At 45.5% G+C, this 71,208-nt stretch overlaps 2 protein-coding genes across 4 annotated transcripts; both read left to right on the forward strand.

The window, feature by feature from the left end:
• Positions 1-6,974: 6,974 nt before the first annotated feature.
• Positions 6,975-10,226, forward strand: PET117 (PET117 cytochrome c oxidase chaperone). The gene is made up of 2 exons (XM_082669600.1): positions 6,975-7,150; positions 10,058-10,226. The coding sequence occupies exons 1-2, from the start codon at positions 7,055-7,057 to the stop codon at positions 10,205-10,207; spliced, it is 246 nt and encodes an 81-aa protein (XP_082525726.1). The 5' UTR covers positions 6,975-7,054; the 3' UTR covers positions 10,208-10,226.
• Positions 10,227-10,508: 282 nt separating this feature from the next.
• KAT14 (lysine acetyltransferase 14) lies at positions 10,509-51,074 on the forward strand (the record flags this gene model as incomplete). 3 transcript variants are annotated; one of them, XM_082669597.1, is made up of 10 exons in its annotated part: positions 10,509-10,767; positions 13,192-13,310; positions 17,763-17,884; positions 32,930-33,111; positions 34,697-35,116; positions 35,231-35,796; positions 44,938-45,074; positions 45,978-46,153; positions 47,936-48,126; positions 50,105-51,074. In XM_082669597.1, 10 exons carry the CDS (start codon positions 10,509-10,511, stop codon positions 50,276-50,278), a joined length of 2,346 nt encoding a protein of 781 aa, XP_082525723.1. In that variant the 3' UTR covers positions 50,279-51,074. The 3 variants fall into 3 exon arrangements, with proteins under 3 accessions (XP_082525723.1, XP_082525724.1, XP_082525725.1); XM_082669598.1 differs by having other exon boundaries at positions 34,700-35,116; XM_082669599.1 differs by having other exon boundaries at positions 10,627-11,366.
• Between the last annotated feature and the right edge of the window lie 20,134 nt (positions 51,075-71,208).

Genomic DNA, 71,208 nt, shown 5'->3' on the forward strand with positions numbered 1-71,208 from the left:
TATTTGTGCATCTCACTGGAATCAACTTGAGGGAGCTTAGATAATTCTAAATGGAGCTTTGTGGATAATAATTAATTACATTTTATTTACTGATATAAAAAATAAAAACAAAAATCTCTCATACTATAAATTATTGGAAAAATAATAAAAACAAAGTATTGGGTAGATATAAATTGATAACAATTCTGTGATTTTTTTAAAAATGAAAAACTAGAGCATGCTTCCCTGCATCTAACTTTTTTATATCAAGTTTTATGTTTAAAATGTCTGCACACAATTCCTGATTCAGACATTTTTTTTAATTCCTTAGCTATTTGTTTATTTATTTATTTTTAATTATTATTTATTTATTTTTGGCTGTGTTGGGTCTTCGTTTCTGTGCGAGGGCTTTCTCCAGTTTCGGCAAGCAGGGGCCACTCTTCATCATGGTGAGTGGGCCTCTCACTATCGTGGCCACCCTTGTTGCGGAGCACAGGCTCCAGACGTGCAGGCTCAGTAGTTGTGGCTCACGGGCCCAGTTGCTCCGCGGAATGTGGGATCTTCCCAGACCAGGACTCGAACCCGTGTCCCCTGAATCAGCAGGCAGATTCTCAACCACTGAGCCACCAAGGAAGCCCCCTGATTCAGACATTTTAAATGATAATCTCTTCAATTTTTTTAAGCATAGTTAATTTACAATGTTGTGTTAGTTTCAAGTATATAACAAAGTGATTCAGTTATATATATATATATAGCTATACGGTAGGTCCTTCTTTACCTATTTTATTTGGTACATAGTGTATAGTACTGCATACATGTTAATCCCAAACTCCTAATTTATCTCCCCCACCCCATCCCTTTTGGTAACGATAAGTTTGTTTTCTATGTCTGTGAGTTTATTTCTGTTTTGCAAATAAGTTCATTTGTATCATTTTTAAAAAATTCCACATATAAGTGATATCATATATTTGTCTTTATCTGACTTACTTCACTTAATATGATATTTTCAATCCTTGATAGTCATCATGGAGAAAAAACTTTCTTGGTGCAAGAAGTGGTGATAAAATGTGAAGCCATTCATAATTTTATGTAAGATTTTGTATAGCAGTAGGTCATGCATGTAGGTATGAGCACAGAATCCATGTACCACTTGATTCATCTTCACGGATACCCAGTAGCAACACCCAGATCAGGAAACAGAATGACATCAGCATCCCAGAAGCCCCATTCACACCCCATTCTCCCAGTAAATACTCTCCCGCCGTGCCCCCCCCGCCCCGCCCCCTCCTCTCAAAGTAACCACTGTGCTGACTTGTGCAAGTGGGATTTATACAGATATGCTTGCACGTGTGTTCAGGTGCACACACGTAGCAGTTCTGCAGGGCCTCCATCTGGCGCTGAAGTTTCTGGGTCACCAGGTTCGCACCTGTTCAGCTCCAGCACATTCAGCTGAAGTGGTTCCAACAGACACTCCTACCGGGAGTACAGAGCGTTCCACCTGTTCTATGTCTTTGCCAACATGTGATATTGTTAGTTAAAGCCATTATTTTTTAACAATGATTCATAAATTCACAGCAGTCAAAGTTACATTTAAAGCTGTTACATTTAACAGCTCTTTTCTTCCATTAACAACCAGTAACGCTGATGTTTTTCTCTGACTATGTGACTGGATTTTGAATCCAAAAGAACTCAGCCACACCAAGTATTTTGAAACCACGAAACTCTAACGCACAGTTTGGGCAAGCAGGGCGAGAGCGCTCCCGCTGCAGCCAGCTGGGATGTCACCGAAATGCCCTCCGAGCTGCAAATGAACAGACTTTTCCTGAGGATGCAAAGACAAGGATTCCCCTCCCCCCAGGCCGAGGGGGCTCCCCGTCTCACGACTCCCGGGGGACCACTGAAGGCTCACTGGCCGGGGCGCGGCAGGCATCACCGCCCCACACCTGGCTTGGTGCACTCACGCTGCTGATTCCTCCTCTCAACCAGCAAGCCCAGGAGGCAGCAGGCATATCATCATCCCCACAGTACAGAGGGGGAAACCGAGGCCCCAAGAGGTCAGGGACTGTCCCCACTGAAGCCAGAAGCCCTTTGCTGCTGTAGAGCTCCGCTCACAGATGCCACCTTCTGAGAACAACATCCCGCTGGAGGACTGCAGGCTCCTGCAAAGGGAGGAATGGGAGACCTGAAAACTGAACCCCAGAGGCCCACGTGAACGGGGCACAGAAGTCAGGTGAACATCCCGAGAGGCCAATGCTATGACCTCAGGACCTACAGATCACCTGTGTGTCCATTCTTAGCGGCCTCCCTTTCTTTCCACTCCTCCCTTTCTTTAAGTAGCTGAAGTATGGAATTGGAAGATTCTACATATACACATTTTCCCTATCCACCGAAGATATATGTTCTCTGTTTTAAACTTTTAAACCAGGTGAGTTTAATCTTTTATGTCTTTTGAAAACAAAACAAAAAACCAATTAGGTCGCTCTGTAACTTTCAGGCTGTGGACCCTGGGCAAGTTACCTACTGCTCTGTGCCTCAGTTGCCTCATCTGTAAAATGGGGATAATAATAGCACCTACTGTGAAGATGAAATAAGTTGATACATATAAACGGCTTTATGTTTTTTCACCTTCTTTTAACAACTTTATTGAAATAGTAATTAACATACCTTGACGTTTACCCTTTTAAAGTGTACAATTCAGTGGTTTAGTAGATTTACAGAGCTGTGAACCCATCACCATGATCTAATTCTAGAACATTTCATCTCCCCAAAAAGAACTCATTAGCAGTCACTCCCCACCTTCCAACACCCCCTGCCCTTGGCAACCAGTAATCTACTTTCTGTTTCTATGGATTTGCCTATGCTGGACATTTTATATAAATGGGATCATACAATACCTGGTCTTTTGTGACTAGCTTCTTTTACTTAGCATAATGGGTTTAAGATATCAATATTCATCTGTGTTGTATCGGGTGTCAATGCTACATTTCTCTCTTTTTTGAGTGTGTATATGTGTGTGTATGTACATAATTTATTTTTCTTCTTGGTCCTTAAAATTTTTTCTAAAATTTCTTTTTTCCCCAACTTTATTGAGGTATACTTACAAATAAAAATTGTACATGCTTAAGGTGTACACTGTGATGATTTGATATACATTGTGAAATGATGACTACAATCAAGGTAATTAGCACATCCATCACTTCACATAGTTTACCTTTTCTGTGTGTGGTGAGAATACTTAAGATCTACTCTCCTAGCAAATTTCCAGTATACAAGTATTTTTAACTATTTTTAACTATAGTCACCACTGTGTACATTAGATCCCCAGAATTTATTTATCTTATAATTGAAATGGTCAACAGGCCCATGAAAAGGTACTCAACATCAGTAACCATCAGGGAAACGCAAATCAAAACCACAATGAGATATCACAGACACCTGTTAGAATGGCTATTATCAAAAAGATAAGAGAATTCCCTGGCAGTTCAGTGGTTACGACTCCACATTTTCAATGCTGGGGCCCGGGGTTCAATCCCTGGTTGGGGAACTATGATCCCTGCAAGCTCAGTGGCTCGGCCAAGAAAAACAAAAACAAAAAACCAAAAAGATAAGAGATAACAAGCGTTAGTGAGGATGTGGAGAAAGGGAACCCTTGTGCACTGATTGGTAGGAAAGTAAGTTGGTACAGCCATTGTGGAAAATAGTATGGAGGTTCCTCAAAAAATTAAGTAGAACTACTGTATGATCCAGCAACCCCACGGTTGGGTATATATCCAAAGAAAATGAAATCAGGATCTCGAAGAGTATCTGCATCCCCACATTCATTGAAACATTATTCAAAATAGCCAAGATATGAAAACAACCTAAGTATCCACTGACAGATGAATGGATAAAGAAGGTGTGGGATATGTATACAACGAGATATTATTCAGCCATAAAAAAGAAGGAAATCCGGGAGGACGTTTTATTATGCTAAGTGAAATAAGCTGGACACAGAAAGACACTACGCTCTCACTTATATGTGGAATCTAAAAATGTCAAAGTCACAGAAGCAGAGAGTAGAATGGTGGTTGCTAGGGGCTGGGGGGTGGAGCAAGTGAGGAGATGCTGGTCCAAGGATAAACAGCTTTAAAATATGCATGGTGCCTGAACGTGCTGAGGGTTTGCACATCATGAAGTGACTCTTCTCACCCTCCCTGTGGGTGCGTGGGCCTCAATTTTAAATCTTCCACCCTATAGTAGAAGCTCTGCCTGTACTTATTTCTGTGATTACTTCAGGACCACCTCTCACGCAGAGTCTGCAGTGGTTAAGCAGGACTTTTCCGTTGAGTAGGCATTAGTGATGATTTACCACAGAGAGGAAGGGAGTGAAGAACTCAAGACAAGCTGGCACCTGGCTCCCAGAGTGCTGGAAGGTCCTGACAGAGACCTGGGTCTTGAACCTTCTCCTGTGCCAGGTGATGCTGACTCTGGAGCAGTAGATCCACACCTGCACTTAACTTTGGGGAACAGATCATTGCTGTCTTAGTCAGCTTGGGCTGCTATAACAAAAATACCATAGACTGGGCAGCTTAAACAACAGACATTTATTTCTCACAGTTTCTGAGGCTGGGAAGTCTGAGATCAGGGTGCCTGCCTGGTCAGGTTCTAGTGAGGGTCTCTTCCTGGTTTGCAGGTGCCATCTGTTTGTGTGTCTAGTCTCTTTTCCTTCTTATAAGGACACTAACCCCCTCATGGGGGCCCCACCCTCATGACTTCATCTAAACCTAATTGCCTTCTAAAGGTGCCACCTCTTAATACCATCCCGTTGGGGATTATGATTTCAACATAAGAATTTGAGGGAGACACAAACACACAGAACATAAGAACTGCTACTTGACTGATAACAATCACCTGTCTCCCTGTCTTTTTTATTGTGTTTATTTGATACCAGTCTGTCTTCCTTCCAGGTGTTCAGCTGCGTGAGGGATGGGGGCTGCCTTGAACCTACTGCTCCTGGTAATTTCAGAGTCTGTTGGGGAAAAAAATGAGCCAAACAGCAAGTCTGGACTTTCCTTTTTGAAAATGTATTCATTGGTAGAAACTCTTCAAGTTGTCTCAGAAAACTGTTTTTATTCAAACATACTGGACACACTTAAAAATATACTGAGACTAGATGGAAATTGTTTAATGAGAAAAATTTTGGTTTCAATGTTTGATGATGTGCAGTCACTCTCACAACTCTGTAATTTATGTGACAATAATCACAGAAAACATCCTGCTTAGGTTTACAAATAGTTAAACAGATAATCCATTTCTGAATTTGACACCGTTAACACATAAAGGATTTTTTTTTCTTTTTGGGTGGTGACTGGTAGCTTGTGGGATTTTAAGGTGGTTTTTTTTTTTTTTTTGCCGTACGCGGGCCTCTCACTGTTGTGGCCTCTCCCGTTGCAGAGCACAGGCTCCGGACGCGCAGGCTCGGCGGCCATGGCTCACAGGCCCAGCCGCTCCGCGGCACGTGGGATCCTCCCGGACCGGGGCACGAACCCACGTCCCCTGCACCGGCAGGCGGACTCCCAACCACCGCGCCACCAGGGAAGCCCGCTTGTGGGATTTTAGTTCCCCATCCAGGGAATGAATCCGGGCCCTGGCAGTGAAAACGCAAATCCTAACCACTGGGCCGCCAGAGAATTCCCCATAACGGATTTTATTTTATTTTTTAAATTTTATTTATTTGGCTGTATTGGGTCTTAGTTGCGGCATGCAGGATCTTTGTTGCGGCATGAGGGATCTTTCGTTGCGGAGCACGGACTTCTCTCTAGTTGTGGTGTGTGGGCTCCAGAGTGCACAGGTGGGCTTCTCTCTAGTTGTGGCACAAAGGCTCAGTAGTTGCAGCACACGGGCTTAGTTGCCCCCTGGCAAGTGGGATCTTAGTTCCCCGACCAGGGATATGAACCCATGTTCCCTGCGTTGGAAGGCGGATTCTTAACCACTGGACCACCAGGGAAGTCCCCCCATAAGGGATTTAAAAAAGTAGAATAACAATACATTTCAAGAAAACAAGCTGTTTTCTTATTACATTTCTTGAGAGCAACACTCATCTCAAGCCATTGACGCTCTCACAACAGACGATGGAACAGCAAGGCACTACAGAGATCAATGTCGAAGAAGCCCTGGGGTGAGGCTAACGGAGACTCAGCCCAAATCAACAGCGTCCACAGTTGCTTGCCTAGGAGGAAGTTTGTCCTTTGGGAATTCTAGTGGGAAAGAATGACTTGATGATAATACCTTTTCACTGGAAAGCCCAACCTCTGTGTGCACCTTGCACAGTACCTTCTGCGGCGGTTCTCGACGCTCTGCTTCGCTCGATCATTTCGGGCAACTGAGTGCGGGAACTAGGTGTAGAAGGGATGCCACAAGGATTACCTGGGCGACAAGGGGACAGCGCCTTTCGTGCCAGCAGGCGAAGACGTGCCGCTGCCCAGAGAGCTTGCTCTGTAGCCAGAAGACTTTTTGATGTCAAGAAAAACCAGACCTGACCCGCCACCCCACAGCGTCAAGGTGAAAGCAGGTGACCGTGTCTACAGCATCTAACGAGAAAAACTCCATCTCCTGACATCTCCCCACCGAAGGGGCAACGAGGGCTGCGTTTGGTGAGGCTGGCATTGAGCGAGGCAGCCCCGCGCTCCGAAGGGACGCGCGCGGTCAAGGGTCCGCAAGGTACCGGGTCCGGCATCCCGCCCCCCGGACTCTCCCGCCGCAGGAGGCGGGTGATGAACTGAGAGGGCTCAGGCCTGGAACCCCGCCTTGGGTGGTACTGGGGCCAGCTCTGGGCCAGGGCTCTTGGAAGTGTTATTACCCGCCCGCCCGCAGGGCAGGGAGGGGATGCCTTCGATTCCTAGGCCCTACCGGAAGCCGCGCCTTCCGCGGAACCTGGGTGTTGCTCGGCGCTCGGCTCTCGACTGCTCGCGCCTGGCGGCAGCTGGGGCTCTGCGCTCGAGGGGTCGAGCCTGGCCCGCCCCGGCAACGGCGCGCGCTCGGCGGCGGCCCTGGGCCTGGGGCACGGGGAGCGGAGGCCGCGGCGGCCGGCGCTGGAATGTCGGGGAGCTCGAAGGTGGTGCTGGGCCTCTCGGTGGTGCTGACGGCGGCCACCGTGGCGGGCGTGCATATGAAGCAGCGGCAGGACCAGCAGGTAGATGTCACGGGCCCGCGCCTTCGGGCCCGCGCGGCGGCGGAGGCCTGGGGCCTGGGGTCCGGCTCCGCGTGGCGCCGCTTCCTCCTCGCCTTTCCTTTCTCTCCTCCCGCCTCCCCCGAGGTGGGGAGACCGCTCCCTGGGGCATCCGGGAAGTGGGGGCGGTGGTCCCCGGTGCTCTGGGCCGGCCCCGCCCCCGCCCCGCGGGTGTCGAAGCGCTGGTGAGGCTTCCCCCGCCTCTCGCTTTCGGGAATTGGGAGATATACTTGTATGGGGGGTGAGTTTTTCCTTCTTAAGGAACAGTTTGCTATGGAAACTAGATTCTGGGGACGATAGAGATAGCGGCCTCCAATTTTTCTCTTTCCGGTGGTTTTATGTGGGGAAACATCCTTGATTTGACCGCTCAGGGGCTTGTCAGTCTTGCTGTGTCTCTCAGTCTTATTTTCTTCCTTTTCCCATCGGCTGACGTTACTGCTGGGCCCCCGTGCGCCACGCTCCGCCCCGGGCGCGTCGGGAAACAGAGATGAATACGCGCAGCTGCTCCGGGGGCGAAGGCCGAGCGCGAGCGGGGGCAGCCGGGGTGTGTGTGTGGGGGGAGGGGTGCGGTGGAGCCCGGTTGGCCCGGGGTGGACGCAGGCCGCTGGGTAAGTCACTGTAAACAGGCTTGTCTGCGTGGGACCGCGCCGGGTGCTCGGGGTGCAGAGATGCAGCAGGTGAGGCCTTTGTCCCGTGTTCACACTCTGGAAGTCACAGGAGAGGAAGCCTGTGATGATACAAGATTTTAGGGGAGGGAATGAAATGATTAATGGTGACAGGGCGCGGAAGAGATTAGAGATTGGGATTAATGTAGTCGTTCTAAGGGGTTAGCTTTTGGAACAGAAGCGGGAGATTTTCTTCTCTAAGAAGGAAAAGCTGGTGGCTGGAGAAAATTTGAGATAGGGTAGAAGATGCTATGTCAGATGTAGCTCTGAGGTCAGCGAGCAGGGATTTTCCGAGTGTGGAGTACGGCTGGGTGAAAGCTTGGTTCTGACCTCCAGCTACACGTGCGATTGTTCCTGGAAGTTTTTACCAGGTAGCAGCCTGGGCCCTGCTCCTGACCTATTGAATCAGAATCTCTTGGGGATGCGGATCCCACTTAGGTACGCTTTAAAAGCGACCCAGGGATTCTAACATGCAGCCAGGGTTGAGAACCACTGTCAGAATGGGACAAGTGTAAGGTTTAGGTATTTGGAAGTTAGAGGTTGAGATTGACCGGAATAACCTGTGTGTGTTTTATGTCCAATTATTCATTGCGGGGTTACTTTCTAGCAGCGGGAAAGAGGAGGACAAATGTTTGACACAGTGGGTGTGTTGGAAGGTTCAAGGAAGCAAGAACTAAAACGATGACTGTTGTCCCCCATTGTTTCCTGACTGACTGCCACATACCAGGCGCTGTTCTAAGCACTTTACGTACATCAGCCTTGATCATCACAGGAGCCCAACAAAACCAGCAGTGAGTACTACAGGAGGAGCCGCGTTCTAGGTGTTAGAGTTGTAATGGTGAAGAGGTCTCGGTGCTTAGTAAGGTAGTCAAGTGGAAGTTGCAGGAGGGATGTGCGAGGCAGTAGGCACAGACTTTGAAACCTGGAGGAAACTAGCGAATGCTGGATGGAGAGCAAGATCCCAAGCCGAGTGCTAAAGTCCCTGAGAAAGGAGGGGAGGACCTCAGAGCAGGTGTGGACGGTGTGGGCTTTGGGGCTTGGGTGGCGTGTGTAGGTGTGTCCTGATGGAAGAAGCACAGGAGAGCATGAGCTGGGGAGGGAGGAGTGGAATGAGAGCCTCCGATTCTGCATGGAGATCTTGCCAGGGGCACAGGGTTCAGGACAGTTGGTTTTCAGTTGTGTTATCAGTCCCAGGACTCTTAAATTACCCAGCTTCCCCTGTAATGGGGACTGGAGCCCTAGGCCTGGAGGAGGGCCAGCAAGTAGGTACTTGGTGAGTTGTTAAAATAGACATAATGGTAATTAAAAAAACCCTACCCAGGCCCTGCCCCCATTATTCTGCCTCACAAGGCCACTGTTAAGTTATTAGAGTATTTTATGACCTGTAAAGTGTAAGTTATTAGTAATGACTGGATTGATGCTTTAGAAAGTCTCATCTTAGATGCCAGGTCCATATTCTGGAATTTTCTACATGTCTTTAGTGTTTATCAAAGTAACGACCATCAATGGGCCGTTATGTTTCCTCTGCTGGTAGCGTTCTTTTTCCCCTTCTCTCCCCATTATGTAATTGTAATTTTTACCTTTTCTCTGTACATAATAGAAGAAGCCGAGTTCTTTACTTTCTTGCATCCTTACAGTTTGTTCAAATTTTAGTAATTTTCTTTCTTGGGTGTTTATTATTCAATTAGGACAATTGCTAACAGGAATGTAGTTCACAGTTACTCAAGTAACTCTCATCAACTTGTTTTTTCTTTTTTTTGGCTGAGCCGTTGCTTGCAGGATCTTATTAGTTCCTTGACCAGGGATAGTGTCCATGCCCCTTGAAGTGGAAGTGCGGAGTCCTAACCACTGGACCGCCAGGGAAGTCCCTCATCAAGTTTTTAAAGCACCATATATTAACTAAACTTTTAAAATTCAGCATAGTGGCAGTTTTTCTTTTTTAATTGTTATTTCCCATTTTTATATTAAATGATGCAAAATTTCTTAAAGTATGATAAGAGGTCTGTAATAATACTATCACGCTACCAAGTTAATTTGATGGTTTATTACATTTACATCTACACAGAAAGTTAAAATAGAAATTGAGTACTTGGAATCTAAGAGTTTTAAGTGTATTTTGGTAACACTGATTTTAGGACTTGAATGACACAAGGAAGGGAACCACCTGTTCTGAGTTTCACTAAAATCTGTTTCTTAACATTTTTAGAGGCTTCGTGACGGAGTGATCAGAGACATTGAGAGGCAAAATCGGAAAAAAGAAAATATTCGTCTTTTGGGAGAACAGAGTCTTCTGACTGAGCAACTTGAAGCAGAAAGAGAGAAGATGGTGTTGGCAAAAGGATCTCAAAAAACGTGACTTGAAATGCGTGTGAGATATTGATGGAACAGACAGCGTTAAGTGTGTGTGAGTGTTGATGGAGAACAGCTTAGTGCGATCTTCAGCCTTTTTGTGGTCACCGTCCTTTTAAACTTGATCAGAAAAAGGACGATGGATCGTATATTCTAAATAATTGCTTTAAGTGCCCCTTGTGTCTGAGTAGAGTCAGGCAGACGCTCTTCTGAGAGTGTGTTTGTGTGGTCAGCAAGGAGCCCCTTCAAGCTTAGTGTCCAGAAACTGGGATTGTTCCCAAGAGCACTGAACCTGCAAGCCGGGAGGGATGGAGAGTAACATCCATCTGAGCAGTTTGATCAGTCGGCACGACGATGAAGCCACAAGAACGTCCACCTCGGAGGGGCTGGAGGAGGGGGAGGTGGAGGGGGAGACTCTGCTGATCGTCGAGTCAGAGGACCAGGCGTCTGTGGACTTGTCTCACGACCAGAGCGGGGACTCCCTAAACAGTGATGAAGGGGACGTGTCGTGGATGGAGGAGCAGCTGTCCTACTTCTGCGACAAGTGCCAGAAGTGGATCCCAGCCAGTAAGCGCTTCTCCTTTCCTTTCCTTTGTCAATTCCTGCAGGAAGGTTTGTTTTTCTAACCTGTGAGAGAAACGTGAATGTGAAAGAGACCCAAATAAAAAGATAACTCCTATGTTTATTATTAGTGTAGTTGATTAACTGCAAATTTATATAAAACGTAAACACATTTGTACTAATATATATTACTGCCAACCTCTATCACGTTGTTAAATTAACATTCTCACTTGTAACCCAAATAAAAATTAGAAAATTGGAAATTCTGTGTTACTTAAAGAGTTAGCCACATTTTTCTATCAGGGTCACATTATTGTGGTTTTGGGGCCAAATTCTAGGCCCAGTGTAGAGCTAAACTTCAGACTCATAAACATAACTCTGGTAGTGTCTAACTTACATGGAAAACAACTGCTATAGTATGTTGATATAAGGTCGGAATTAGGAGATTAAATATGTATTATGCCTTTTTCTAGGGCCATTCGTGTTTTCTCCTTGCTGGCCTCCTTGATCTGCTGGCCGTATATACACGCAATAAGGTGCTTTGCCAGTCATCAGGCCTCTTAACCAAAGCAGGATGTTTCCATTACGTGGAGAGTAGTAAAGACGTATGTACTAGAGGAATACTCTGTGTAATAGAATTTGTAACTAGGTCAGAGAAATTTACGTATGTGTATATGTATATATATTGTTGTGAACTGGGTCATTTTCTGGTATGTGGAGGTGTTTTTAAGATGGATTCATAGTTATTATTAATAAATTAACACCATTTTCACAGAAAGCAAACCTAAAATTTATTATAAGTTAACTAGTTTTTGCTTTCCAGCTGTCTCTGCTTATAGATTCAGGGTTCTGCCTGAAAGCCTGGGTGGCTTTCCCCCATCCTCACAGCCTGTGCTGTAAATGCTCTGCCTCCTGGGGCCCCTGCTAACTGCTCCAGCCTTTCTCCTTCGTGCCCTCCTATCCCCACATGGAAACAGAGCTTTGCAGTTAGGGTGAGCTTTTCCTTCTCCACAAGCAGTTCGTTCTTTTTTTTATAAATTTATTTTATTTATTTATTTTTGGCTGCGTTGGGTCTTTGTTGCTGCACGCTGGTTTTCTCTAGTTGTGGTGAGTGGGGTCTACTCTTCATTGCAGTGCGAGAGCTTCTCATTGTGGTGGCTTCTCTTGTTGCGGAGCATGGGCTCTAGAGCACAGGATCAGTAGTTGTGGCGCACGGGCTTAGTTGCTCCACGGCATGTGGAATCTTCCCAGACCAGTGCTCGAACCCGTGTCCCCTGCGTTGACAGGCGGATTCTTAACCGCTGCATCACGAGGGAAGCCCAAGCAGTTCTTTCTTATCCCTAGGACTTTGTGCATGTAAATTTCCTCTGTGGAACACGTGTCTCTACAGCCTCTATACTCCCCGCCCCACACACAAACACCTCTTCACGTGCCAATTCTAGCCATCCTTCAGGCCCCCCGTCCACCCCACTTTTTCTAGCGCTGCTGTCTTCCTCATGTGGGTGGGCACCTCTTTTATGTGCTCTCACGTTGCCCCACAGCACCCATCACATCCCTCTCCAGGGTTTCCATGTCTCCCAGAGCATCAGCATCAGCTGGGGAACTTCAGAAAATGCTCTGCTTCCAGAGGTTGATTTATTTTGCGGGCGATAGACCTGGGCATATATTTTTTTTTTTTTTAATTTTTAAAAATGTTTTATTGCGGTACGCAGGCCTCTCACTGTTGTGGCCTCTCTCGTTGCGGAGCACAGGCTCCTGATGCGCAGGCTCAGCGGCCATGAATCACGGGCCCAGCCACTCCGCGGCATATGGGATCCTCCTGGACCGGGGCACGAACCCGTGTCCCCTGCATCGGCAGGCGGACTCTCAACCACTGCGCCACCAGGGAAGCCCCTGACCTGGGCATATTTAAAACACAAAACTTCCTGGGTGGTTCTGATGCACAGTCCAGGTGGAGAGCCTCTGTGCTGCTGTGATTACCTACTCTCTCCTCTGTAGCCCTCACCACATCAGTAAGCCTCTGAGAGCCAGCACCGCGTCTGTCTCAGGTGTTGTGTTCCTGGTTCCTAGCCCAGTGGCACAGTGGGAGCTCAGATGTTTCCTTGGAAGAATGTGTGAGGAGACCTCCTGTAGGGGTCGGGAATGTTAACAGTTGGAACAGCCAGTGAGAACAATCCTACCTGCCTTAACAGTGTCTCTTCTGAAAGTCCGGGGACCACAGAGCGATCTTCGTGGGCATGCACTTGATGTTAGAAGAATAAAAACCTTCTCTACTCCCTTCTCCATCCCCATCCTGCCCTCACAGGCTGGCTGAAAGAAAAGGAAAAACACAGCCTGGGAAATTTGGGAAATGGCTGGTAGATTGATGAAAACTTTGGGTTACCTCTGTTCTAGATCCACCTGTGATGTGCCTTTTTGTTTTCCTCCTAGGTCAGCTGAGGGAACAGCTCAGTTACCTTAAGGGCGATAATTTTTTTAGGTTTACTTGTTCTGATTGCTCTGAAGATGGCAAGGAGCAGTATGAGCGGCTGAAGCTGACATGGCAGCAAGTGAGTTAAAGCTCTTTCTCTAGAATTCATGGGGTTGGTCCCCGCCCCCCCCTTGCGAAATTTATTGGAATAAGTAACTAGGGAATGAGGAACCTACATATGAGCTTCTGAGTTGTTTTGAGGGTCACTTTATTTCACAATGAAAATCATACTGAATGTGTGGAGAAAGGAGTTCTTAGTAAAAATACTGCCAACTTAGTGAATTGGGTTTGAGATTCTGAAAATCCCACCCACGGTTTCATTTATACATAATACCAAACTCTGATTTTAATCGAAGAGGTTCACATTTTTTTAGCAGCTATTTTTAGAAAAATAAAACCATTCTAAAAAATATAAAGATGCTGAATCAACATGCTGCACACCTGAAACTAGCAACTAGTTGTATATTGTAGAGCAACTGTACTTAAATTAAAAAAAAAGTAAAGATGGTCACTGTAATCCCAGCCAACTATAGCCCGAACAGTATCTTTTAACTGATCTCCAGGTTGTATTAATTTTTTGGGTTTTGTTTTTATATTAATATGTTTATAACAAGGCACCAATGTTATATGCAGTCTTTAAGTTCTAAAAATGTATTAGACATCCCTCACTCAGTTTTTATGTTTATTCATTCGACAAATATTGAGTGCACATGACGAACCAGGCACTGTTCTAGGCCTGGAGAGTAGAATCTCGTGGAGACCAGCTGATCCTTCTAGCTGTTTCTTCTTTGTGGTGAGTGAGACAGCCAAGACCCTAGCCCCAGGCAGTAGACATTTATTTTAGATGATAGGCAGACAAATAAACAAGTTAATTACCCCTAGCACTTTTTGCTGTGAAGGAAATAAACAGGGTAATGAGAAAGATTTTAGGTTGTACCCTCCAAGGCACTTAGGGTGTTCCTTGTAAATTGTAGCTGTGTTCGCAGCCAGAGGCTATCGTGTTAATTATCAGTGCTTTATTAGGACATCTGTTGAAATCTGTCAGTGGTGATCTTAGGGAGCCTTTTTGGACTTGCCTGAAAATATGTAAGTAGAAAATGAATGGAAGTTTGTATTGAGGATACAGTCTCATGAGTATTCTAACTGGGATTTTTTAAAAAGTGTGCATGGGATACTGTGTCTAGGCAAGGTCAGATTAATATTAGTAGATTATTCTGCATGTGTGCACACGTAGGCAGATTTGCATTTGGCCTGCAGGTAGCTTCTCATAAAATTGTAAAATGGAAGAAGAGCAGATGTATGTAATTTGTTACTTTCAAGACTATGAGTTTTCTGTGGAGATTCTTTTTTAAAAGAAAAAGTGGCTTTTGATTATATTGCTCAATATATTGGCAGTATTGGCTCAATTTGCTTTTATTTTTTTTTTTTTGGCGGTACGCGAGCCTTTCCCTGCTGTGGCCTCTCCCGTTGCGGAGCACAGGCTCCGGACGCGCAGGCTCAGCGGCCATGGCTCACAGGCCCAGCCGCTCCGCGGCATGTGGGATCTTCCCGGACCAGGGCACGAACCCGTGTCCCCTGCATTGGCAGGCGGACTCTCAACCACTGCGCCACCAGGGAAGCCCTCAATTTGCTTATTTAATCAGACTAACATTTCTTGAAAATTATTTTTTCACTTCCAAAAGACATATGGATAATAAATACCCTGGGATAATGAAGTGAAAACTGGGACCAGACATACCTGGTTCTTGGAAAACTACTGCCCATTGTTTCTAGTTGCATCTCTTTTCCTTTCTCTCTCTCTCCCCCTCCCTTTCTCCCTGTCTCTCCCTCTCTCCCTCTCTCCCTCTCCCTCTCTCCCCCTCTCTCCCTCTCTCTCTTTCTCTCTCTCTCTCCCTCTCTCTCTCTCTGTCTCTCCCTCCCTCTCCCTCTCTCTCCCTCCCCCTCTCCCTCTGTCTCTCTCACGCAAGAGCTAAAAGAGGATCCGTTGGTCTGGAATAGACTCTATTGATGTCATATTCCAATTGGAATGTGGGTTTTCTTTGTTTTAAATCTTAAAGTTTGTTGATTTATCAAAATAAGAAGTAGAAATACTTGTTTATATTATAAAATGCCAACAGTAATGGGGTGACTAAAAGGCCCCTTCCACACACTTTCTGTGTCCTCCTCCTCGGTGATGTGTGAACAACAGTCTGAAAAGTAGGGAAGCTATCAAGTAGGGTAGTTTTTACGTTCTTGTCCTAGACACGCTCATTATCTTTCTACATGCTCTTCAGCAGATACTTGGGAGGTGCCCGCTGGGCTGTGCCAGCCTGAGCAAGGCCTTGGAGCTGTGCTGGTTCCCAGGGCCAGCCTGTTACTATGAGCTTGGGCTGGTGGTGTAAGAGCAGAAACACAACTGGGATTCGTTCTTTAAGATTACAAATTCCAGAAGGGGGAAAACCATGTCCTTCATGATTGGATTTTTAGTTTGCTCAGTAAATATGGTGATAATAGGAAAAGTTATTTGCAAGTAAGTATGTGAATTTTAACTTTCTAAAGTCATGAAATGTTTCCAAAAAAAAAGTACTGGAAATGAAATAACACACTTGTGTCTGTACCACAGAGATTAACAGTGAATACACGTTTCCAAGTTACTCTAGGAGTCTGAGTGGGCAGAAGAGCTCATTCCATCCTTTTCTTAAGGTATTTCTTGAGCAAAAGCGTTCTTAAATTGTAGTAAAATATATGTAACAGGGCTTCCCTGGTGGCGCAGTGGTTAAGAATCCGCCTGCCAATGCAGGGGACATGGGTTTGAGCCCTGGTCTGGGAAGATCCTACATGCTGCGGAGCAGCTAAGCCTATCACAACTACTGAGCCTGCGCTCTAGAGCCCGCGAGCCACTACTACTGAGCCCATGTGCTACAACTACTAGAGCCCGTGCTCTTCAGCAAGAGAAGCCACCATGATGAGAAGCCCACGCACCTCAGCGAAGAGTAGCTCCCACTTGTGGCAACTAGAGGAAGCCTGTGCACAGCAACAAAGACACAACGCAGCCAAAAAGAAATTAATAAATTTATAAAAATGTATATATACATAACAAAGCTTACCCTTTCCACCGTCTTTAAGCATACAGTTCAGTGGCATTAAGCACATTCACATTGTTTTGCAACCATCACCACCATCATCTCCAGAAAGTGCTCATCTCCCCAAAGTGAAATCCTGTGTCTATTAAACAACGACTCCCTGTGAACAGTAACTTTAAAGGGAGAGGTTTGTTGGCTGACGCAGACCTGATGCAAAAATGAGTGGAATGATTTGAAAAGTCTGTTCATGGGGTTAATTGGCAGACTGTCTGCAAATTTTACAAGTTTAAGGATGGGGGAAGTTGAGACTTGGTAGGAGCATCAGAATCACCAGGCCCCTTTGAGGGTGTGGTTGTAGTTCTCCCTGTTGGGCCATCGGGATTTGGGGCTGTGAACATCGATGTCGGGGAACGTGAACTGCAGTCTGTTAGACCCTGTACAGCCTTGGGCTACTCCTCATGGAAAGAAGAGTTATGGAAGGATTCTCTTTGTAGGTTCTGCCCCCTTTTCAATTGCACTGGCCCAAAATTAATCATTACTTTTATTAGGTTGAAAACATGGTTTTGAATAGCATGTGTAGTTTCTTGTCCATTTATGATTACAAAATTGCGTTTAGATGCGAAGAGAAATGTCTAATAGGATAATCACTGAAAATGTTAAGAAGGATTATTTCTTGATGGTGGATTTAAAATGATTTTTACTTCCTTCTTTGCTCTTTTCTCTTTTAGTGAAGTCTTTTACAGTGAGACTGTGTTATTCATATTTCTGCAAAGTACTTTCCCATTTGGGGCTGTGAATTCATTATCTGTTAAATACAAAGTTGGATTAGATGTGGAGCTGGGGGTGTCCTCCTCTCTGAGGATGGGCCAGGCAGCCAGGCCTTTCAGGTCCCTGCCCCTTGTCTATTCTGATTTCATCTCAGGAACAGTTTCCACAGCTGAGAAAGGCTAAACCCAGAGTGGATGGTACCTCACGTTAACTTCAGCTCTGAAATTCTGAGAGTCTATTGTTTCTGCCCTCTAAAGAGCTTAGAAAAGTATGTGTGCAGGGGTGATGCTTGGAATATTTAGTAAAGGTCAGCACTGTCCATCAGAAATGCCGGCTGGAGCAGGCCCTGTGGCCTCCTGATGCCATTGGTTAACACGGTGTTTAGCGCTGCCTTTGAGTGGTGGAGGGGGACTGGGATGGGGGCTGCTTAGGGCAGTAGTTACTCTTCACCAGTTCAGCCACACAGCAGCCTTGCACATGTAACATGGGAGGAACAAGTGCACGTGATTAAGGGGAACAGTGATGCTCATCTATGGAAAGCAAAAAAGGAAGCAGAATTCTATCCTGAGAATATTCCAAGATATTATCCTTCCTTTTCCCCCCTCTATTCATACTCAGAGTATAAAACAACACACGTTCCCCCCTGAAGTTTACCATCCCTGTCTGTGCTTTTCTCCCAGCCTATTCTGCTTCTGTTTCAGGTGGTCATGCTGGCGATGTACAACTTGTCCCTGGAAGGTAGTGGGCGTCAGGGCTATTTCCGGTGGAAAGAAGACATCTGCGCTTTCATTGAGAAACATTGGGCTTTTTTGCTTGGGAATAGGTAATGTGATTTTTTAAAAATCTTATACTTGAATGAAGATGTAAAGAATAAAGTATATGAGACTTGAGACAGCCTAATGCTGGCCTTTAGAGAATTAGAGTAATTACTTGTAGCAGTTACTGAGAATTTTTTAATCCAGAAAATGTTGTTACTTTAAGTTAAAAATCGAAGTAGAAGTTTACATAATGACAAGGGTAGGTTTCCATACTTCCTATCCTACTTTTGGAGGAAACTGTTGGTTTCTACTGAGCAGGAAGACAGTTGAACAGATTCTTAGAATGTTAAAAAAATAGAGACTTTGATTAAATGAGGCAGTTTAATAGTTGGGTAGGTGACTAATTTGAGGATAGAGGAATATTATGTCCTTTAAAATCAGTGCCTTGTAGGAGGTCAGAAGACGAGAAATGATGGCAGTTATTGACTGCACTCATTTAAGTTGCTCTTGGTTGATTATTAGTATTTGTGTTTATTAACTCTGGGAGGTAGAAATCATTGTATACTGTTTGGTATTCACAGTGCTTGGCCAAGTCTGGGCACATTAACACGCATATGGTTTATTCCTTTGATACTCTTTTCATCATGATGCTTTGAATTTGCTGCTGAGTGCTTTTCTGTGACCCCTCCTTGGTTCATCAGACTTAGGGGTGCCGGGGCACAGACATACACACCAGATGTTTTAACTAAGGGTCCATGTGCATCTAGCAAGATTTTTATTGCTGTTAGAGGTTAGCAAGTTTGCAGTTGCATTGGCGGATTGTTTGAGATTCTTTCTTTAAAAAAAAAAAATGTATTTATTTATTTGGCTGTGCTGGATCTTAGTTGCGGCATGCGGGCTCTTAGTTGTGGTATGTGGGATCTAGTTCCCTGACCAGGGATTGAACCCGGGCCCCCTGCATTGGGAGCATGGAGTTTTAACCACTGGACCACTAGGGAAGTAGTGTTTGAAATTCTGATTGTTAGTTGCCTTCTGAAGTCCTGTGTGAGATTCATAAATCTTGCATAATTGGGTCGGTGTGGACACGATAAAGGTCAGAGCAGGGAGTTTGTGCTTGTCCTCACTCGGAACTCCTTGCAGCCCGTTTTCTCGGGTGCTGAAAAGTCACAGCTCTGCCAAAGTTGCTGAGGAATCATGGAGGGGTGACCTTCTGCAGGCTGCTGTGAGGGAAAAATAGAATTGAAAAATAGAACTAAGAAAAGAATTGACAGCATAACTGGTTCTTTTTCTTGAAAGGAAATGTTGTCTTAGTTTAATGATTTAGCTCTATTTATGGAACTTAATACACCCCATTTATAAGGGACAAGGAAGGGAAAAAAACTGATAAAATTAGATCTTGGAACGTTTTCATGATCTTTCAGTGCTGTTCTGCCTGGTGGATTGTCTTCTGGAAGAAGTTGGATTTAAATTGCCTGTTTTAAGGAAGTTGGCGTATTTTAGCAGCAGGTGTTCAGTTTCATTTGTTCATTTCTAGAGCGTGTTCTGAGAGGCATCAGCTGAGGCTCTTTTTCTTTTCAATACTTCTACTGAAAGACATTAATTACTCTCCAGCTTCTTGTAATTTAACCATTAAACTAGTGGGTTTTGGCCATATTAGTGTATCACTTGAATTATCGTTTACTTATTTAAATCAAGTCACTGAAAAAAAAGAAACTTCACACCACCATGGTAAGTGGAAAACCTATATCACTTATATAAATAGAATGAAACTGTAAAAATAAGTGCACTAAAAATAAAGCAATGCTATTGACTTGTAGCTAGATCCCATGACCTGTAAAGGCAATCTGAAACACTCTTTCTTTTTTTTATCATATGATACCATCTATATATTGTTTTCATCCAGGTGTATTGATATGTAATTGACATACAGCACTTGTATGAGTTTAAGGTGTACAGCATAATGACTTGACTTACATACATCATGAAATGATGACCACAAAGTTTAATGAACATCCATCATCTCATATAGATATAAAATTAAATAAATAGAAAAAAATTTTTTTCCTGTGATAAGACCTCTTAGGATTTACTCTCGACAGCTTTCCTGTATAACATTCAGCAGTGTTAATTATATTTATCACGTTGTACAGTACATCCTTAGTACTTATTTATCTTATAATGGGACGTTTATCCCCCCACCTCTGGAAAATCTGATATCTTTTTCTATGAGTTTGTTTTTGAAGTATAATTGATCTACAACCTACATTTGTTTCTGTTACACAACACAGTGATTCAGTATTTCCATATGTTTCAAAATGATCACCATGGTACGTCTAGTTACCATACGTTACCATACAAAGATACTACATAATTACTGACTGTTTTTCCTACATTATACATTTTATACCTGTGACTTATTTATTTTGCAATTGGAAGTTTGTACTTCTTAATTTCCCTCACCTATTTCTACCCTCTCCCCACTCTCCTCCCCTCTTGCAAGCACCTGTTTGTTCTCTGTATCTGTGACTGTTGCTGTTCTGTTTCTTCATCTGTTTCTTTTTTCGGCTTCCACATAACTGAAATCATACAGTATTTGTCTTTCTCTGACTTATTTCACATAATACCCTTAGCATAATACCCTCTAGGTCCATACATGTTGTCACAGATGGCAAGATTTCATTCTTTTTTATAGCTGAATAATATCCAATTGTGTATGTGTGTGTATCACATCTTTTTTTTTCACATCTTTATTGGAGTATTATTGCTCTACAATGTTATGTAAGTTTCAGCTGTATAACAAAGTGAATCAGCTATATGTATACATATATCCCCATATCCCCTCCCTCTTGCGTCTCCCTCCCACCCCTCTAGGTGGTCACAAAGCACTGAGCTGATCTCCCTGTGCTATGCAGCTGCTTCCTGCTAGCTATCTATTTTACATTTGAGAGTGTATATATGTCAGTGCTACTCTCTCACTTCATCCCAGCTTCCCGTTCCCACTCCCCGTGTCCTCAAGTCCATTCTCTACGTCTGCGTCTTTATTCCTGTCCTGCCTCTAGGTTCATCAGAACCTTTTTTTTTTTTTTTTGGATTCCATATATATGTGTTAGCATACGGTATTTGTTTTTCTCTTTCTGACTTCACTCTGTATGACAGACTCTAGGTCCGTCTACTTCACTACAAATAACTCAGTTTCATTTCTTCTTATGGCTGAGTAACCATTGTATATCTGTGCCACATCTTCTTTATCCATTTATCTGTCAGTGGACATTTAGGTTGCTTCCATATCCTGGCTACTGTAAATAGTGCTGCAGTGAACATTGTGGTACATGACTCTTTGAATTATGGTTTTCTCAGGGTATATGCCCAGTAGTAGGATTGCTGGGTCAAATAGTAGTTCTACTTTTAGTTTTTTAAGGAACTTCCATACTGTTCTCCGTAGTGGTTGTATCAATTTACATTCCCACCAACAGTGCAAGAGGGTTCCATTTCCTCCACACCCTCTCCAGCATTTATTGTTTGTAGATTTTTTGGTGATGGCCATTCTGACCGGTGTGAGGTGATACCTCATTGTAGTTTTGATTTGCATTTCTCTAATGATTAGTGATGTTGAGCATCCTTTCATGTGTTTGTTGGCAATCTATATCTTCTTTGGAGAAATGTCTGTTTAGATCTTCTGCCTATTTTTGGATTGGGTTGTTTGTTTTTTTTTGATATTGACTTGCATGAGCTGCTTGTATATTTTGGAGGTTAATCCTTTGTCAGTTGCTTCGTTTGCAAATATTTTCTCCCATTCTGAGGGTTGTCTTTTGGTCTTGTTTATGGTTTCCTTTGCTGTGCAAAAGCTTTTAAGTTTCATTAGGTCCCATTTGTTTGTTTTTATTTCTATTTCTCTAGGAGGTGGGTCAAAAAGGATCTTGCTGTGATTTATGTCAAAGAGTGTTCTTCCTATGTTTTCCTCTAAGAGTTTTTTTTTTTAATTAATTAATTTATTTATTTTTGGCTGTGTTGGGTCTTTGTTACTGCATGTGGGCTTTCTCTGGTTGCAGTGAGAGGGGGCTACGCTTCATTGCAGTGCACGGGCTTCTCATTTCAGTGGCTTCTCGTTGAGCATGGGCTCTAGGGTGTGTGGGTTTCAGTAGTTGTGGCTCGCGGGCTGTAGAGCGCACGCTCAGTAGTTGTGGCACACGGGCTTAGTTGCTCCATGGCATGTGGGATCTTGCCTGACCAGGGCTCGAACCCGTGTCTCCTGCATTGGCAGGCAGATTCTTAACAACTGTGCCACCAGGGAAGTCCCTTCTAAGAGTTTTTTACTGTCTGGCCATACATTTCGGTCTTTAATTCATTTTGAGTTTATTTTTGTGTATGGTGTTAGGAAGTGTTCTAATTTCATTCTTTTACATGTAGCTGTCCAGTTTTCCCAGCACCATTTACTGAAGAGGCTGTCTTTTCGCCATTGTATGTTTTTGCCTCCTTTATCAAAGATAAGATGACCATAGGTGCGTGGGTGTATCTTTGGGCTTTCTGTCTTGTTCCATTGATCTATATTTCTGTTTTTGTGCCAGTACCATACTGTCTTGATTACTGTAGCTTTGTAGTATAGTCTGAAGTCAGGGAGGCTGATTCCTCCAGCTCTGTTTTTCTTTCTCAAGATTGCTTTGGCCATTTGGGGTCTTTTGTATTTCCATACAAATTGTAAAATTTTTTTGTTCTAGTTCTGTGAAAAATACCATTGGTAGTTTGATAGGGATTGCATTGAATCTGTAGATTGCTTTGGGCCGTATAGTCATTTTCACAGCGTTGATTCTTCCAATCCAAGAACATGGTATATCTCTCCATCTGTTTGTATTGTCTTTGATTTCTTTTATCAGTGTCTTATAGTTTTCTGCATATAGGCCTTTCTCCTTAGGTAGGTTTATCTCTAGGTATTTTATTCTTTATGTTGCAATGGTAAGTGGGAGTGTTTCCTTAATTTCTCTCTCAAATTTTTCAATGTTATTGTATAGGAATGTGAGAGATTTCTGTGCATTAATTTTGTATCCTGCTACTTTACCAAATTCATTGATTAGCTCTAGTAGTTTTCTGGTAGCATCTTTAGGATTCTCTATGTATAGTATCATGTTATCTACAAACAGTGACAGTTTTACTTCTTTTCCAATTTTTATTCCTTTTATTTCTTTTTCTTCTCTGATTGCCGTGGCTAAAATTTCCAAAACTATGTTGAATAATAGTGGTGAGAATGGACATCCTTGTCTTGTTCCTGATCTCAGAGGAAATGGTTTCAGTTTTTCACCATTGAGAACGATGTTGGCTGTGGATCTGTCATATATGGCCTTTATTATGTTGAGATAGGTTCCCTCTGTGCCCACTGTCTGGAGAGTTTTTATCATAAACGGATGTTGAATTTTGTCGAAAGCTTTTTCTGCATCTATTGAGATGATCATATGGTTTTTCTCCTTCAGTATGTTAATGTGGTGTATCACATTGTTTGATTTGTGTATATTGAAGAATCCTTGCATTCCTGGGATAAACCCCACTTGATCATGCTATATGATCCTTTTAATGTGCTGTTGGATTCTGTTTGCTAGTATTTTGTTGAGGAGCTTTGCATCTATGTTCATCAGTGATATTGGCCCGTAGTTTTCTTTTTCTGTGATATCTTTGTATGGTTTTGGTATCAGGGTGATGGTGGCCTAGTAGAATGAGTTTGGGAGTGTTACTCCCTCTGCTATATTTTGGAAGAGTTTGAGAAGGGTAGGTGTTAGCTCTTCTCTAAATGTTTGATAGAATTAGCCTGTGAAGCTGTCTGGTCCTGGACTTTTGTTTGTTGGAAGATTTTTAATCCCAATTTCAGTGCTTGTGATTGGTCTGTTCATATTTTCTATTTCTTCCTGGTTCAGTCTTGGAAGGTTGTACTTTTCTAAGAATTTGTCCATTTCTTCCAGGTTGTCCATATTATTGGCATATAGTTGCTTGTGGTAGTCTCTCATGATCCTTTGTATTTCTGCAGTGTCAGTTGTTACTTCTCCTTTTTCATTCTAATTCTGTTGATTTGCGCCTTCTCCCTTTTTTTCTTGATGAGTCTGGCTAATGGTTTATCAATATTTTGTTTATTTTCTCAAATAACCAGCTTTTAGTTTTATTGATCTTTGCTATTGTTTCCTTCATTTCTTTTTCATCTATTTCTGATCTGATCTTTATGATTTCTTTCCTTCTGCTAACTTTGGGGGTTTTTTGTTCTTTCTCTTATTGCTTTAGGAGTAAGTTTAGGTTGTTTATTTGAGAGTTTTCTTGTTTCTTCAGGTAGGATTGTATTGCTATAAACTTCCCTCTTAGAACTGCTTTTGCTGCATCCCATAGGTTTTGGGTCATCGTATTTTCATTGTCATTTGTTTCTAGGTATTTTTAAACTTCCTCTTTGATTTCTTCAGTGATTCTTGGTTATTTAGTAGTGTATTGTTTAGCCTCCATGTGTTTGTATTTTTTACAGTTCTTTTTCCTGTAATTGATATCTAGTCTCATAATGTTGTGGTTGGAAAAGATACTTGATACAATTTCAGTTTTCTTAAATTTACTGAGGCTTGATTCGTGACCCAAGATATGATCTATCCTGGAGAATGTTTCATGTGCACTTGAGAAGAAAGTGTATTCTGTTTTTGGGTGGAATGTCCTATAAATAACAATTAAAACTATCTGGTCTGATGTGTCATTTAAAGCTTGTGTTTCCTTATTTATTTTCATTTTGGATGATCTGTCCATTCGTGAAAGTGGGGTGTTAAAGGCCCCTACTATTATTGTGTTACTGTCGATTTCCCTTTTTATGGCTGTTAGCATTTGCCTTATGTATTGAGGTGCTCCTATGCTGGGTGCATATTTACAATTGTTATATCTTCTTCTTGGATTGATCCCTTGATCATTATGTAGTGTCCTTCTTTGTCTCTTTATTTTAAAGTCTGTTTTTTCTGATGTGAGTATTGCTACTCCAGCTTTCTTTTTTTTTTTTTTGCAGTAGGTGGGCCTCTCACTGCTGTGGCCTCTCCCATTGCAGAGCACAGGCTCCGGACACGCAGGCTCAGCGGCCATGGCTGATGGGCCCAACCGCTCTGCGGCATGTAGGATCTTCCCGGACCGGGGCACGAACCCATGTCCCCTGCATCAGCAGGCGGACTCTCAACCCCTGCGCCACTAGGGAAGCCCACTCCAGCTTCCTTTTGATTTCCATTTGCATGGGATATCTTTTTCTGTGCCCTCATTTTCAGTCTGTACGTGTCCCTAGGTCTGAAGTGGGTCTCTTGTAGGCAGCATCTATACGGGTCTTGTTTTTGTATCCATTCAGCCAATCTGTCTTTTGGTTGGAGCATTTAATCCATTTACATTTAAGGTAATTATCGATATGTATGTTCCCATTACCATTTTTTTAATTGTTTTGGGTTTGTTTTTGTAGGTCTTTTCCTTCTCTTGTGTTTCCTGCCTAGAGAAGTTCCTTTAGCTTTTGTTGTAAAACTGGTTTGGTGGTGCTGAAATCTCTTAACTTATGCTTGTCTTCAAAGTTTTAATTTGGGGCTTCCCTGGTGGCGCAGCGGTTGGGAATCCACCTGCCGGTGCAGGGGACACGGGTTCGCACCCCGGTCCGGGAAGACCCCACGTGCCACGGAGCAGCTGGGCCCGTGAGCCATGGCCGCTGAGCCTGCGTGTCCGGAGCCTGTGCTCCGCAACGGGAGAGGCCACAACAGTGAGAGGCCCGCGTACCGCAAAAAAAAAAAAAGTTTTAATTTGTGTGTCGAATCTGAATGAGATCCTTGCTGGGTACAGTAATCTTGGTTGTAGGTTTTTCCTTTTCATCACTTTAAATACGTCCTGCCACTCCCTTCTGGCTTGCAGAGTTTCTGCCGAAAGATCAGCTGTTAACCTTATGGGGATTCCCTTGTATGTTATTTGTTGCTTTTCCCTTGCTGCTTTTAATATTTTTTCTTTTCATTTAATTTTTGATAGTTTGATTAATATGTCTTTTGGCGTGTTTCTCCTTGGACTTATCCTGTATGGGACTCTGCGCTTCTTGGATTTGAGTGACTATTTCCTTTGCCACGTAAGGGAAGTTTTCGACTATAATCTCTTCAGATGTTTTCTCAGACTCTTTCTTTTTCTCTTCTTCTTCTGGGACCTCTATAATTCGAATGTTGGTGCATTTAATGTTTTCCTAGAGGGCTCTGAGACTGTTCTCAATTCTTTTCATTCTTTTTTCTTTATTCTGCTCTGTGGCAGTTATTTCCATTATTTTCCATTCTTCTGCTTCAGTTTTTCTGCTATTGATTCCTTCTAGAGAATTTTTAATTTCATTTATTGTGTTGTTCATTATTGTTTGTTTGCTCTTCAGTTCTTCTAGATCCTTGTTAAAGGTTTCTTGAATTTTCTCCATTCGATTTCCGAGATTTTGGATCATCTTTACTATCATTACTCTGAATTCTTTTTCAGGTAGACTGCCTATTTCCTCTTCATTTGTTAGGTCTGGTGGGTTTTTACCTTGCTCCCTCATCTGCTGCATATTTCTCTGTTCTCTCATTTTGTTTAACTTACTGTGTTTGGGGTCTCCTTTTTGCAGGCTGCAGGTTCGTAGTTCGTCTTATTTCTGGCGTCTGCCCCCAGTGGGTGAGGTTGGTTCAATGGCTTGGGTATGCTTCCTGGTGGGCGGGACTGGTGCCTGTGTTCTGGTGGGTGGGGCTGGATCTTGTTGCTCTTTGGGCAGGGCCTCATCCGGTGGTGTGTTTTGGGGTGTCTATGAACTTAGTATGACTTTAGGCAGCCTCTCTGCTAATGGGTGGGGTTGTGTTCCTGTCTTGCTAGTTGTTTAGTATGGGGCATCCAGCACTGGAGCTGAGTCTTAGTGTTGAGACAGAGATCTCTGGGAGAGCTCTCTCCAATTAATATTACATGGGGCCAGGAGGCCTCTGGTGGTCCAGTGTCCTGGACTCGGCTCTCCCACCTCGCAGGCTCAGGCCCGACACCCGGCCGGAGCACCAAGACCCTGCCAGCTTCACAGCACAGAAGAAAAGGAAGAAAGAAAAAAATTAAAAACAGAGCCCCCAAACAAATGGTAAAAGCAAAACTAAACAGACAAGGGACTTCCCTGGTGGTGCAGTGGTTAAGAATCTGCCTGCCAGTACAGGGGACGTGGGTTCGATCCCTGGTCTGGGAAGATCCCACGTGCCACAGAGCAACTAAGCCTGTGCGCCACAAGTACTGAGCCTGCGCTCTAGAACCCACAAGCCACAACTACTGAGCTCACGCCCAACAGCTACTGAAGCCCATGCCCTTAGAGCCCGTGCTCTGCAATAAGAGAAGCCACCATGTACTGCAATGAAGAGTAGCCCCTGCTCACCACAACTAGAGAAAGCCCGCACACAGCAACAAAGACCCAACACAGCCAAAAAATAAAAAATAACAGACAAAATCACACAAAGAAACATACACACACATACACACACACACACACATACTCACAAAGAGAGAACAAAAAAAAAGGAAGATAGCAACCAAACCAATAAACCCACCAATGAAAACAAGCACTATAATCTAAACTAAGAGAAACAGAACACCAAAAACTAATCAAATGCAGAAAGCAAACCCCAAGACTGCAGTAGCTCCCAAAGTCCACCGCCTCAGTTTTGGGAACATTTGTTGTCTCTTCATGCATGTATTCCACAGATGCAGGGTTTATCAAGCCGATTGAGGGGATTTACTCCACTGCTCCTGAGGTTGCATGGAGAAATTTCCCTTTCTCTTCTTTGTTCGCACAGCTCCTGGGGTTCAGCTTTGGTTTTGGTCCCACCTCTGCGTGTAGGCTGCCCTCAGGCCTCTGTTCCCTGCCCAGACAGGAGGGTGTTAAAGTAGCAGCTGATTAGGGCTCTCTTGCTCACTCAAGCCAGGGAGAGGGGGGGAGGGGTACGGTAGTCATAATTGGAACATGGGACGTGCCTGTGGCAGCAGAGACCAGCATGATGTTGCAACAACCTGAGGCATGCCATGTGCTCTCCCAGGGAAGTTGGCCCTGGATCACAGGACCCTGGCAGTGGCCTGCTGCACAGACTCCTGGAGGGGTGTGGGTAGTGACCTGCACTCGCACACAGGATTCTTGGTGGCAGTGGCAGCAGCGGTAGTGGTCCATGCCTGTCTCTGGGGTGCGAGATGATAGCTGTGGCTTGCACCCATCTCTGGAGCTCGCTTGGGTGGTGCTCTGCTGTCTGTGGGCACACAGAGCAAGAAGCCCTTCTCCTTGTGCACTCTGAAATTATGATCTCTTGCCTCTCCGGCAGGTCCAGACTTTTTCCGGGTCTCCCTCCTGGCTAGCTGTGGCGCACTGGCCCCCTTCAGGTTGTCTTCACGCAGCCAACCCTAGTCCTCTCCCTGAGGTCTGACCTCCAAAGCCCAAGCCTCAACTCCCAGCTCCCACCCGCCCCAATGGGTGAGCAGACAGGCTTCTCAGGCTGGTGAGTGCTGGTTGGCACTGATCCTCTGTGTGGGAATCTCTGCTTTTCCCTCTGCACCCCTGTTGCTGTGCTCTCCTCTGTGGCTCCGAAGCTTCCCCCCTCCACCACCCGCAGTCTCCGCCTGCGAAGGGGCTTCCTAGTATGTGGAAACTTTTCCTCCTTCACATCTCCCTCCCAGAGGCGAAGGTCCTGTCCCTATTCTTTTGTCTCTTGTTTTTTCTTTTGCCCTACCCAGGTATGTGGGGATTTTCTTGGCTTTTGGGAAGTCTGAGGTCTTATGCCAGCATTCAGTTGGTGTTCTGTAGGAGTTGTTCCACATGTAATTGTTTTTTTGACGTATTTGTGGGGAGGAAGGTGATCTCCACGTCTTACTCCTCCACCACCTTGAAGGTCTCCCCCTCATATCTTCTTTAGCCTTTTATCTATTGATGGGCACTTGGGTTGCTTCCGTGTCTTGGCTATTGTAAATAATGCTGCAGTGAACATAGGGGTGCATATATCTGTTCAAATTAGTGTTTTGTTTTCTTCGGGTAAGTACCCAGGAGTGGAATTGCTAGATCATATGGTAGTTCTGTTTTTAATTTTCTGAGGACCCTCCATACTGTTTTGCATTGGCTGCACCAATTTACATTCCCACCAGTAGTGCACAAGGATTCCCTTTTCTCTACATCCTCACCAATATTTGTTGTCTTTTTAATCATAGCCATTCTCACAGGTGTGAGGTGATAGCTCATTGTGATTTTGATTTGCATGTCCCTGATGATTAGTGATGCTGAGCATCTTTTCATGTACCTGTTAGCCATCTGTATGTCTTATTTGGAAAAATGTCTTTTCAGATCTTCTGCCCATGTTTTAATCGGATTGTTCATTTTTTTGATGTTAAACTATGAGTTTTTTGTGAGGCCTCTTTCTTGATCAAAAAGGGAGACTGTGTTAGTGAGAATTTAAAGCAACTAATTTTCTCCTTGATCTAACCAGAGGAGTGAAAGAGAATTAAAAATTACGCTGTGACTCCTTGGCACTCAGTTTCCTGCCTCAGTGCTGTCCTTCCCTTTGGGAACTCTGCTTTAAGCATCAGTGATTGGAAAAGCCCCGAAACCACTCACCTGAGGTGGTCTCCAGTGCTCAGATGTGTCCATGTATGAAAACACAGACTCACTGCCTCCGCAATTAAACATTTCTCACAGCTGCTAAAGATTTAGTCTGCTATCCATGGAGCATACTTTAAAATTCTTAATGTTAACCATTTCTCATTTGCCATAGGATCTGAGAGAATAGTGTACTGTATAGTGAAGTTTTAAATTTGAATACATTTTCTTTCAGATCTTATATGTCCTTAATATTTTATTAAGGTTTAAATGTATAAAGGTTTATTAAGGGCTAACCTAAATAACTTTGTGTACCTATTGTAGAAGCAAGTTAAAAAGTACACAAAAGCTTAATTACTACAGTTTAATTGCTATTTTATATGTGGTCATTTAATCTGGTTTTACAGTCCTGGCCTTGAATTTTTCCCAAAGTTATAATTTTGATTAGTGAAGAATAGTTTGGATATTTTTTCTATTACCATATTTCATTGATTTTAAGATAAACAGTTTTTTCACACTTTGACATCTCTGACAGCTGGATACATCGTAGAAGTGATGGTGTGTCATAGCTTACTTGATAGATAGTTTTCCTTCTTGTACACAAAACGGTGTGTCTTAAAGTCAGTGGACCTTATGTTTGATGAAATATGATAAAACACATTCATAGTATTTAAAATTAAAAATATTATACAGGCATGTCTCAGAGATGTTGCAGGTTCAGTTCCAGACTGCTGTTGTAAAGTAAATATCACAATAAAGTGAGTCACATGAATTTTTGATTTCCCACTGCATATAAAAGTTATGTTCACATTATGCTGTAGTCTGTTAAGTATGCATAGCATTATTTTTAAAAAAGCAGTGTACACACCTTAATTATAAAATACTTAGGCTTCCCTGGTGGCTCAGTGGTTAAGAATTCGCTTGTCAATGCAGGGGACACGGGTTTGAGCCCTGGTCTGGGAAGATCCCACATGCCGCAGAGCAACTAAGGCTGTGCACCACAACTACTGAGCCTGTGCTCTAGAACTCGCAAGCCGCAACTACTGAAGCCTGCATGCCTAGAGCCTGTGCTCTGCAACAAGAGAAGCCACCGCAATGAGAAGCCCGTGCACTGCAACAAAGAATAGACCCCGCTCGCTGCAACTAGAGAAAGCCCACACACAGCAACAAAGACCCAACTCAGCCAAAAATAAAAAATAAATGAAAAAAAATACTTTATTGCTAAAAGATGCTAACCATAGTCTGGACTTCAGCAAGTTGTAGGAGTAACATCAGAAGTCACCGATCACAGATCACCATAACAAATACAATAATAATGGAAAACTTTGAAATACTACAAGATCTAAAATATGACACACAGACATGAAGTGAGCAGATGTTTTTGGAAAAATGGCACCGATAGACTTGCTTGATTCAGGGTTACCACAAACCTTCAGTTTTTAAAAAACACAGTATCTGTGAAGTGCAGTAACATGAGCTATGCCTGTATGATGAGGGTTCTGGGAAGATGGCAGAGTGGGAAGCACCAGAAATCTGTCTGCCCACCTAGGTAGCAGTTGCATTGGCAGAATCCAGTGTAACTTTATTGGAACTCTGGAGTCAGCTGAAGGCTTGCAACTTCCAGAGGAAGCCTTGGACCATAAATTACAATCAGCGTTGGCCAGTTTTAACTGTGGCAGACAGCCATGCACATATTCCTGGAGCAGCTTACATACAGTATGGGATCCGGGGTGGACACAAAGGACGCTGTCCTCCAAATATCATATCTGTGCTGATCACTGACTGCTGCTTCTGATCACAGAGGTGCTGATAAAGGCGTGGGCGGCCTTTGTTGTTGCACCTCCTCCATTGTTGCAAGCCCCTCCCCGTCTGGCTGAGGTGACTTTAAAGGGACTTATAGGGCTGGCACCTACCTCCCCACTTTCACTTTCCTCTTTGTCCCCTTTTTGGAGCCAGACGTTGAAGACTAAGACATTCAAAAGCACCCACATATACAGGGGAATTAGCCACCCTGCATGTCCGGGGGAGGCACAGGCTTAGACATGGACTGAGAGGACCTTGAGTTTCTGCTCCGGCTGATCTTTGGCACAGAGACAGCCTGCAGCTGTCAAAAACCAGTAAACCCCGGGGAAGGAGGAGAGTCTGGTGTCCAGAGTTAACACATTATTAGATTCAAATGTCCACTGTCCAACAAAACACAAGGAATACAAAGAACAAGGAAAGTATGGCCCATTCAAAGGAAAAAAATAAACTAACAGAAATTGCCCCTGAAAAAGACCTAATGGTGGACTTACTGGACAAAGACTTTAAAGAGCTGTCTTAGAGATGCCCAGAGAACTAAAGGAAGAGGTGGAGAACATCAGGGAAGCGATGTATGGACAAAACAGAAATATCAATAAAGAGATAAGAAGTCCTGGAGCTGAAAAGTACAATAACTGAAATGGAAAGTTCACCAGAGGGATTCAAAGCCAAATAGGACAATGGGAAGAAAAGTGAACAGATCCCAAGGGGCCTGTGGGACAGTGTTGGGCAGTGTAAGAAAGCAAGTGGGATGGGTTCGTTCTGGTCAGACCGCTGGGCAACAGGAGGGGGGCCTGGAAAGGTCAGAACGAGGTGAGACCTCGTTCTGCTCTGACCCACAATGCTGGGGGTCATTCTCCTGTCTCAGATATGTGGTCATGTCTTTATAAAGTTTTTTTGTTTTTTGTGGGGTTCTTTTGGTTTGTATTTTTCTAGTACATCTCTGTTCCTAAGGATACTTTTTTCTCTTGCCTCCCTAGCAGTATTTTTCATCTGTTAGACTGACTTTCTTATGAAGAACTGTTCTTTAGGATTTCCGGTCATTGATTTATGTTTTCAAGGTGGAAATAGAACAGTTTCCTTAAAAATCACTTTTAACAGGAACCTGAATAGTTGACGTTTTACATATCATTTAAAATTTTTGTTGTATACACTGTTGTGTAGTTATTTTGAAACGCTTGCTGTATTTTGGGGGGGTTTGGTCAGAGTTGGTAATTCCCCCAAGGTTCAACTCTGTGTTTGTGGGACATACCATATAGTTTTATTCCTACTCTACTATGCGAAGGCAAGTAGCAGACTGAGGGATGCATCCTCCTCCATGGGTAAAATGAACTGTTTACCAGGGCTAATGACTCTCCTGCTTTCTTTCCTGAGAGTTGTGTTTAACTCATACATAAAAGCAGCTCAAGTTAAATAAAATTAGCCTGTAGAACTCCATAATCATGGATAAGAAGTGTTTTATGAGCTTTGTTTGAATTAACTTCATTTAATCGCCACAGCAGTCTTGCACATTCTATTATCCTAATTTTAAAGATGAAGAAACTGAGGCAGCTAGAAGGTGGTGGAGCTGGGATTTGAAGCCACGCAGAACCCCGAGCCTCTCCCTTATCCATTGTGCTCTGTTCCTTCAAAGAGGGGAAGTTCCATAGCCTATCACAGACTTGGAGGCAGAGACTGCACTGTCTATGTAAGGATAGAGTTGAAAAGCCAATAATTTTTAAATTCTTGGACTCTCCAGGAAAAAGACCTCCACCTGGTGGAGCACGGTGGCGGGCTGCCTTAGCGTGGGGAGCCCCATGTACTTCCGCTCGGGAGCTCAGGAATTTGGAGAACCGGGATGGTGGAAGCTCGTCCACAACAGGCCCCCTACCCTGAAACCCGAGGGAGAGAAGCTGTCCATCTCCACTCTGAAAGTGAAAGGTACTGTCGTGAGCTGAGAGGTGCCAGTGTAGACAATCCGCTTTGACTAGGCACGGAGCCCTTGCCTCCCCGGAGCTGCTCTGCCCCACAGTTTTATTCTAACACAGTTTTTTATGCCGTAAATAAATATTATACAAAAAATGTTTTATAACTGCCTAATCAAGTTACCAGTTTAATAAATTTCCTTTAGTATCTGAAAGGTTCTCTATTTTCAATCTGTTTATTTATGGTTTTAATCTTTTTAGTATGGAAAATTTTAAATATACAAATGTGAAGTAATATAGTGAAGTACTATAGCGAATCCCCTGGTTCCTTTGTCTTTACTTCAGCAGTTAACACTGGCAGTCTTGGTTTTTTTGTTTTTTTGTTTTAAATATTTATTTATTTATTAGGCTGTGTTGGGTCTTAGTTGCGGGTCTTAGTTCCTCCTCAGCATGTGGGATCTTAGTTCCCCAACCAGGAATCAAACCCTCGTCCCCTGCATTGGAAGGTGGATTCTTAACCACTGGACCACCTGGGACGTCCCAATCTCATTTTATCTTGGCCCCTGGGTCCTTTCTCTCAACCCTCCACACATCCCCACCCTCAGATTATTTAGAAGCAACTTCCAGGCATCAGCACTTCCTTCTTAAATATTTCATGATTTATCTCTTATCCATAAGGACTCTCTTTTGTAGCCTAACCATAATGCCATTTTCACACTTGTAAAAAATTAACAGTAGCTCCTTATATCACACATTGATCTGATTTTTTTATCTGAAAAATTTTTAATGACCTTTTAAAGTTTTCAAAATATAATTGGAAACAAATCTCATAGCATTGAAGGTGTAAAGTCTGAAAGTTCCCCACATGCCCACCCTGCCTGCAGATTCACTCCAGCGGAGCCACTGCTGTCTCTTGTGAAGCTTTCAGAAGTGCTCTCTGCATATTGAAGCATTTTTTTTTACTAAAAAAACCCCCATAAACTGATTCATACTATATTACTTGTTCTCCATTTTTTTCCCCACTTACCAGTGTACATTGGACATCTTCCCATAACAGTACATGTAGATCTACCCTATTTTCTTTTATTTCATTGCATTCCATTGAATGGCTGTGTGATAATTTATTAAACCTTTATCCTGTTGATGGACATTTTGGTTATTTCTGTCCTTTTTTGGTATTTAAACAATACTGTAATTACACACATTTGCCAGTTTTTTGTGATAAATTCCTGGAAATAGGTTGCTGTATCAAAGGGCATATTTATTCAGAATTTTAATCATATTGCCAAATTACCCTCCAAAAAGTTGTAATAAAATTTATGCCCTATCAAAAAGGCATGAACTATCCATTTTCCCCCTACACTCTCTGAGCATTATCAAACTTTTAACGTTTACCAATTCCAGTAGGAGAAAGATGGTGCAGAAGTGTTTATGTTTGCATTATAATTCCTTTTTCCTGGTTAAGAGAAATCTAAATCTTAGTTTAGGGCATTCATTGAACATTTATCTCTTTCAAACATGGAAGTAGAGTCACAGTAAGGTAGAAGAAGAAGCTAACATTGAATAGCTATTAAAAAATTTAGATATTTATTCTTTTCCAGCAGCCTCGAAACCAACTTTAGATCCCATCATTACTGTCGAGGGACTTAGAAAGCGGGTGAGTCGGAATCCTGTGGAATCTGCCATGGAATTGAAAGAGAAAAGGTCTCGCACTCAGGAAGCGAAGGACATCCGGAGAGCCCAGAAAGAGGCGGCTGGCTTTCTTGACCGCAGCACCTCCTCGACGCCTGTGAAGTTCATCAGCCGAGGACGTAGGCCGGATGTGATTCTGGAAAAAGGAGAAGTGATCGACTTCTCGTCCCTGAGCTCCTCTGACCGCACCCCGCTGACAAGCCCATCTCCTTCCCCGTCTCTGGATTTCTCTGCCCCTGGGACCCCTGCCTCTCACTCAGCCACGCCCAGCCTGCTCTCAGAAGCCGATCTGATTCCAGACGTGATGCCGCCACAAGCCTTGTTTCACGGTAAGACGGCCCGTCCTCGGGTCTCTTGGGTTGTGTGTGGCTCTGATGGCAGTGTGTGCGCTGTCCCTGTGGGCGGTGGGTCTGCATTCCCCTCCTGCTTTCTGCTCTGCGCAGATGACGATGAGATGGAAGGCGATGGTGTCATCGACCCTGGGATGGAGTACCTCCCACCCCCTCCCGGCTCGGCTGCCTCGGGGCCAGGGGTTGGAGGCAGGAAGAAGGTCAGAGCCCCTGAGCAGATCAAGCAGGAGGTGGAGAGTGAGGAGGAGAAGCCCGACAGGATGGACATCGACAGCGAGGACACAGACTCCAACACGTCCTTGCAAACAAGGGCTCGAGAGAAAAGGAAGCCCGTGCTGGAGAAGGACCGGAAGCCCAAAGGGCCCAGGTTCACCCCTGTGAGCATCTACGAGGAGAAGCTGCTCCTCAAGCGGCTGGAAGCCTGTCCTGGGGCCGTGGCCATGACCCCGGAGGCCCGGCGGCTGAAGCGGAAGCTGATTGTCCGGCAGGCGAAGAGGGACCGGGGGCTGCCGCTCTTTGACCTGGATCAGGTTGTGAATGCCGCGCTTCTGTTAGTGGACGGGATTTATGGGGCCAAAGAAGGAGTTTCCAGGCTTCCAACTGGACAAGCCATGTATAGGACGACCTGTCAGGACTTCAGAATCCTTGACCGGTACCAGGTAAGTGTTGGCCTCGCTCTCCAACTCCTGGGGCCACAGCTCCAAGGAGCACGTGGGCATGTGGAAGAAAACAGCAAGGGAGAGAGGTACAAAAATGGCTGGGCTGTATTTTTTTTTATTTGTCCAATATGAACATCCTTTCATACATCTGAGTTTGGATTTTTGTTTTCCTTTTGGGGATTCCAGAAGGAACCTAGATGTTTTCTTTGTATCTCTTAGTCCCTGAGGGTGGCTGTACATGGTTTGGGTCGTGGCTTTGATGGACAGGTTTGTTGAGGACATACAGCATACTGGACACTGAGCTGAGCAGGAGTGAAATCACGTGGACATCTGTGTAGTTAGGTGACACCCTGCAGAAAGAGCAGCTGGGGTTAGTGTGGGTCAGCGTGGCCAGAGGATGCCTGTGTGTGAGCGCTCCCGGGAACAGCTGATTCCACCCAGAAGTGCTGGAATCCGTCTTCCCACGGCAGGAGCAAGGCGGCTTCTCTCCTGTATCTTTGGTGGAGTTTGCTACTAACCGTCCTTTAACTGGTTTTGCTAATCTGATGGCTGTAAAATGAAACCTTGTTTTTTATTTACATTTCTTTGATGACAGGTGAAGTTAAACATTTTTCCTGTTTCCTAGTTGTTTGTGAATTGCCTGTTTGGACTCTTTGCACATTTTCCTATCTGCTGCTTTGGACACTAGTGGGGTCCGGTCTTTGTTGCCAGTGTTCTGATATTACCTAGTGATGATTCCACATGTGGGGCTTTTCTTACCTGGGGCTGGGCCTTTGATCTGTGGGCCTTGCCATTTGAAATGCTCCTTCTTTTTTTTTTTTTTTTTTTTTAAATAATATTTATTTATTTATTTGGCTGCATTGGGTCTTAGTTGTGGCACGTGGGATCTTCTTTGTGACATGCAGGATCTTTAGTTATGATATGCTTGATCTAGTTCCCTGACCAGGGATTGAACCCAGGCCCCCTGCATAGAGAGTGCAGAGTCTTAGCCACTGGACCACCAGGGAAGTCCCTGAAACGCTCCTTCTTGAGTTCTGGAATTTCCTAGCTTCTGTTTTCTCTGGTTTGTCTCTTTAGAGCACCCCTCTTGTTTGGATATTGGACACTCTAGACCAGAGATTTGCAAGCCTTTTCCGTAAAGGGTCAGATAGTAAGTAGCTGCGGCTTTGCAGGCCAGCCCTGCTGTGCAGTGTGAGAGCAGCGTACATGATACATGATGAATGGGCGTCGCTGTATGCCAATAACATGTATTTACAAAAGCAGGCTGGATTTGGCCTGTGGGGTCTGTAGTTTGCCAAAGACCCTTGCTGTAGCTGGATCCCCTTAATTTTCTTTATTTCCCTATTTCCCAGCTTTCCTTTCCTGGGAAGTAGTAACCTGCCTGCCTACATCCTAGAAGCCTCATAGGGAGGACCAGGAGCTGACCACGCCATTGTTAAACTTCACCTGAATTTCCCTGTTTTCAGGACAGAGCTTCCACCCTTGGCTGCCTCAGAATCTCTTTGGAGCCGCCAGAGTCTAGCCTGCCTTAGGTTTTGGCTCTCCTGGTCTTAGTCACTTGCCAGTTACTCATATGCTTTCATTGCTGTCATCTGCTCACCTCTTCTTTGTGCTCATAGGTTTGTCTTTTTAATCCCTATACTTAATTTTTAAAAGTGTGAAATGCGTCGTACCCATAGAAGAATGCATAGAACATATGGATATAATTTAGAGGTTAATAAGATAAATAACTATGAATCTAGCTCCTGGGTTAAGACACAGGGCATTAAAAACACTTTAAAGATCCTTCTGGGCAGTGCTTGCTCCCCCCAGAGGGAGCTACTTTCTGACTTTCAGTGTTAATCATTCCTCTGCCTTTTTAACGGCTTTATCCCTAAACAATGTACTTTAGTTGTTTTTTTGTTTGTTTATTTGTTTTGCAAACTAAGTAGGAAGCACAGATGGAGCTGTGCAAGGAAATTGCTGCTATTAGATGAAGGCTTCCAGGAGAAGATAAGCTTTACGGGCTTTTTGGGTCACTGATGTAGATTGAATTGTGTCCCCAAAAGTGTATATTGAAGTCCTGACCCCTGATGCCAGTGAATGTGACCTCATGTGGAGATAGGGCCTTTGTAGGTATAAGTAGTTAAGCTGAGGTCACACTGGAGTAGGTTGGGCCCTTAACCCAGTGTGACTTCTGTCCTTATAAGAGGAGAGACACACAGGAGACATGCCATGTGATGACTGAGGCAGCTTTTACAGCTTTTAGAGTGATGTGTCTGCAGAGCTAAGGGGCAGCAAGCCTTGCCAGCCACGCCAGAAGCCAAGAGAAGGACATGGAATAGATTGCCACCCAGAGCTTCTGAGAGACCACGGCCCTGCTGGCACCTTGATGGCTGGCTTCTGGCCTCCAGAACAATGAGAGAAGGAATACATACATTTCTGTTGTTTAAGGCCCCCTGTTTGTGCAGTGTTGATACGGCAGCCTCAGGAAACTCGTCCAGTCGTGTTCTGGCTTCAGCTGCCGTGACGTGACCCCTTCCTGGGGAAGTCGGTGGCTAAGGTCGTTAAGGAGTCCTGGGAGTCTGAGCATCAGCAGGCTGCAGTGTGTACCAGGGAATGTGCGGAAATCTGGTCGGGGTTGCCGGGGGGTGGGTCCCGGGGGGGTGGGTCCCTGTCCTGCATCAGGGCTGCCGTGCTTCCCTCCAGCTTGTCAGAGGTCAGGGCGGTTATCTGTGGGGTAAGTGTCCTCCACTGACCCAGGGAGCCCGTGGAGGGAGCAGGGGAGCCTCACATGCGTTGTGAACCAAGCTAAGCACGGACAAGCCTCCTCAGGTTTACAAGACGGTCCCGTGGGGCAGAGGCTTAGTGACGGTAGCCTCAGGATGTCTGCCCCTTGAGTCACACTTGTTGCTCTGTACTGGCCGCCATCGTGGTCCTGGCATCTCCCCTCGCCGGAGCCCCATCTTCCCCTCTGCTGGATTGAACCCCCTGTTTCCTGCTCCCCATCTTTACCTTTTCATAGGTTTACTCCCTTCTTTAGTGAAGCACATCCTAGTGGCTTCCAGAGGAAAGCTGCCCGGGAAGTAAACGTTGAGACCTTGTGTGTCTGAAAGGCCTTGAATTTAGAACCAGAATCCCCAGCTAGCGCTGGGTAAAGCTGAGCGCCAGCTTAACAGCAATACTGGAAGGAAGCCGGCAGTGGAGCAGTGCTTTCAGAGTCTTCGGGAAAGCTAGGTTGAACCGGGAATTCTAGGCCAGTCAGTCCTCTGCCAAGAACCCCCAGTATTACTTCCTTTAGGCCCTTAGGCCAGTCAGAGTCCCTGTAGAAGACTCCTCAGTCTCGGGACCCTCGTGGCCACCGGGAGAGGGGCGTCTCAGCCTTCAGCTGGTGCAGGCCTCACCCTTCAGTGCCACGTGAGCTGCCCGTCCGGAGCCTGGTTAGGCCTTCTGTAGATCTGGGCCCCAGACTCCTGTGGGAGGGCAGCCACCCTGAGGGTGGGAGAGGGGTTGGAGGTTTGGGGCCTTCCTGCTCCACCCACAGCTTTTACCTGCTCCTTAGTTTTTCCCATTTCCAGAGGAACCTGGTGCTGCCATCTACGTAATTTAGGAGGATTCTGCAGTACAGGTTGGGCCGGTTCTCACTTCACTGAAAGCCAGCTTGGGATTTTGGCTTTAAATCTGCTACTTTGTGTCCATCTGCTTCCCAGTTACTTTGGTTTCTTCTCCTGATCTTTTTGTTCTTGCCTGCTCGTCTTTTTTTTTTTTTTAAGTCTGTTTCTTGTAGTTGGGTTTTGGGAGGAAATAAAATTGGATGTTTGTGTTTAATCCCCCATCTTAACCTGGAATTTTAGTATCACTTTAATGCAGTTACATAGGGGAGCAGCCGTAAATGCATTTGTTCAATCCATTCTCTTTCTTGTCTTCTGATCAGTATATTCATAGCTATAACTGTCTCTATGATATTTTAGCCATGACTCATGACCTTTGAAATGATGTGATTTTTTTATCCAGTCAGTACTTTGTGTTTCGTAATTTTTCTCAGCATTTCCTCTTTAACCCAAGAGTTATTTAGTGGTAAATAGCTCATAGTTTTCTTAGATACATGAGAATTTTTACAGTATCTTTTAGTAATTGATTTAATTTCTAGTCAAATTATATTTAATTTCTAGTCAAATTATCTAGTCAAATTAAATTTCTAGTCAAATTATATTATGTCTAGTCAAAGAAAATAGTCTATTTGATGTTGAATCTTTTCTATAAAGAAAATTGTATGTTCTGTTTTTATTCTTTTTATAGGTCCTAACTTAAGACATGTATTGATTTTTCTCTATTAATTTTTTAATATGATCATGTGCTCTTCACCCTGCAAACAAAAAAATGCCTTTTCGTGCTCTCCTTTGCCTTTTTTCTTTTGTGTTGCTTGTGTAGGTACCAGTAAATCTCACTAAAGTATTCACTCAGTCTCACTTCCCATTGCTTCTTCTGGGTTAACTTCTTGCTAGAGTACTTCCTCTGATAGTTCTTTAAAATACGGTCTTTTTGAGGTTTTTTTTTTTTTTTTTTTTTTTTTTTTGCTGTACGCAGGCCTCTCACTGTTGTGGCCTCTTCCGTTGTGGAGCACAGGCTCCGGACATGCAGGCTCAGCAGCCATGGCTCACGGGCCTAGCCGCTCTGCGGCATGTGGGATCTTCCTGGACCGGGGCACGAACCCGTGTCCCCTGCATCGGCAGGCGGACTCTCAACCACTGCGCCACCAGGGAAGCCCTGAGGTTAATTTTTAAACCAGTATGCCTCAGAAGATCTTCACTTCATTCTTGCATTTAAATGCTAACATAGTTGGATATAAAATTGTCATTTTTTCTTTTAACGTTTTAGCATTATTACTCCATCATCGTCTTGCTGTAGTGTCGTTCCTGGAGCCACAATGTCAGGCTTACTCTTGTTTCTTTGTAGGTGGCCTCCTTTTTTATTGTCCCATGTCCTGGTAGCTTTCCGATTTTTCCCTTTGTTTTTGATCTTGACTTGTGTTCATGCGTTTCCAGTGTTTTTTGCTCTCATTTATCTTGCTTGGCACCTCTTCTTTTTCAGTTACACGTGTCTGACATGCTTCTTGGCGTTTATCCTCCTTATTCTATGAGCTCCTTGGGACTGTGGTTTTGGTTTGGTGTCTCATTAACTTGAGGAAATTCTCAGTTGTTATTGCTTCAGGTGTTTCTTCTGTTTCTTTTTCCTCCTTCTGCTATTCCCATTATGCATATATTACACCTTTTGTAGTTGTACCACAGTTTTTGGATATTCTGTTCCGTTCTGTCTTTCTTCCCTTTGCTTTTCAGTTTTGGCAGCTTTTCTGTTGACATGTCCTCAAGCTCAGGAAGTCTTTCCTCAGCCACGTCCGGTCTCCCAGTGAGCCCATCAAAGCCGTTCTTCATTTCTGCTACAGTGGTTTTAATCTTAACATTTCTTTTTTATTCTTTCTTAGAAATTCCATCTCTGCTTAGATTACCCATCTGTTCTTTCATGACCTCTACTTTGTTCATTAGAGCCCTTAACGTGCTAATCATAGTTATTCCCAGTTCAGTAATTCCAGCATCTCTGCCATATCTGAGTCTGGTTCTGATGCTTCTGTCTCTTCAAACTGTGTTTTTACCTTTTAGCTTGCCTTGTAATTGACAGCCAAGGATGGTGTCCTGGGTACAAGGCACTGTGGGAATAGGCCATTAGTGATGTGGTGGGGAGGTGTTCTACAGTCCTCGGATTGGTCCTCAGTCTCTAAGTGAGCGTGTGCCCCTGGGCTGAGACTCCACAAGGGCTTCTCAGTTTTCCTCCCCCGTTAGGTGGGACAGGGTGGCTAGAGGGGGCAGGGGCTGGCTATTCCCTTCCCTCAGGTAGGTTAGGCTCTGGCAGAATAGTTTCGCCCGAGGGCAGCCTTGTTAAGGAGCACAGATACCCTGACAGTTCAAAATGAGCTACTGCCAATGGCAGCAGGAGGGGATTTTTCTTTGATCTTCACAGTGAGCACCTGGTAGAGCCTCCTAGAGGTAAAACTCACGCAAGTGCGGGGCCTCCCTGGTCTCTGTTCTCTCAGACTTGTCCCCGCTGAGCCTCCAGCAGTTCATCGATTGCAGGTAAGGTTTTCCCCTCCCGGCACTGCTTCCCGAGGCTTCTTACTCCAGTAGGTTGTGAACCTCTGTATCCACTTGTCTGTCTCCAGTCTGTGAGGCAACGGTTTGCCCTGTGACCTTACTTCTCTGATGGGTCGGAGAAGAGTTGATTTGCAGCTTGTGCAGCCTTTTCCTTGTTATGGCGGAGTGAGGACTTCCGAGCTCCTTACATGCAGGACTGGAACCCGAAGGGGAACTCATGCTTCTTTATTTTGGGAAATTCCTCATCATGCTCTTTAAATACATTCCTCCTTTATTTTTTTCCTCCCCTTCTGGACTCCTAATATGAATGTTGACGCCATTACTTCTTTATCTCTTCATTTGGTTTTTTGAAGAGACCTATCCTTAACATTGTTTGTTGAGTGCTTACAGGCAGACCTCAGAGATGTTTCGGGTTCAGTTCCAGACCACTTCATTAAAGCAAATATTGCAACAGAGAGAGTCACGTGAATATTTTGGTTTCCCAATGCATGTAAAAGTTATGTGTAGTCTAACAAGTGTGTAATAGTATTATCTCTAAAAATCCAATATATATCCCTTAATTAAAAGATCCTGTATTCCTGGGGCTCCCCTGGAGGTGCAGTGGTCAAGAATCTGCCTGCCAATGCAGGGGACACGGGTTCAAGCCGTGATGCAGGGCTAAGCCTGTGCGCCACAACAACTGAAGCCCGTGTGCCTAGAGCCCGTGCTCTGCAAGAAGAGAAGCCACCGCAGTGAGAAGCCTGCGCACCGCAACAAAGAGTAACCCCTGCTTGCCACAAATAGAGAAAAGCCTTCATGCCGCAACGAAGACCCAATGCAGCCAAAAATAAAAATAAATGAAAGAAATAAATTTATTCTTTTTTTAAAAAGATACTTTATTCCTAAAAAATACTAACCATCATGTGAGCCTTCAGTGAATTGTAATCTTTTTGCTGGTGGAGAGTCTTGCCTTGATGTTGATGGCTGTGGACTGATCATAGTGACTGTGGCAGTTTCTTAAAATCAGTCAACAGTGAAGTCTGCCTTATTGATTGACCCTTCCTTTCATGAACAATTTCTCTGTAGCATGAAGTGCTGTTGGATAGCATTTTATCCACAGTTAGAACTTCTTTCAAAATTGGAGTCAGTCGTCTTAAACCCTGCAGCTGCTGCTTTGTCAACTAAGTTGCAATATTCTAAGTCCTTTGTTGTCATTTCAACAGTTTTCACAGCACCTTCACCAGGAGTAGATTCTAGAGTAGTGTTCCAGGCAGAAGCTGAGGATGTTTAAACTGGTGTGGAAGCAAGGGAGAGGAAAGGGGTGGGGACTGTGTGCATCCAGGTCTTTCATAGACCTCACCTTCCCATTTAACCTGATGCTGTTTCATGGGCTCAGGGGCTGCTGTAATCTCTGCTGCATTACAAACCAGCCCCAAACTTAGTGGCTTAAAACAGTAACTATTGGGCTTCCCTGGTGGCGCAGTGGTTGGGAGTCCGCCTGCCGATGCAGGGGACACGGGTTCGTGCCCCGGTCCGGGAAGATCCCACATGCCGCAAAGCGGCTGGGCCCGTGAGCCATGGCTGCTGAGCCTGCGCGTCCGGAGCCTGTGCTCCGCAACGGGAGAGGCCACAACAGTGAGAGGCCCGTGTACCACACACACACAAAAAACAGTAACTATTTAATTCTTCTTCTGAGTCTGTGGGTTGACTGGCTCAGCTGGGTGTTCTTCTCCTTCATGTGCTGAAGGAAGGGGCACCCTGTGGCTCCACTCAGCTGGGAGCTGGGTCCTCCAGAGCCTGTCTCCGTGTGGCCGCCAGCCCTTCAGTGGTTGCGCCTGGGCACCGTGGCAGCTGGGCTCGAGGAGGGAGGAAGTGGAAGCCGCCGGCTCCCTTATGGCCTGGGCTCAGAAGTCCCAGAATGTTACTTTATGCCATGTTCTGACTGGTCCAGCCTGTCCCAGGCTCGCCAGATTCCAGGGGAGGGGACATTGGCTCCGCCTTTCCATATGGGGAGACACTTGTACCTTCAGGCACAGGAGGAAGCATTGGGCCATATTTGGAAACTGTATACCACAACTTTGAATTTCACTTTGAAATGCAAAGTCCTGGAAGAATTTCAGAGTTGGCCTTTGAAAGTTTTGGTGTCCGGTTTGGGAAAGTAATCAGAGCAAATTATTAAGGAAAGAATTCTTGCTCTTCTTCCAACAAAGTTATTTTCTATGCTAAGAGCAAGCTGTTTCTACAAAAACAACTCAGGTTTCTAAACTTCATCCAACCCTTGGCAAACCACTTTATAAATGTGCCTTTTAATCTTTCCATCTGAGCTCTTTGCTATAAAACCCTAATTTTCATGTTCTGTTACGACATGACCGAGGGCCCTGGAGCAGCAGTGTCTGGAGAGCAGACATATGCATCCCTTCTGTGGGGACATCCTCTGGAGGAGCAGGACTGCGTCCCCCTTGACCCTCTGGTCGGGCCTCTCCGCTCATGCTGTGTTTTAGGGATGATAATCTGCATCAGTCCTACTTTTGTCAGATTTACTTGGTACAGACATATTGTAATAGATCCACATACAGATGCAGCAGTGATTGAGCCCCACGCCCTGTGATAACAGAGACCACTCATGAGACAGGAAGCCTGTGTGTGTTACCCCTCCCCCCTGATGCTTGGACTGCTGAACATTTGATGAGTGGATTGACTGTGCCTTTATAGACAACATGAAACCTGGAGAGGCTGTAAATCCAGGGATCAATTCTGCATTTCACCTGTCTAAATCTCTTTTAAAATCTTTACAAAACTTTAAAAATTCTTAAATTATTTTGCTTTTAAACTATTAAACCGGGATTAGTTTTTCATATCCATTTTTAGGTGAAGGTACCTATGAAGTTTGTATTAAACCTTGAGCTTTCCAGTTAAATCCTGTGGAAAGACTTACTTTCTGACACATAAAAATGTTGTAAGTACTACTTATCTGTGGAAATTAAACCAATCCTTTGAGTAATTTTATTTTTATATAACTAACATGTCTTTCTCATAGACTGCCTTGCCATCCAGGAAAGGATTTCGGCACCAGACCACGAAGTTTTTGTACCGTTTGGTGGGGTCGGAAGATATGGCTGTGGACCAGAGCATTGTCAGCCCTTACACTTCTCGGATCCTAAAGCCTTACATCAGGTATACAGAGAAGAGCTGGGATGTCGAGTGTGTCGCGGGGAGTAATGTTTGTGGTTTTCAAGCTCTGTTCCCCCATTGGAGCGAATAAAGACCAAGACCTGTGAGCTGGCATCAGCAAGGACCGAGTCTGTGCTCTGTGTCCAGTCTCATCCTTGGCTTGTTTCAACTGTACATTTTTGCAGAAAGGATGGTCCTTTGAAAGAAACATAAAAGGCAAGGATAAGTTAACTCTGTTAGATTTCATTATGATTATCATACTTATTGTTTTGTTTTAAATTTCAAAGTTGTATATATATTTAGTCTGTGAAATGAAAAAATGGGATGATGTCTCAGTCGGGCCTCTATATGGACTGCTGATGAGTTTCCTTGTGTAGGCAGCGCCCTGGATGCCGAGCTGGCCGGAGAGGCGCCAGCACTGGGCTGTGCATGATTGATAGTTGTCTCTGCTGACCACGCTTGCTCTGCAGCCCCCAGTCATGCAGTCCTCCTGGCACAGCCCCGCCCTCCCGGGCAGACGCGGGGAAGCAGCACGCGAGCCTCCTCCAGCTCCTGGTCCCCAGCTGTCCTGGCAGGGTTGGGCCTTCCTCTCCTGGGCTCTGTCCTGTGTCCCAGCACTCAGAGCATTGAATTAGGTTGCTGTTTCTGTTTCCCCATTCTGTTCATCAAGGCTTACCAGCACTAGTAGAGTTCCTGGCAGGTACTGAGGGGTTGGGTCTGACGAATATTGATAGAATGAATTTTAAATTTCATACCAGAAATGTAGCTGTTAAGTCAGCCGCCATATATAAAGTAGTGCAGACTAACTTAAAATTTCAAGCAGATCAAAGAGTTTTGTGAATCAAATGGCTGGGAATAATGGGTATTTTTCTTGACTTCAGTTTGTTTATTTTCTGGGTTCTGGAGGCGTGATTATGAAACAAAGCCACCCAAACTGCAGCTGCTGTCCCAGATTCGTTCCCACCTGCACAGGAGTGACCCTCACTGGACGCCAGAGCCGGACGCACCTCTTGATTACTGCTATGTCCGGCCAAATCACATCCCGACGATAAACTCCATGTGTCAGGAGTTTTTCTGGCCTGGTATGTTCTCCCCTCCCGAACTAGGCAGATCCATTTTCTGTGTCATTCATTTTAGCAATTTTTAAAATTAGTGTATGTCGTGTGACCCCCAAAACCTTATATGATTTCATTCAGTTTGTTTCTACTAACTCAGAAATATTAAAATATAAACATCTCTTTCTTTCCTAAGGTCAAGAAGAAGCGAACAGTTAAAGTAATAAACAGTGTTTTTGTTTGTTCCTCTTCCCTGTTTGTCTCTGGTTCCAGAATAAATGATTCACCCTCTTTTGCTTCCACATGTGTCTAGATCCTAGGTAATGTCCATCAGTACCACACAGGCTGATAGCTTGGGTGTATTTGGACACTTGTGATTTTTGCGTAATAATTCTGTGTGCTTTGTTTATTTAGCTGGTCCTTTTGAGAGTGTTAGCACAGCCAAAAATTGTTTTTATTTATTTATTTTTGTTAATTTATTTCTGGCTGTGTTGGGTCTTCGTTGCCGCGTACGGGCTGCTCTTCATTGTGGTTTGTGGTTTGCGGGCTTCTCATTGCAGTGGCTTCTCTTGTTGCAGAGCACAGGCTCTAGGTGCATGGGCTTCAGTAGTTGTGGCTCGCGGGCTGTAGAGTGCAGGCTCAGTAGTTGTGGCACATGGTCTCAGTGGCATGTGGGATCTTCCCGGGCCAGGGCTCAAACCCGTGTTCCCTGCATTGACAGGCAGATTCTTAACCACTGCGCCACCAGAGAAGTCCCAAAAATTGTTTTTTAAAAAGCCAAATACCCCTTGGGCTTCCCTGGTGGCATAGTGGTTGAGAGCCCGCCTGCCGATGCAGGGGACATGGGTTCGTGCCCCGGTCCGGGAAGATCCCACATGCTGCGGAGCGGCTAGGCCCATGAGCCATGGCCGCTGAGCCTGCGCATCCGGAGCCTGTACTCTGCAACGGGAGAGGCCACAACAGTGAGAGGCCCGTGTACCACAAAAAAAAAAAAAAAAAGCCAAATACCCCAACCACAGACTTTGAAAATAAGAATAAATCCAATGTGATTCGTGATTTTATCAGCCTTAACATATTGTCTCTGAAGCCATCGATCAAAGGAACACAGTTTCATTGCTAAATATAAACACGTTCTTTGTGGATCTATTCTACTGCACTGCTTTGGAATGTAAAGGAAATAATACGTGTCTTCTAGGAGCTGGATGAGATTTTGTCAGGATGTCACAGTGCACGTGGTGGGGGCTGGGATGGGGCTGAAAGGAGCATTCTGGGAGTGTCTGCTACTTCCTGCCCCTACACTGGGCGCCTTCCAAACGTTAAACATGGAGTTATGTTATATTTTACTCCTTTATTGTAAAATGTGGCATTTGTACTAAAGAGCTTGTCAATTGTCTGTGTACGGGCGGTCTCGGGATCTTTCCTCAGCCCCCTGGGATCTGGGTATCTCTCATCTTAACCAAGGCAGATACCGAGGCGGGGCGCTTAGGGATGCGCCAGCTGGCACTCACAGCCCCGGAGGCTGAGTGCAACACTAGGTGTGTCCAGTTCTGAGCTTGTGTGCTCTCTCCTACCCACCCTGTCCTGCTTCTCTTCTTTTAACATATGTACGTAGACCAGGCGATGCTAATTTTGATATTTTCTAAAATTCACTTTTTTATTTTTATGATCTGAATGTGTGGTGTCTATGGTAATGTCTCTGTCTCCAGTATGGGTGTTTTAGCATGCAGATGCAGCTGAAAGCACAGACTGAGTGGCCTGTTGCTCACTAGCCCCCGAGCCCGGGCTGACCCTGCTGGCCTCTCTCCGTAGGTGTTGACCTGTCCGAGTGCCTGCAGTACCCGGACTTCAGTGTCGTCGTCCTCTATAAGAAAGTCATCATTGCCTTTGGCTTCATGGTCCCCGATGTGAAGTACAACGAAGCGTACATTTCATTTCTGTTTGTCCATCCTGAGTGGAGAAGAGCAGGGATTGCAACTTTCATGATTTATCATCTGATTCAGGTATGTTGTCTCTGCTCACTGTCTGCCCACCTGCCTCTGGGTTTCCTTGAAAGGCTTGGAGGAGGAGGAGGCCAGCGCCAGGCGACGCCAGTGAAGAGGAGCCGGTCTGTGTCGCTCACGAGGTTATTAACACCCAGAGAGAAGCCTTCACCCCCTAAAAGAGGGTCACTCCTCAGACCCAGGTTTCAAAGAAATCAGTGTGTGACCATGTGTAGTAAATGAAATGAGGAAAGTACCACAAGTGGGAGCCTAAAGCACTTGTACCGTCCGTATCGTAACTGCTGCTGCTCTTGGAATCACCACCGCGGTGACTCTGAGAAGTGGAAGTGAGAAGTGACTTTTAGTTCTTAAGTATTTTTAAACATTTTAGCCAGCCTGTCAGTCAGTGGTATGTGCATTCTGTTAATGCTGCTTGTTTTTAATTTATTGTTGCTGTGAACCTTCTAGGTAATTCATCCTTTGATATATCTGTATCACCTTTGAGGAAAATAGACCATATATTTATATACTAACACCAGAAAAACATGCAAGGATTTTTTTTCCCCCAGAATTTATCTGGTAGCTTATTTAGAAACCATTGGGTATGGAGCATTGTGTGTCACGTGGGAAAGATTCTTTTTAAATAGAAGATGGAGATGATTCAGTGTTGTTTTTTTTTTTCCAGTTTTTAATGAAACTTGCTCAGTAATTCCCAGATGTTGGTGAGAACCTTGAGAACCCTCTATCGAGGAATTGCATTCTCCTCTCCTCTCTTGGCAGTTAGTGTGAGGCTGTCTCCATTATCCCCAACACACCCTGCCTTCACCCACCCTGTGCGCAGGGCCGACCTCCCCCTGTCCACCCTCTCCTGGTAGGATGGCCATGGGCTCCTGCCTCCTCCTTCACCAGCAAGGGCCAGTGGATAGGGCAGGGGTGATGTTCTGGTGGCACATCTGGTCCTTACTGAGGCTCCCTGGCTGGGAGGAGGAGTGTCCGTCTTTGTATGTGGGTGCCTGGCCCCCAGCCAGCCCATAAACCCCGGCCCAGACACAGTACCACCCAGACGGTCAGCTGTGCTCGGCGACGGGGCTGCTGGGATTGTGCCAACTTGCAGCGTAAAGAGGACTATCGTCCTTGGTGTGCTTGTCGTTCGTTCTTGTCCTAAAAATGCCTTTGGATGCAGAATGTGAGGGAAGCAGGGAAGAGAAGGTATCTGTCTGCCTTTGACCTGGGATTGTAAAATCTCAGGAACTCATCAAGTCCAGGATCTCAGTGCCTCCTCAGTAAAGAGCAAGTTCTGAATTTATGTGACTTTCGGGGTACTTTCTTCTGTGTAGCTAATTAAAGAATCTAAGAACTTGCCTAGACTTGACAGAGCACGCCATCATTCTTTTCCCCTAGGATTAGGCCCATGCTAAATGCAGAAACCTCAGTTCTGAGAAGTTTGGGAGTGATGAGAGAGTGTCTTTGGGATTCAGAATGTTTGTATAAGGTATTCAAGTTGTATAATTAAACAGAAGTCTTAATGTTTCATATCTGGCTACATAATTTAACATTTTCTAGAAGGTCTAGGCAGGGAATTTTTACGATTCCCTTGTAGGATGACATCTGGTTTTTAAAAGCAGAATGTCTCCTCTTGTCCTCTCTTTCTTCAAGATTGTTGTGATGTTGGTATTGATATGCTTGATGTATTTAAATGCAATTGAATATAAAACAATTGACAGTGAAAATATCCCTGTTGGCTCTTTGCTCCAAAGAGAAAAAGAACACACCCAGCTTACCGTCTGTTTCCTTGGCCTTGAACGTTTCGGCGCAGTGTTTTGGTGGCGGCAGAGACGGGTCGGGTTTCCTGCTGTTGCTGGTGCTGCAGTGTCTCAGCTTCAGGCCCCAGTGTCTCTGGTTTCTGTAACTGACTGCCTACACTTAAAAGTTACTTCACCCACTCATTTTCCCTCCGGCTTTTTCATTTTCACCTTGTGTTTTTCCACTCTTTCGGCAGACCTGCATGGGCAAGGACGTAACCCTTCACGTCTCAGCGAGCAACCCTGCTATGCTGCTCTACCAGAAGTTTGGATTCAAGACTGAAGAATATGTTTTAGATTTTTACGATAAATATTACCCCTTGGAGAGCGCGGAGTGTAAACACGCGTTCTTCCTGCGGCTGCGACGCTGATGTGAGTGCACCTCTTCACAGAGGGCACACATGCTCGCAGAGAAGGGCCGTCAGTAGACCCCCAGCAGCAGGTGCTCGCTTCACCGCGGGTTCTGATCTCAGCTGAGCTGAGAGCGGCGTGGGCAGTGGCGTCAGTAGTGGGTGCCCCTTCGGCTGAGTCGCTGTCCAGCCCTTTCTGGACAGGCCTTTGCCCACACCTTGGACTCCACGGTCAACTAAGACTGGCAGGTGCGCTGTCCTTTGCCCGACAGCCTATTGAGCCAGGAAGGTCCAAACTGATGTTCTTGGGGAGAGAGATTCTGTCCCGTTTAAAGTGTGAGAAGTGTGATCGCAGTTAAGCGTTCCTGCGGTGCTTCCTTCAGAGGCACTGTGCTGTCCTGGGGTGGTGAGATGATCACACGGGGACGCCAGCCCGTCCCAGCCTGGCTGTGCTGTCACTGAAGCCAGGGGGACCCCTCGGGCACTCACTGACTTTGGTCATGGTGTTTGTGTGTGACGTCACCTCAGCTGTGCCCCCGTGAGCATCCCCCACCGGGGCCCTGGCCTGGGAGGCGGGATCCTGTTCTCCCCTCCTGTGGCTGGAGTAGCTGAGTGGCCTGGCATTTCAGTTGTGCCCCCGGATGGAGACGAGCGGCGGTGGGAGGGGAGCCGGCCATGGACGGTCCCGTCTTGTCTGCGGAACGAGGCTGTTGGTGGGTTTGTGAGTGTTGGAGCTGGACTGTCAGGTGTTTTTGGATTTAGCAGGAACATTTCCAGAAGTATCCGATGTTCTCAAATAAAAATCTTTCCTTGTGACAGCCCATGGCCAGAGCTTCAGTCTCATCAGTTTGCTTTCAAACTCTTTTTAATTAAGAGCAGTAGTTCTTATCTTATGGGGACATGAATCCCTTTGAGAATCCAAAAAAGGCTGAACACTCTCTAGAAAACTGCACATTTCAAAGTTTGCATTGGTATTCCGTGGACCACAGCATCTCTGTTCTGGAGGCTGTGCTTAGAGGGAGCTTGAATGCCCTCGTTCCAGGGGAATGTGTGTCGCCCCTGCAGGGAGAGTCTGCAGCTGTCCTGTCGCTTATCTCTGTTAACCTGGCTGGGATCGGGGCTCACTTTCCCCTCTCCCGCATGAGGCCCCGGGCTGGACACGCCGAGTCACTCAGGTGCCAGGATCAAAGCAGCGATGGTCAGCCTCCAAAAAGGAGTCTCCTGGGCTCCTCCTCACCCTCTCCCCTTCCAAAATCAGCATTTCCCAACCTGACCCTGCGGGGACCCCCAACAGGCTGGGAGGGATCGGCTGTCACCTGCTGCCTGCTTGGCCTTTAAGGTTTAGGTTCTTAAGATTACAGGTATGTTATATTCTACTATCTTAGTGTGTCTGTTTTATGGCTAAAGTGATGGATTTTTTCACCCCAGAGCTCGAGGAAGAGCTGACACTCGTGGGAGACGGGCGGTTTGAGCCCCAGCCCGTATGTGCCCCCGGGTGTGTGTGTGTCCATGGACCTGCCCTCTCATACTTTCCTCCGCAGTGAAACTCCAGGGCTTCAAGATAGACCGACCTGCACTCTGAGTGACACCCTATAGTTCGTGTCATTTTGAGAGAGAACTTCCAGGTGAGGGTGAGTGGCGGCTGAAAAGCAGATATACTGCTCGTATGTTCACGTTTGGCCAAAATGTCTAGTATTCTAGTTAAAGTGAATGTGGCTAAAGGCTACATTAAATCAAAGTTATGTCTAGCAAAAGGCAGTGGGCTCCAAGTGGGATGGAAAGCAAAGGCCTGATCTCAGAGGGTATCAGGAAAAACAAGAATTGCTGGCAACTGGGGCCTCTGGGGCATAAGCCTGAGGCGGGGCCTCCTGGCTGTGCCACTGGCTGCCCTGAGCAGCACCCAGCACCCAGCCCGGTGGGCTTGGGGGTGGGCATCGCTGAGTAGACAAGGTACAAGGTGCTAGGAGTAGGAAAAACGTCAGCCCCGTTCCTGAGCTCTGAATTCTCCCAGCGACTCCATGAGGTGGTCGTGCCGTTGCCTCAATTTTAGGGAAGAGAAAGTAGGCTTGAGAGGATGAGTAAGTCCGTGCCAGGGCGCACAGACAGAAAGCAGAGGACAGGACCCCAGTCCTGGCGCCGGCCCCTCCCTGCCTGCGGGGTGTGTGACGTTGGGGAGGAACTCTCCCCAGGGCCTAAAGCCCCTGGACCCTGACAGGTGGCCTGGATTCAGAGCTGATTCGCTTCCCACTCTGACCTTCCATGTTTTCCTTGCTGGGCTCCCAGGTCAGGGTTCGTGGTCGTGTGCAAAGGCAGGTGTGTGTGAGTTTGAATGTTTTTTTGGGGGAGGGGCCTGAAACTTCATCAGATGTTCAGAGGCGTGTGTGAGCCAAAAAGCAGTAACTAGCCCTGTTCAGACTGGAGGGAAGACCTTTCTGGAGCCAGCTGGGTGGTTGGAACAAAGGTTCAAAAGGAATGACTCACCAAACAGTATCTTAGAAATGTTTTATTTTAATTTTGACATAATTTCAGTCTTGACAGAGAAGTTACAAAAGAGTACAGAGTTCCCAGGTACCCTTCATCCCAGTTCCCTAAATGTTAACATTTCACACGTTTGTGCCCCCTGTACACATACGTGTGTGTGCACATGCACACTTTTTTCTGAACCATTTAAAAGTAAGTTGCAGATACTGTGCCCCCTTTACCCTTAATAAAAGCTAGGAATGTTCTTACCTAACTGCTGTACAGTGACAAAATCAGGGAAGTTAACCTTGATCTCTTGCTGTTAATGTACAGACCTAATTCACATTTCACTGATTGTCCTAATACTGCCCTTTATAGCAAAAGAAGATCAAGATTGCAGGTCACATTCAGCTGTCAGGCTCCTTTTGTCTCCTGTGATCAGGAACCGTCCCCAAGTCTTTGTGAATGTGGACATTTCTGAAGCGTCCTGGCTAGTTGGTTTGCACAGTGTCCCAGGATTTGGGGGTGTCTGCTCTTTGCTCCTGTTCAGGTTCTGTAGGCGCTCGGGCAGGAATACCATGGACATAAGTCCCGTTTCTGGCAAGGTTAACTTTTAGTTAAGGCAGGCAGGGTTCACTTCGCAAGTACGTGTGTTATGGAGAGGTTCACTGAAGATATGTCAGTACCCTGCTACTCAGACTTTGCACCCCTGGTCTTAGTATCCAGACAATGCGTCGTGGCCTTCTAGGTTCATATCTCCTTGAGGAAGCGGCTTTTAGAGTGGGTTCCGCAGTGGCCTGAGCTTAAGTGAGGGCCTGTCTGTCACCCTTCAGTTAGATGCTGGCAAGAGCTCCTGCCTCCCCAGGGGCAAAGCAGGGTGTCCTGGGCAGGTGGGCCGGGCACTCAGTGTTACAGGTGGCGCTTCTCAACACTCACCAGGACTTCTCTGGTGACCAAGAGGCCAAAGGATGTCTGTGTTACCTAGTGCTACATAAGGAACCACCACAAACTCTAGCCACTTAACACCATAGCAGTTTCTTTTCTCTTGGGTTTCTGAGGGTTTTCTGGCTGGTTCTCTCCATGTGGTGCCGGCTGGGGCACTGGGGCAGCCCCTGTCATCTGGGAGCTCAGCTGGGGTGCTGGCTGGGGGGCTTCAGTTCTCTTCCTGCCTCCCCGTGGGACTGCTTACACCACCTCATGGCGAGGTAGCTGGGTTCCAAGAAGGAACATTCTTCCAACTTTCCAGGAAGACAGACCCCACTGCAAGTGCTTCTCAAGTCTCTGCTTGCATCGTGCTTACTGCTGACCCATCAGCCGGAGCCAGTGACGTGGCCGAACTCCTAGACCACGCCGGAGGGAGCGCTTCACAAGGACAAATACTGGATATGTGGTTCCCAAGGGGAGGGGGGTGGCAAGCACCAAAGTATAGTCAACCACAAGGGTCATTATGGAAAAGCCTGTGAAGTTGTGACACCCAGAGGGCAGCTGCCCAGCTTGGAATTGTTCCCCTTTGGGGCAACTGGGTGGGCTGTAGCTGGTGGACACCTCATCCATGCTAGGAAGGCAGTGAGGGCGTTCCTCGTAGCCAGAGTGCATGCAGGAGCTCTAGGTGGCCACGGTTTTTTGTTTTTTATTTTGTTTGTGGGCCAGTCTAGAGAACAGGAAGGGTTGAGACAATTTCAGATAGATTTCTGGTGAGGCCTCTCCCTGAGGCTGACTGAGGCTCCCCCTCAGGATTGGGGAAGGCTTCCCCTTACATCCATCCCATTTTATAGTAAATCATCCCGCCTTCTTTTTAAAGTTTTATGGAGGTGTAATTTGCATAGTATAAAATTCACCAATTTTAAGTGTACAATTCAGTGGTTTTTAGTAGATTTATGGAGTTATCACTCAATCCAGTTGTAGAACATGGGGCCAGAGAGGCCCCTGGTGCTCATTTGCAGTCAGTCCCCACTCCTGTCCCAGCCCGGACGACCACCAGTCTGTTTTCTGTCCCTATAGATTTGCCTTTTCTAGACGTTACATGTCAAATGACCCTTTTTGCTTTACTTCACGTTGGCTTGTTACCAGCTACCAGAGAGGCTTCTCTAACTCAGCATAGCCCATTGCTTTAGATATTTTGGTATAAATCCTACAAGGCCTTTTGTCTTATGCACATACATATGCCCTTGCATGTATTTTTTTTCATATACTAGTTTTTAAAATGAACTGTGATCATATTGTATATCTTGTTGTATAAGATACACGACTTTTGGGTTTTTTTTTTTTTAGGTGATCACAGATAACATTCCACATTGTCATATGTTCTAAAAAATCATATATGATAGAATTATATTTTGTTATAGGCATGTACCATAGTTTAACAAATACCCGTTTCCAAATAATGCAATCATACCAACAGGCTAAAGAATAAAAATCACATGATCATATCACATGATACATGACAGGATCCAATACCCATTCATGATAAAAATTCTCGGCAAAGTAGGATTACAGGGGAACTTCCTCAACTTGATAAAGGACTTATGCAAAAAACCTACATCTAAACATCATACTTAACGGTGAGAAACTAGAATACTTAGAAACTAGAAGCTCTCCAGCTAAGCTGGAACAAGACAAGGGTGTCCTCTCTCACCATTCCTTTTAACATCATACTAGCTAATGGAAGTTCTGGCTAATGCAAGAAAATGAAATAAAAGGTATACAGATAGGGAAGGATGATATAAAACTGTTTGTATGCAGATGACATGGTTGTCTATGTAGAGAATCTGAAAGAATTGAAAAAAGTTGACCCCAGGACTTCCCTGGTGGCACAGTGGTTGAGAGTCTGCCTGCCGATGCAGGGGACACAGGTTTGTGCCCTGGTCTGGGAAGATCCCACATGGCGCGGAGTGGCTGGGCCCGTGAGCCATGGCCCCTGAGCCTGCGCATCCGGAGCCTGTGCTCTGCAACGGGAGAGGCCACAACAGTGAGAGGCCCGCGTACCGCAAAAAAAAAAAAAAAAAAGACCCCAAAGTGGACACAACAGGTGAATAGCAAGATTACAGGATATGGGGTTATTTATACAAAAGTCAGTCACTTTCCTATATGCCAGCAATGAATTAGTGGAATTTGAAATTAAAAACAATACCATTTACATTAGCAGGTATAAATCTAACAAAATATGTACAAGATCTATATGAGGGAAGCTACAGAACTCTGATGAAAGAAATCAAAGAACTAAGTAAATGAGGCAATGTTCCATATTTATGCACAGGAAGACTCAACATTGTCAAGATGTCATTTCTTGCCAGCTTGATCTATAGATTCAAAGCAATTTCAGTCAAAATCCCAGCAAGTTATTGTGTGGATATTGACAAACTGATTTTAAAGTTTATAACCAAAAGACCCAGAAAAGCCAACACAATATTGAGGGAAAAGAATGAAACTGGAGGACTGACACTACTCAACTTTGAGACATATTCTAAAGCTACAGTAATCAAGACACTGGAGTTGGTGGAAGAACAGATAGCTAGACACACGGAACAGAACAGGGGGCCCGGAAATAGACTTCCATAAATACGGCCAGCTGATCTTTGACAACGAAACAAAGGCTATGCAGTGGAGAAAACATAATCTTTTCAACGAACAGTAATGGAACAGCTAGGTATGCATGTGCAGAAAAAAAAAAAATCTAGACGCAGATCTTACATCCTTCACAAGAATTAACTCAAAATGGATCATATAAAACTGCTAACATAGGAAAAAATCTAAATGACCTAGGGTATGGTGATGAGTTTTTAGATACAACATGAAATGTTACCAAGCCAAAACTTGGGTCCACTCGCCAGCGTGCAGTAAAGCCAAACAACTGACACCAGTTTGTGGCGAAAGAAAGAGCAGCATTTATTGCAGAGCATGCTGTACAAGGAATCGGGATAGCTAATGCTCAAAGCACACGAACTCCTCGATGGTTTTCAGCAAAGCATTTTGAGAGGTAAGGTGAGGGAAGGGAGTCCCAGGGTAAGTGATCTTCTCTGATTGGCTGATGGTGAGGTCACAGGGTGGTGTCACAGGGGTTCACATGATCAGTCTTTAGGCTGTAGTAGGTCTGGGGGGCTGTGTACTCATGGTCATCAAGTAGTTAACCTCTTCTATCTAGTGGGGGTTTTGGCATCTGTAGAACAACTCAGGAAATGTGCATCAGGTACTATTATTTGGGTACTTCAGAGAGGAGCTGAAGCAGAGGATGTGGGGGGAAGGGTCTGTCCCAGGGAAGACCCCTTAGGGTCCTGGTTGGTTCTACAAAGGCACAATTCATGAAAGAAAGATTTTCTAAGCTGGACTTCATTAAAATTAAAACTTCTGCTGTGTGAAAGGGTACTGTCAAGAAATTAAGAAGACAAGCCACGAACTGAGAGAAAATCTTTGCAAAGCACACATCTGATAAAGGACTGTTATCCAAAATATACAGAGAAGACTTAAAACTCAATAATAAGAAAATGAACAACCTGATTTTTAAACAGGAAAACCCCTCAACAGACACTTCACCAGAGAAGATACACGGAGAGCAAACAAGCATGTGAAAAAATGCTCCACATCATGTTATCAGGGAAATAAAAATGAAAACAATGAGATGCTCCTACACATCTATTAGAATGGCTCAAATCCACCACTCTGACAACACCAAATGCTGGCGAGGATGTGAAGCAACAGGAACTCTCATTCATTGCTGGTGAGAAGGCAAAATGGTACAGCTGCTTTGGAAGGCAGTTTGGCAGTATCTTACAAAAATAGGCGTACATACTCTTATCACATGATCCAACAATCTTCTCATATTTACTCAAATGATGTTAAAATGTATGTTTATACACAGACCTGCACATGAACCTTTTTTCATAATTGCCAAAACTTGGAAGCAACCAAGATGTCTTTCAGCAGGTGAATGAATAAACTGGTATGTCCAGAAAACAGAATATTTTTCAGCACTAAAAAGAAACAAGTTATCAAGCGTGAAAAAACATGGAGGAACCTTAAATACATATTACTAAGTGAAATAAGCCAGTCTGGAAAGGCTGCTTACTGTCTGATTCCAATTATATGACATTCTGGAAAAGATAAAACTGCAGACAGGGAAAGATCAGATTCTGGGGGTTAGGGAGGGAGGGTGGGATTATTAACAGGCAGAACACAGGATTTTTAGGGTGGTGAAAATACTCTGTGTGATAGCATAATGGTATAACAATGGATATATGTCATTATTTATTTGTCCAAACCCATAGTATGCACAACACCAAGGATGAAATGTAATGTAAACTATGGAGTTTGGATGACAGTGACGTGTCCGTGTAGGTTCTCCTGTAACAAAGGTACCACCTTGGTGGGGGATGTGGATAATGGGGGAGGCTGTGTATGGGGGGCAGGGATATTTGCGAAATCTCTGTACTTTCTGCTCAATTTTTCTGTGAACCTAAAACTGTTCTAAAAAATAAAGTGTTAAAAAGCACTGCAATTAAAATGGGCAAATGATTTGACTAGACAGTTCTCTGAAGAAGGTATACAAATAGCAAGTAAGCATATGAAAAGATGCTCAGCATCATTAGTCATTAGAGAAATTCAAATGATATTCACAGAGCTGGCTAGAATCAAGAAGACATAAATAATCATGTGGCTAAGGCTATGCAGAAATCGGGGCCCCCATACATTGCTGGTGAGAATGTAAAGTGGTACAGTCGTGTTGGAAAACAGCCTGGCAGCTTTTCAAAATGTTAAATGTAGAATTACCATATGACTCAGCAGTTCCTCTCAGGAGAAATGAAAACATATATCCACACAAAGACTTGTACATGAATATTAATTGCAGCATTATTCACAATGGCCTCCAGGTGGAAACAGCCCAAGTGACCATCAGCTGATGAATGGATAAACAAGTGTGATAGATGCGTACAGTGGAGTACTACCCAGCAGTAAAAAGGAGCAAGCACTGATAAATGCTACAACAGGGGTGAAACATCACGAATTGAAGCATTTCAAAGAAGCCAGACAAAAGAACACATGTTGTATGATTCCTTTTATATGAAATGTCCAGGAAAGGCAGGTTAATAGAGACAGAAAATAGATTAGGGATTACTTACTTGTGTCGTTTCATGTTATATCACAGTCATTTTTTTCAAGTTGCTAAATGGTTTTCATGACCATTCTTTAATGGTTCTATTTTCTTATTCTTTTAGTGTTCCTCATTAAGATTCCTGCTTTTATATATAACATTGCAGTGAACACATTTGTGCTTAAGGTTTTTTGCCAGGGATTGGATGTTTTTCTTCTGGTTAGATCCCAGAAATGGTATTCTTAAGTCAAAAGATGTGAACATTTTCATTGTCACTTTGTCATTGCCAACACTGTCATTAATGTGTTAAGGTACCAGTCTCACCTCAAAACTACCAGGATTAATTATTATCACTTGAACTACTTGTTGCTAATTTTTACATAGGCAGTAATTTGCCATTTAAAAAATTATTAGTGTGGTTGAACATTTTCCATTGTTTGTTTCCTAGTAGCATTCCTTCTTTTATAAATTGTTTGCATCCTTTGTCTATTAATCTCCAGGGAGTAGGGAGATCTTGGTGTTTCTCATCATTTATTCATATGAGTTCTTCCCGCAGTTGAAGTGGTGATTCTCAACCCAGTCTAACTGGCTGGTCCCATCTGGGGAATTTGTGGAGAGGGTCCCTCAAAATTCCCCTTCGTGTGGTATTAAGGAGGGAGGTGGAGGAGGGGGTAAGAGAAGGGAAGGACCAAGACAGAAACAAAACAACTCAGAGGCAGGTAGGTCCTGGTCCTCAGCCAACCCCGTGTCCTTGTTTTCCCCCAGTCCTGGGAGAGCAGGCTGCAGGGAAGAATTGGACATCTGTTCTCTGCCTCTGGGGCCCTTGGCCTGGTTCCCTCGTTTATCTGCTCTCATTAGTCGACGAAGGCCTGGTCTCCCCAGACTGGCCATCCCAGGATCCCCGCTTCCCTCTTGGGCCCCCCTCCCCAGTCCGACGGCAGACCCCTCTTTCTGCCCACCCAGCCCGTATCTCCTTTTGGGCCTCTTGGAAATTTCTGCCCTCTCCTAGTTCTCAGGTCATTTGAATCACTGAGGTGTGTGGCATGGCTGTAAGAAGCTTGGCTTCTGGTCCATTCGGGCCTAAGTCCCGCACCTGCTGCTTGCTGGCTGTGCCTCAGTTCCCTGTTTGCTAAAAACCTGTGATTTGTTGTGAGGAGGATCTGTGAGAACATGAGGAGTACTCGGCAGGCTGCCTGGTAGCTGGGGGCCACGGAACAATGGTGGTTACCCTCGGGGAGGGGGAGACCCTAGTTAAAATGAGGCTGTTGCTTAGTGTTTCTCAGCCTCGGCCACAAAATCGCCCACACCTGGGTCCCGTCCTCCGAGAATTTGATGTTGTTGGGCTGGGGTGTGGCTTCCCAGCCCAGGCGATTCTGATGGCCAAGGTTGAGACGCACAGGCTGGGAGGACTAGTCCGGGGGGGATCTGCCCGTCATCTCCCGCCGCCACCCCGGGCCTCCCAAGGGGAGGCTCCTCATCTCACTTTTCGAAATGCATCCCTTCTCCAAGCCCGAAGGCCTACCTGAGCTTCTGGTAACTGACCTTCCCTGGATGAAGCCAGAGCAGGGCCCACTTCCTCTCCTGACTTGGGGTTTAATTCCATTTTATTGTCGCACCACTTTTTCTTTTGCACATGTTGGTGTTTGTTCTTTTCCTGCCTGCACGTCTGTGGACAGAAAACCAGACTCGTTGTCTTTTGTGACCCTTGGGGCATCTTGGAGGCTGCCGACTGTAAACTAGTGTTTGGGAAAAGTGCATCTTTCTCCCCAAGCTCGTCAGACATCCCCGGGGCTGGAGAGGACGAGGCCGGGGGAGTGAGGCAGGCTGTGCACGTGGGCTTGGCAGGATACTTTCGGCTGCAAGTAGGAGAAGCCCTGGCTCAGACTGACTCAGGGGACCACCAACTGTGGTCTCCCCCAGCGGACATCCAGAGGAAGCGCATCCCATGGTCACGCAACCATTAGCGTGTTAACCATGTGAGTTTGGGCTGGCAGCTTAAACTCAGTGTCCTCGTTTGTGAAAAAGGACCGTTGCCCGTGCAGTGAGTTGACATTAGTAAAGGCCTTGCAACGATCCCTCATGTGAAGGAAGTGTTTTGTATGTGTCGGCTACTCTACGATCAGTCATCGCTGCGTAACAGATGGGAAATTCTCGGTGGTCCACAGCAATCAGCATTTCTTTCCCGTGCGTCTGCAGGTTGGCAGGGCTTGGCTCGGCCCCTCCCATTCAATCTGTGCATACAGCTCAGGTCTGCCCCACAGGTGTACCCCCTGTGTCCCAGGGAAGCAGTGCAGCAGGTGCTGGAGTGATGCTGTTCACATAATGGTGGCAGTGACACAGGATAGAGGAAGAACACCAGCGTCGGTCGGGAACTGGCACGTTCTCACTCTGCCCCCTTTCATTTGGCCCAAGCAAGTCCCATGTCCCAGCCCAGTTTCAGCAGGGAGGGGAGGTAAATTCTACTCACGCCAGTTAGTGGTAGTATCCAGTCACATGTCAAAGGATATGAAGAATTAATAAACAGTGTGTCATCGGTGGATTAGATCAAAGATTGTATTAACATTGTTAAATTCAAAATGTTTTCTCATTTCTCTTGTGATTTCTTCTTTGACCCGTGGGTTATTTAGAAGTGAGTCATTTAGTTTCCATATCTTGGGGGAATGTTTTCATATATCTTCCTGCTACTGATTTCTAGTTTAATTCTCTTATGATCAGAGGACATACTTTGTATCAGTGTTAAATTTCTTAAGCCAAAGGCTATGCTGTGGTGATGTAATAGAACATCTCTTTTCTTAGAAAATACATGCTGCAGTATTTAGGGGTAAATGTCCATGATGCATGTAACTTACCCTCAGATGGATCAGGGAAGAATTTGTGTGTGTGTGTGTGTGTAGATTGCAATTAACTGAAGGTGGGACAAGGAACATGCACAAATCATAAAGCTAAAGGGGTAAAATGTTAACAGTAGGTGAATCTGGGCAATGGATATATAGGTATTCTTTGTACTATTTTAATTTTTGCAACTTTTCTGTAAGTTTAAAATGATCTCCGAATAAAAAATAAAAAGAAAGGAAAAGCTAATAGTCTCACCCCTATTCCACTCCTCCAGGTGTGTATCCTTCCATACGCTTTCCTTACCCACACAAACATGTACTAATATTTATACACTTAAATGGGATTTTTATCATTTTATTAAAATAGGATTATTCTCAGTGCATTAATTATCGTGCAACTTGATTTTCTCTCAACAATATATCATAACAGTGCTTCTAGGTCAAAAATTTAGGTTTAATCTAGGTTTAATTTACTTTGAAACAGAGGTTTATAAGTACCACAGTTTCTTCAACCATCCCCCTACTGTTGGATATTCCGGCAGTTTCCAGTTTTTTTGTCACCACAAACGAGGCAGCAAAAACCATCCTTGTACATATCACCCACGGTATTGGTGCCCAGTCCGTGACTCACTTCTGGAATTAGAATTTCAGTCAGAGTCAGGTAGCACCATAAACCCTTTGCGATTCATCGTGTTCAAAGCTGTCGCACCGTGGGAGTGAGGCTGGTCTCCAGAGGCCAGCCATCTGCTCACCCTCGTGTCCAGTCGCACGCAAGCCCAGCATTTCCAAGGCGGGCCAGAATGTCCTCTGGAAAGCTTTAAAAAAAAAGAAAAACAGTGCCCCCCCCACCCACGTTTCTCTTTGGACCTGAAGAGACTGCTGGAACAGTCTGCTGTCTTGTGGCAGTGGCCCCATATCGAGGTGGCCGGGGAGTCCAGCATTTCCACGTGTCAGCCAGACCTGGCACGTCCCGCCTCAGCTAGTTCATGCACCTGCTAATTATATAACTTTAAGAAGGTTTTGCTAGAAATTTCAGGCAGAGCCCAGGCTTCTGTAGGTGGGGCCGAGTGGCTGGTTGGATTCTCGAGTGGAGAAAACTTGTAGTCCAGTTGATGTGGCTGAGATTGTAGTTGTGATCTTCACACAGGACGGTGTCCCACAGCAGGGATGACAGTTAACATCCATGGGATGTTGCCTCGTGCCAGGCAGGGAGCTAAGCACTTTCCATAGAGCATCTCGTTTAACTCCCACTGTGACCCTGAGGTACAAGAGTCGTATAATCCTATCGTATCACTCACCTGTGGCCACAGCACTTCTGCATGAAACCACCCCAAACCTTAGCGGCCTGAAACAACCACCAGTTATTTGCCTGCGATTCTGTGAGTGAATGATTTAGGCTGGGCTCACATGGGCAGTCCTGGCTTTGGCTGGGCTCCCTACTAGGCTTCTGGGAGTTGGCTGGCTGTTGGCTGGAGCGACGGGGATTTTCATCCACGTGGTGTCTCATCCCCCAGCAGGCTAGCCTGGGCGTGTTTACGTGCTGGGGGAAGGGGTGAGAGCGGGAGAGAGAGAGTACCAAGGCTTGCTCAGGTCTAGCCCAGAATCGGCACATCATCACTTTTGCCACATTCTCTTGGCCAAAGCAAATCACACGGTCAGCCCAGATTCAAGAGGTAGCAAAATCACTCCACCTCTGGGTGGTTGGAGTTGCAGTCACATTGCACAGGGCATGATACAAGGAGGGGTGAAGGTCTGTGGCCATTTTGGTGGTTTACCTCACCGGCTTTTGCAGGTCAGATGAGTCAGGAACAGAGAGGTTACTTAAATTGCCCGAGCTCACAGAGCCAGCAGATGGCAGGTCCGGACCTGGGCGGGCAGACAGCAGCGCCCCAGCATCCAGCCCCTCTCCCATCTGCCCGCGTCCATGAAGGCTTCCTGACTGCGGAATCATCTCGCCATCTCTGAAAATCCCCAACACCCAGTCAACCTCAAGGAGAGAATCATCTTCAGAGACCCTTGGCTCCTTGAAGGACAGGCATGTGACAGAAGTTGGAGGAGGTTTTGGACAGATGGCCCGGCAGGTGGTTGGGGGGTTGAGTGGATCGGTGGGTGGACGGCTTGTTGGCAAGTAGATGATGTGAGAGGGCTGAGGACAACTGTCACCTCATCTCCGCTTGGGTTTTTTCTGAAGTGGAGGGGCAGGAAATAAATCTGAGCCTCCAGGTGGACTTTCTTGGGGCCATCAGGCTGAGGGCCTGAGGTGTGGGGTCCACACTGGGATGAGTCGGCCTTTCCAATCAGAGGTCCTCTGAGCTGGAGACGGTGAGTGCAGAGTCTTCCTTCAGAGGAGGGAGAGCCCCGAGCGAATTTTACAAGAGAGTCTTCAGTGCCAGGGTTTGGACCGATCATTTCCCAAGTCTCTAGCCCCGTGCAAGGCACCAGGATTCCCAAGAGGACTCTTATCTTCAAGGAGTTTACAGTCTGAGTCCCCTCATAGGGCCCTGGGCAAGGCCAGGGACACAGTCTGCAGGCACACGTCCTGGCTGATGACCAAAGAGAAGAGAGCGGCCTTCTCCGTCCCTCTTTGTGGGGTCACCTGGGTGGCTGTGCTGTGGATCCCTCATGTGTGCCCAGGCTGTGTGTCAAGTATCCCAGCCCATCCCAAAGGGGTTTGTGGGAAAGGCCTTGACTCTGCTCTGGAAGCCACCCCTAGCCATCAGCCTGCCAGGTGGGCCAAATGCACTGGTTCATAGTTGGTCATGTCACTGTCCATGACCCTGTTTCCTCCCCATAGAACTCTGAGGAGATGGGATGGGGGCCAAGGGACCCTCCAGCGCCCAGAAGAGGCCTTGGAGAGCAGCAGCCTGAACAGCTGTCTCACCACCTGCCAGCTTCCACCCAGCACCACCAGGCTCTTTTTTTTTTTTTTTCAAATTTGTGTATTTTATTGGGTCAGCTTGATGACTTCTTTACATAGTTATATGACATACCTAGTTGAAGACACCGACCCTTTCCAGCACTGCAGAAGGTCGCTTGTGGTCATCTTTACTTTGCATGGCCACCATTTTTCGACCTTTAGGTGAGTTTTGCAAGTTCTCAACTCATCCTGCATCCCATGCTTTCCCGAGATTACACGCATCGTTAATCTGCACTGGTCTCTCCCCCGAGGGCTCCTTGAGGGCTCCAGCTGCTCTAGCTGGAAAGCCAATACTCGAGAAGCAAGTGTTAATGGAAAGGAGGGTTTGCTTTATTCCAGTTGCCAGCAACGGGGGGAGAAGGCGGACTCCTGTCCAAAGGCCAACTCCCTACTGCCCATCAGTGGGCAAGAGCTTTAATAGGCAGAGGGAGGGGCCGCATGCAGCACAGCACAGTCAGCTCTGACAGTCATCTCAAAATGTCACCAGTGGTCTGATCAGCATCATCTTGATTGTTTTAAGCACAGTCCGTCTTCAGTTCCAGGGTCGGTTTGTTGCCATTTCTTTGAGGCCAGTTCTCGGAATTGCAGCAGTTTATGTCATGGCTACAGCCTGGTCATCAGGTAGTTAACTTCTTCAACCTGGTATGGGTTTCAGTATCTATAAGACAGCTCATAGGACATGGCTCAGAGTATGATCTATATAGCCCTTGAGGAGGAACTAAAGGTTCTTGACTTTGTTTAATGGCTTAACTATTATTATTTTGTCCTGTTTGACTGCTTTCCTTTGTTTCTATATTTTCTCATTTCTCTGATTAAATTTATTCTTTGGCTAAGGCTTTCTACGGACAAGAGGCAGGTGAAGGACATGGTGGGGGATGGGTGTAGGGAGGTTGTGTCCTGGAAAAGCCCTATAGGGTCCTGTTCCATTTCAGGAGTGGGTCTTAATCACCTCTGTCCCTGTTTCCCTTCCCTCCAGACTAACACAGAGCAGGGTGCCCAGTGGATGTGCCTTCCATGAAGGCCAGCCTGCCTCTGTACAGCACGGGGTGATGGGTAAGAGCACAAGCTGCCTGCCTTCCAAGCCCTGACGCTCTCACTTACCACTGTGTGACCTTGGGCCAGTTACCTAACCTCTCTGTACCAAACCAGGGAGGATAATATTACTTGCCTTACAGGATCACTGTGATAATTAAGTGCATCAGTATTTATAAAGCTCTTCCAAATGTCTGGGGCATAGTGAGGCTGTTTAGCTGTTTGTTAAATGAAGACATGAAAAAAAAAGATATTTTCCACCTGAGCAGCTGAAGGCAAGATCTAGCCCTGTCTTTTGACCACCATCTCCTGAGTCAGGAGTCAGCAAATTATAGCCTCCCTGCCACCAGGTCTTGTAAGTAAAGTTTGATTGGCGCACAGCCATGCTTTCTGGTTTGTGTGTTGTCTAAGGCTCGTTCACGCTGCGATGGCAGAGTTGAGTAGTTGCAACAGAGACCATTTATCCTCCGGCCTTTTCCAGAGTGAGCTTACTGACCCCTGCCCTGAGTCTTCTAAACCCACCATCAACCATGGTCTGCTGCAGCTTCAATGCGAACTGCTCTGACCTGGGAAAAAGTGGCTTCTGTGGATGTTGCACGTTTAAATGCCTCAGCTGTCCTCTCTGCGCAAACCCCCTTGACCCCCAAGGGTTTCCTTGGCCTTAATCCTGGTCCTCAAGAGACCCTCAGGAGGCTCAGAGGTGGCCCTTTGTTTGGCTGGTGGGTGGGTTTGAACTATCATCTCTGAGTGGGGACAGGTGAGGAGAGAGGTGCAGACGTGCCCTCGGGGATTAAAGTTCCACCCAGAGCGATAGCGGCTCCCTGCTGCCACAAGGGCCACAGTCCTGTTTAAGTTAGGCTGTTAAGTGTTGGCCTTAGGGCCAACTCTGGCGAGCTTGCATTCCTCTGGCACTTTCCACCAAGCTTGCCGTTGCAGATTACTCAGGAAGGCGCCAGAGAGTAGATTGTGAGATGCAATTTATTATGTAAATCTGGAGCTAGTCTTCCCAGGCCATGGGTTTACTGGGGCATCGCTCTGGGCCTTGCAGATACTCCCGTTACTCCTGGCAACAGACACACCTGCCATTCACAAGCTCCATTTCCTGGGTCCTATTGCCAACAGGAAAACAAAACCGAACCAAAAAAACCAGCATGAAGGCAGAACTTACTTGCGGGGAGGCGTGCAGGGGGAAAAGGACAGCAAACCTTAGCATTTCAGTAGGAAAAATCTGCTCAGATATCCCTGGAGGGGTGGGAGTGTACATTGGAGCCATCTTTCGGGAAGGCAAATTGCAGTATATACCAAGAACTTGAAAATAGTCCCAGCCTTTGACCAAATCTACCCTCTGGGAGTCCGCTATCGCCACAACCATGGCGTGTAGCAAACCACCCCCTAACGCAGATTTACAGTCATAAACAATTTTCTTGCACACAAGTGTCAAGAGCTGTGAAGGGTCTCAGATGTTATCCTATTTCCAAGTTACCAAGTGAGCTGGGCTGTTTCACGGGGGCTGGTAGGAGACGTGAGTCTTCTGGGTCAAAGGTGAGGGGTGGTTGGTTCACCCCAGCCATGGCAGTCGCCAGGTCTTCAGCATTTGCCCCAGTTCTTCACGTTCTGATTCTCATACGGCAGCACAGTTAGGACAGGGGACACCTGCACACAGTGGGTGACACAAAAACAAACAAACATCGATTCAAGGTGGGTTGTAGACATAAAAGGCAAAACAATAAAGCTTCCAGAAGAGCATCTTGAGATAGACAAAGAACATTAGCCATTTGGCCTTGATTCCCAGTCCAGGCGTCTCTTGGCGAGGCCAGGCCAGGCCAGACCACCTCCGGGCCACTGGGTCTGCTCATTCCTCCACCCGTTCATCACAAGTTTCTGAGAGGCAGCCATGGACAAGGCCAACACACAGCAGTAAAACAAAAACATTAACCGTGAAGGAAAAATTGATCAATTGGACTTTATTAAGAGTTTATTTCGTGTAGCTTGATGGTGTTTCCAACTTTGCTGGTGGGGCACAGGGATTCTGAGTTATTTCAGAAGATGAAGAAAGAGAGAGAGGCCGCTTGAGAAAATTAACAAGGTGATCCTGGCAACACCCTCGGCAGGCCCAGCTTCCTGGCTGCTGTCTAGGGCTCTCCCCTCCACCGCCGGGTGCACAGCGTGAGGGCCTGAGACCTGGCTCTGTTACTTACTGGTCGTTTACTAGCATGTCACCCTGGAGAGTTACTTCACTTGGCATACGGCAGTGATGGGAGATGGAGGGCCGGCACTGGTGCTGGCAGCCACCCCAGCAGAGCCCTGCGCACTGGCTGTTCACATCTGCCAGCAGAAGCCATTGGTGGACTCCATGACTGCAGTGCCACCACCCAGAGGCTGACACAACCATCTGAAAATGGAGTGAGTCAAAATGACTCAGTCTGCAAATGCTTTATTCAAAGCTGAGTTTTTAAACCAAAGCACAAACCATGGCAAGTAGGAATATTCATTCAAAGGAACAAAAAGAAAAGCTCAACCTCTATGTACTTATTTAGAACCACCTACCAATGTAAAAGCAAGACCTAACTCTGCCGTCTACTAGAGGTAAATTGAAGTGTAATCAACCCGCATGGCTGGATGTCCTCACCTGGTGAAGAGTGTCCTCGGGTGGCTGGGTCCTGTCAACTGAAGAACAAGTTATCAAAATAGAGCAGATCTCTCTAAAAGCAGCAGGATTCAAGGGGGAGGGACAAAGACCTTAACAAAGAGTCAAAGATTTATGCCATTTAAAAAACTGCCACAAAGGATGAAACTACTTATCTTATAGGCTGGTGATGAGGATTAGTGTTGAACATAATGCAGGTATTAGGCACGTGTCACTAGTACAATTATTATGGCTGTCAAGTAGTGAATGATTTGAATGTACCATCTGGTCAGTTCTTTTAACTGTGACCATCAGAACTTCAGTATCATGTAGCTTTTTCTGCATGAGGCGTTCTGAAGCTGACTGTCTTGGGTCACAAGCAGACTCTGGGCTGAGGACTTGAGTGTTAATGGTTTATTAAGGATGCGCTTCCTGGGAAGACTGGTGTGGGAGTAAGGGAAGCAGAACCGGGAGGGGTAAGCAGCTCTGTGCTTTCAAGTTAAGTCCTGTGGCTTCATCCTGGGGGCTCAGGAGTGTAAGTTATGCCTCGGAGTTTCCCTGACCTGAGACAAAGGAATTCTGGCATCCTCCAGACGTTGTCTAGAGGGCTGCGCTCAGGGGAGAGTATTAACTCCCAGATGCTTCTACCAACACTTTACCAGCTTTTTACCAAGAACACTGCTCTATTGAAGAGTATCACTGTGAATCATGGAAGCACATTCAAGGGGTGATAGCCAAACACTTAAAGGGATGCAGAGGGGTCTGGGCAGATCCCTGACAGGCTCTATTATGCTTACTAACCCCTATTAGGCTGAAGAGACATCAGCAAAGGGTCTCCTTTCATGCTGGTTAGGGAAGGAACCAACATCTGTTCAAAGGCCACCATGTGTGAGGCCCCACAAGAGAGCATTTAAAAAACATCGAAATCAGGGGCTTCCCTGGTGGCACAGTGGTTAAGAATCCGCCTGCCAATGCAGGGGACACAGGTTCGAGCCTTGGTCCGGGAAGATCGCACATGCTGCGGAGCAACTGAGCCTGTGTGCCACAACTACTGAGCCTGTGCTCTAGAGCCCATGAGCCACAACTACTGAGCCTGTGTGCCACAACTACTGAAGCCCGCGCACCTAGAACCCATGCTCCACAACAAGAGAAGCCATTGCAGTGAGAAGCATGCACACCAAAACGAAGAGTAGCACCCGCTCGTTAAACTAGAGAAAGCCTGTGTGCAGCAACAAAGACCCAACGCAGCCAAAAATAAATAAATAAATTTATTTTTAAAAATTATAGAGAGGTAAAGAAACACAAGAATTCTACTCCTTAAAAAAAGAAAAAAATGGGCTTCCCTGGTGGGGTCCACCTGCCGATGCAGGGGACATGGGTTCGTGCCCCGGTCCGGGAGGATCCCACATGCCGCGGAGCGGCTGGGCCCATGAGCCGTGGCCGCTGAGCCTGCGCGTCCAGAGCCTGTGCTCCGCAATGGGAGAGGCCACGACAGTGAGAGGCCCACGTACCGCAAAAAAAAAAAGAAAAAAATAAATACTTCCTTTGCAACAACTTCTCTCAATGTTGGGAAAATAGTATCTATACCAAAAGCCTCAGGTTTAAGTCAATTCTAAACCTGGCCTAGGAATTCCTGTCATTGCTATGGGACTTCCTATCAGTCAACAGGGACAAAAAAAAACAGTTTCAGGAACCTAGAAAGCAGAAAGCAGGTGGTGTCTCTGCATCAGCCTGGTTTTATGCCCTCTCTGAGCCCAAGGCTGACTCATGAAGAGGGTTCTCGAACCTCAGTCTTCTGTTTTATAATCTGCTTTGCTTTTCCGTGAACACCCCTGGCTTCTCTGCTGGTCCCCATGGAAAGCATGCCCAGGGGTGCCCTGTCTCATGCTGGGACAAGTTGACAGCACGCGGAGGCTGAGCCGCAGGCTGAGGAGCCTCGGGACTGGGATTAAACCAGCCTCTCACTTCTTCACCCCTGCCTGCAAAATAAGAAAACCTCTGAGCTGAAGGGTGGCAGGTCCCCACTGAGGGTGATGATTCTTGGGTCATCTATGTTTTTCTTGGCTGGAGGCCAGAGCCAACATAACCCAGGGAACATTTGCAGAGAAAAATCCTTATGTTTGCTTACTTTGCTTTCTTGCTCTTTCTCGTCAAAATTTAAACAGTGCTGAGGCTGAGAATGAGCAGATTCAGGAAAAAATGGCAACAACAACAATAACAACCTGGAAAGTGAGCTGGCGAGGCCTGTTGGCTGGGCCGGCAGACTCGGAGGCCCTCCGGAGGTGGTGACTTTTTGACTTTCATTTGAATCCCTGCTATGTTCTGCCATCTTTTCCCTTACCTTTCCCATCCTGGGTTCTGCGATTAACGTCCAGAATTGAGCGCTGTTCAGAGCACGAGACCTGGGCTGAACAGAGATGCAATGCAACCATCTTCTCCAGTGTCCTAAGGAAGAGAAACCCAAATTCAGCCAAGTGGATAAGTCTTCTGAGGCTAAGAAAGAAAAATGCGTGTGTGGAGCTTGCATTCTCAGAGATATTGTTATGACCTACTATGTGCCATGTACTGTTCTAGAAATTACTTAAATGAACAAAATCACAGTATCTAAACTAATTACAGAGTTTCTAAATGGCGGTGATATAGAGGTCTGGGCTATTATATTAGTCCTATCATGCAGATATCAATTATATTTTGTTTTATTCATGATTAGATAGCAATATCATTTATGCTTCTATTCTAGGACTAGGACAGGGAAAATGCAAGATGAGCCTGAAGTATCTTTTTTTTTAGCTGAAGTATTGTTGATTTACAGTATTATCTGTTTCAGGTGTACAGCATAGTGATTCACAGTTTTTAAAGGTTATACTCCATTTATAGTTTTATAAAATATTGGCTATATTCCCTGTTCTGTGCAATATATCCTTGTAGCTTATTTATTTTATACATAATAGTTTGGACCTCATAATCCCCTATCCCTATCTTGCCCCTCCCCCTTCT

This window comes from Grampus griseus, assembly GCF_964374135.1.
Source record: "Grampus griseus genome assembly, chromosome: 14".
NCBI lineage: Eukaryota > Metazoa > Chordata > Mammalia > Artiodactyla > Delphinidae > Grampus > Grampus griseus.

What these genes read in the sequence shown, in the direction of transcription:
- PET117 (XM_082669600.1), top strand. Translation starts at nt 7,055, where the DNA reads ATGTCGGGGAGCTCGAAGGTGGTGCTGGGCCTCTCGGTGGTGCTGACG. An exon ending in AGCAGCGGCAGGACCAGCAG is followed by an intron (nt 7,151 to 10,057) that starts GTAGATGTCACG and finishes TAACATTTTTAG; the next exon opens with AGGCTTCGTGACGGAGTGAT.